The following is a 70,000-nucleotide window of genomic DNA, read 5'->3' on the forward strand; positions in this document are numbered from 1 at the left end:
GTTTGTCCACAGATCTCTGAAGGCAGGAAGGCAGGTTGATCGGGTGGTGAGAAAGGCCCAGGGCACACGCTGCTTTCTCAATCGGGGGATCGATTACAGAAACAGGGAAGTCCTGTTGGAGTTGTACCGAACTTTGGCGAGGCCACAGCTGGAGCACTGGGTGCAGTTCCTGCCCCACATTATAGGGAGGGTGTGATTGGAGTGGAGGGGGTGCAGAGGAGACTCACCAGGATGCTGCCTGGGATGGAGGGTTAGAGTCATGTAGAGAGGTTGGATAGGTTTGGGTTGGAGCTGGGAAGACTGAGGGGGTGACCCGATCGAGGTGGACAAGGTCATGAGGGACACGGACAGAGGGGATAGGGGGCAGCTGTCCCCCTGAGTTGAGGGTCAGTTACGGGGGGGGCAGAGGGTCAAGGTGAGGGGTGGAAGATTCTGGGGGGGATTTGAGGGAAAGCTTTTTTACCCAGAGGGTGGTGAGGGTCTGGAATGCGCTGCCTGGGAGGGTGGTGGAGGTGGGGATATCCCACATCCTTTATGAAGTATCGGGATGAGCACTTGGCAGACGGCAGCGTTCCGGGCTATGGGCCGAGTGCTGGTAACTGGTTGGGCGGTCAGCGTCTTCCACATGTTGGTGCAGACTTCATGGGCTAAAGGACCTTTTCTGCACGGAGGGAATCTGTGATACACTGAGGGAGAATTTAGCATCTAACCAGCAGCTCTTTCAGACTGAGGGGGGAACCTGGAGCACAGCCCATCACTTTGCTAACTCTGTGTCTCTCTCTTCCCCCTCAGGGCTCCGAGAAAGCAGGCAGCACGCCAGCCACTTCCGAGGAATCCGGCTCCGATTAGGCCACAGACTGGGTGAAGCTTCCTTTGTCAAATTGCCAGCAGGCCGCATCTCTCTCGCTCTCTCACTCACACCCATCACCCTTCCCAGTTACTGCTGTCTCTGTCGGGCTGTAAGCGTTTCAATAAAATGTTTTTCTTACGTTATCTTTCCCCAGTGTTGGACAGATTCTCTTCACAAACAGACAGCAATTGGAGCGAGAGACTGCGCTGGGAAACTGTCCTGCCATTGCCTGAGAACACAGCTGAGGTCAGGTTCCATATTTCCCCCATAATATTTGGTTCCCTAAGAGATAGAAGCAGAATTGGACCATTCAGCCCGTCGATTGTGCTCCATCGTGGCTGATAAGTTTCTCAACCCCATTCTCCTGATTTCTTCCCATAACTTTGACCCCTGACCAATCAGGAACCTATCTATCTCTGTCTTAAAGACACTCAGTGACCCGGCCTCCTCTGTGGCAATGAGTTCCACACATTCCCCACCCTCTGGCTGAAGAAATTCCTCCTCGTCTCTGTTTTAAAGGATCGTCCCTTTAGCCTGAGGCCGCTCCTTCGAATCCTGGCCCTAATACCATGTACGGTTCTGGTCACTATTATTAAACTAGAAAGAGTGCAGAAAAGATTTACTAGGATGCTACCAGGACTTGATGGATTGAGTTATAAGGAGAGGCTGGATAGACTGGGACTTTTTCCCTCTGGAGTGTAGGGGGCTGAGGGGTGATCTTGTTGGAAAAATGTTGTTGGAAAAATGCTTGAATTCGTCATCAAAGAAGAAATAGCGAGGCACCTAGAGAAGAATGGTTTGATCGAGCAGACACAGCACGGATTCGTTAAGGGGAAGTCGTGTTTGATGAATTTATTGGATTTCTATGAGGATGTGACTAGTGCGGTAGACAGAGGGGAACCGGTGGATGTGGTGTTTCTCGATTTTCAGAAGGCGTTTGATAAGGTGCCGCACAAAAGGTTGTTACAGAAGGTTAGGGGGCATGGAGTTGGGGGTAAGGTGTTAGTGTGGATAGAGGATTGGCTGTCAAATAGGAGGCAGAGAGTGGGTATCAATGGGTGCTATTCTGATTGGTGGTTGGTGTCTAGTGGAGTGCCCCAGGGATCGGTGCTGGGGCCTCAGCTATTTACCATTTATATAGATGATCTGGAGGAGGGGGCTGAGTGTAGGGTGACGAAATTTGCTGATGATACGAAGATGAGTGGAAAAGCAAATTGTGCGGAGGGTGTGGAAAGTCTGCAGAGGGATCTGGATAGGCTGAGTGAGTGGGCGAGGACCTGGCAGATGGAGTACAATGTTAGCAAGTGTGAGGTTATCCACTTTGGCAGGAATAATAGTAGGAGGGATTACTATTTAAAGGGTGAAAAGCTGCAGCATGCTACGGTGCAGAGGGACCTGGGGGTCCTTGTGCATGAGTCGCAAAAACCCAGCCGACAGGTGCAGCAGGTGGTCAGGAAGGCAAATGGGATGTTGGCCTTTATAGCGAGGGGGATAGAATATAAAAGTAGGGAGGTCTTGCTGCAACTGTACAGGGCACTGGTGAGGCCGCAGCTGGAGTACTGTGTGCAGTTTTGGGCGCCGCACTTGCGGAAGGATATTTTGGCCTTGGAGGGAGTGCAGAGGAGGTTCACTAGGCTGATACCGGAGATGAGGGGGTTGGACTATGAAGAGAGATTAAATAGACTGGGTCTGTACTCATTGGAGTTTAGAAGGATGAGGGGGGGATCTTATAGAGACGTATAAGATAATGAAAGGGATGGATAGGGTAGAGGTAGATTCTTCCCGCTCAGAAAGGACAGTAGGACTAGAGGGCACAGCCTCAAGATAAAGGGGGTGCAGTTTAGAACGGAGTTGAGGAGGAACTTCTTCACTCAAAGGGTGGTGAATCTCTGGAATTCTCTGCCCGTTGAAGTGGTGGAGGCTGCCTCGCTAAATATTTTTAAGACGCGGGTTGATAGGTTTCTGATAGACAGGGAATTAAGGGTTATGGGGAGAAAGTGGGAAAGTGGAACTGATCCACTTCAGATCAGCCATGATCTTATTGAATGGCGGGGCAGGCTCGAGGGGCTAGATGGCTGTTCTTATAGAGGTCTATAAAATAATGAGGGGCACAGATCAGCGAGATAGTCAATATCTTTTCCCCAAAGGTAGAGGAGTCTAAAACTAGAGGGCAGAGGTTTAAGGTGAGAGGGGAGAGATACAAAAGGGTCCAGAGGGGCGATTTTTTCACAGAGGGTAGTGAGTGTCTGGAACGAGCTGCCAGAGGCAGTAGTAGAGGTTGGGACAATTTTATCTTTTAAAAAGCATTTAGACAGTTACATGGGTACGATGGGTATAGAGGGATATGGGCCAAATGTGGGCAATTGGGATTAGCTTAGGGGTTTTAAAAAAAAGGGCAGCATAGACAAGTGGGCCAAAGGGTCTGTTTCCCTGCTGTAAACCTCTCTGACTCTGTGATTGATGGAAACATGTTTCCCACATTCACTCTACCCAGGTCTTCATGCATCCCTTTCCAGAACAAGAATCGATCTGTCGCAGCCTGAGTAACATTCAGTGACATCCCCCAGCTCCTGGGCCAATTGTTTCAACCCTCAAGAACCTGTTCCTCATCACTGTCCAGCCCCGAATTTTAAAATGTCTCTCAGTCACCCTCCCCCTGTTTGGACTGTCCCAGGAGAGGTAATATCCTCCCCACATCCACCCCCTCCAGATCGTTCAGGATCTGATCAGCTTCAATCAAATCACCCACTCAGGTTACAGAGATAGGGAGGGAGTGTAGGGGGCTGGAGGGGGTTACAGAGATAGGGAGGGAGTGTAGGGGCCTGGAGGAGGTTACAGAGATAGGGAGGGGGTGTAGTGGCTGGAGGGGGTTACAGAGATTGGGAGGGAGTGTAGGGGGCTGGAGGAGGTTACAGAGATAGGGGGCTGGAGGGGGTTACAGGGATAGGGTGGGGTGTAGGGGCTGGAGGAGGTTACAGAGATAGGGAGGGGGCGTAGGGGGGCTGGAGGGGGTTACAGAGATAGGGAGTGTAGGGGCTGGAGGAGGTTACAGAAATAGGGAGGGGTGTGGGGGCTGGAGGAGGTTACAGAGATAGGGAGGGGGTGTAGGGGCTGGAGGAGGTTACAGAGATAGGGAGGGGTGTAGGGGCTGGAGGGGGTTACAGAGATAGGGAGGGGGTGTAGGGGCTGGAGGAGGTTACAGAGATAGGGAGGGGTGTAGGGGCTGGAGGAGGTTACAGAGATAGGGAGGGGGTGTAGTGGCTGGAGGGGGTTACAGAGATTGGGAGGGAGTGTAGGGGGCTGGAGGAGGTTACAGAGATAGGGGGCTGGAGGGGGTTACAGGGATAGGGAGGGGTGTAGGGGCTGGAGGAGGTTACAGAGATAGGGAGGGGGCGTAGGGGGGCTGGAGGGGGTTACAGAGATAGGGAGTGTAGGGGCTGGAGGAGGTTACAGAAATAGGAGGGGTGTGGGGGCTGGAGGAGGTTACAGAGATAGGGAGGGGGTGTAGGGGCTGGAGGAGGTTACAGAGATAGGGAGGGGTGTAGGGGCTGGAGGGGGTTACAGAGATAGGGAGGGGGTGTAGGGGCTGGAGGAGGTTACAGAGATAGGGAGGGGTGTAGGGGCTGGAGGGGGTTACAGAGATAGGGAGGGGGTGTAGGGGCTGGAGGAGGTTACAGAGATAGGGAGGGGGGTGTAGGGGCTGGAGGAGGTTACAGAGATAGGGAGGGGGTGTAGGGGCTGGAGGAGGTTACAGAGATAGGGAGGGGGTGTAGGGGGGCTGGAGGAGGTTACAGAGATAGGGAGGGGGTGTAGGGGCTGGAGGAGGTTACAGAGATAGGGAGGGGGTGTAGGGGGCTGGAGGGGGTTACAGAGATAGGGAGGGGGTGTAGGGGCTGGAGGAGGTTACAGAGATAGGGAGGGGTGTAGGGGGTGGAGGAGGTACAGAGATAGGGAGGGGGTGTAGGGGCTGGAGGAGGTTACAGAGATAGGGAGGGGTGTAGGGGCTGGAGGAGGTTACAGAGATAGGGAGGGGGTGTAGGGGCTGGAGGGGGTTACAGAGATAGGGAGGGGGTGTAGGGGCTGGAGGAGGTTACAGAGATAGGGAGGGGTGTAGGGGGTGGAGGAGGTACAGAGATAGGGAGGGGGTGTAGGGGCTGGAGGGGGTTACAGAGATAGGGAGGGGGTGTAGGGGGCTGGAGGGGGTTACAGGGATAGGGAGGGGTGTAGGGGGCTGGAGGAGGTTACAGAGATAGGGAGGGGGTGTAGGGGCTGGAGGGGGTTACAGGGATAGGGAGCGGTGTAGGGGCTGGAGGAGGTTACAGAGATAGGGAGGGAGTGTGGGGGCTGGAGGAGGTTACAGAGATAGGGAGGGGGTGTAGGGGCTGGAGGAGGTTACAGGGATAGGGAGGGGTGTAGGAGGTTACAGAGATAGGGAGGGGGTGTAGGGGCTGGAGTGGGTTACAGAGATAGGGAGGGGTGTAGGGGCTGGAGGGGGTTACAGAGATAGGGAGGGGGTGTAGGGGCTGGAGTGGGTTACAGAGATAGGGAGGGGGTGTAGGGGGCTGGAGGAGGTTACAGGGATAGGGAGGGGTGTAGGGGCTGGAGTCACATGTAGGCCAGACCGGGTAAGGACAGCAGATCCCCTCCCCTGAAGGGGTACCAGTGAAGTCGGTGGGATGTTGGAAGATTGACAGTCACAGAATCAGACAGCCCCGGATCCTCCCTTTTGGAGCCGGCTCTTCAGCACAAAGAACTCAGGAACAGGCCATTCGGCCCCTCCAAGCCTGCACTGACCATGCTGCCCCCGACTGAACTAAAACCCCCTACCCTTCCGGGGACCATATCCCTCTATTCCCATCCTATTCATGGATTTGTCCAGACTCCCCTTAAAACTCACTATCGTATCCGCTTCCACTCCCTCCCCCGGCAACAAGTTCCAGGCACCCACCACCTGTGTAAAAATCTGCCTCGTACATCTCCTTTAAACCCCTCACACCTTAAACCTGTGCCCCCGAGTAATTGACTCTTCCACCCTGGGAAAAAGCTTCTGACTATCCACTCTGTCCATGCCCCTCATAATCTTGTAGACTCCTATCAGGTCTCCCCTCAACCTCCATTGCTCCAGTGGGTTAACACTGCTGTCTCACAGTGACACAGTGGGTTAACGCTGCTGTCTCACAGCGACACGGTGACACAGTGGGTTAACACTGCTGTCTCACAGCGACACGGTGACACAGTGGGTTAACACTGCTGTCCCACAGAGACACGGTGACACAGTGGGTTAACACTGCTGTCTCACAGCGACACGGTGACACAGTGGGTTAACACTGCTGTCCCACAGAGACACGGTGACACAGTGGGTTAACGCTGCTGTCTCACAGAGACACGGTGACACAGTGGGTTAACGCTGCTGTCTCACAGAGACACGGTGACACAGTGGGTTAACACTGCTGTCTCACAGCGACATGGTGACACAGTGGGTTAACGCTGCTGTCTCACAGAGACACGGTGACACAGTGGGTTAACACTGCTGTCTCACAGCGACACGGTGACACAGTGGGTTAACGCTGCTGTCCCACAGAGACACGGTGACACAGTGGGCGTTTACGCTGCTGTCTCACAGCGACACGGTGACACAGTGGGTTAACGCTGCTGTCCCACAGAGACACGGTGACACACTGGGTTAACGCTGCTGCCTCACAGAGACACGGTGACACAGTGGGTTAACGCTGCTGCCTCACAGTGACACGGTGACACAGTGGGTTAACACTGCTGTCTCACAGAGACACGGTGACACAGTGGGTTAACGCTGCTGTCTCACAGTGACACGGTGACACAGTGGGTTAACGCTGCTGTCTCACAGAGACACGGTGACACAGTGGGTTAACACTGCTGTCTCACAGAGACACGGTGACACAGTGGGTTAACACTGCTGTCTCACAGAGACACGGTGACACAGTGGGTTAACACTGCTGTCTCACAGAGACACGGTGACACAGTGGGTTAACGCTGCTGTCCCACAGCGACACGGTGACACAGTGGGTTAACACTGCTGCCTCACAGCGACACGGTGACACAGTGGGTTAACGCTGCTGTCCCACAGCGACACGGTGACACAGTGGGTTAACGCTGCTGCCTCACAGCGACACAGTGGATTAACACTGCTGTCCCACAGCGACACAGTGACACAGTGGGTTAACACTGCTGCCTCACAGCGACACGGTGACACAGTGGGTTAACGCTGCTGTCTCACAGAGACACGGTCACACAGTGGGTTAACACTGCTGTCCCACAGCGACACGGTGACACAGTGGGTTAACGCTGCTGCCTCACAGCGACACAGTGGATTAACACTGCTGTCTCACAGAGACACGGTGACACAGTGGGTTAACACTGCTGTCCCACAGAGACACGGTGACACAGTGGGTTAACACTGCTGTCCCACAGAGACACGGTGACACAGTGGGTTAACACTGCTGTCTCACAGCGACACGGTGACACAGTGGGTTAACGCTGCTGTCCCACAGCGACACGGTGACACAGTGGGTTAATGCTGCTGTCTCACAGCGACACGGCGGTGCAGTGGGTTAACACTGCTGTCTCTCAGTGACATGGTGGGTTAACACTGCTGCCTCATGGCGACATGGCGGGTTAACACTGCTGTCTCACAGCGACAGGTACCTGGGTTCTATTCCCAGCTTGGGTCATAGTGTGGAGGTTGCACATTCTCCCCATGTCTGCATGGGTTTCCTCCAGGTGCTCCAGTTTCCTCCTACAGTCTGAAAAATGTGCTGGTTCTGGTCCATTAGTTAGAATTAGGGAGAATTACACTTGTGTCTACCTTGCAGTGCACCAAGTAAATCTAATACTGAGACTGAAATAGTGATATGATTTTGTCATTTGTGAACATACTTTTTATAAACTTCCACCATTTCTCCACAAAATTATAAACTGTACTCAGTCAGGTATATTAAATCATTATTTTACATATACCATATGTAAATTCTCCCTCAGTGTAACCCAAACAAGTGCCAGAGTGTGGTGACGAGGGGATTTTCACAGTAACTTCATTGCAGTGTTAATGTCAGTCGACTTGTGACACTAATAAACAAACTTCTAAAAATTTTTGGAGGTTACCCTCAACACTGGGTAGGCCATTTGATTTTGGCTGTGGAATGAATACAAAGTGTTTCACTCTAGATATTAATCAAGTGACCAACGAGACAGCTTCAATCAAACAGTTTATTAAAGAACACAAATAAAATAAGAAAAAAAAGCATAACTTTTACCAAATACAAGAATCAAACATGACAGTGTACATCTTAACAATTTAGCACAGCCAATCCACCTAACCTGCACATCTTTGGAATGAGGGATCTCAGAGATATCTCACTGACAGAGAGAGGACTGAGAGACACCAGTCAGTGTACAGATATCTCCCTGAGAGAGAGGGGACTGAGAGACACCTTCAGTGTACAGATATCTCCCTGAGAGAGAGGGGACTGAGAGACACCAGTCAGTGTAAAGATATCTCCCTGAGAGAGAGAGAGAGGGGACTGAGAGACACCAGTCAGTGTAAAGATATCTCCCTGAGAGAGAGAGGGGACTGAGAGACACCTGTCAGTGTATAGATATCTCCCTGAGAGAGAGAGAGAGAGAGGGGACTGAGAGACACTAGTCAGTGTACAGATATCTCCCTGAGAGAGAGAGGGGACTGAGAGACACCTGTCAGTGTATAGATATCTCCCTGAGAGAGAGGAGTGAGACACACCAGTCAGTGTACAGATATCTCCCTGAGAGACACCAGTCAGTGTACAAGATATCTCCCTGAAAGAGAGGGAACTGAGAGACACCCGTCAGTGTACAGATATCTCCGAGAGAGGGGGGACTGAGAGACACCAGTCAGTGTACAGATATCTCCCTGAGAGAGGGGATTGTGAGACACCAGTCAGTGTACAGATATCTCCCTGAGAGAGAGAGAGAGGGGACTGAGAGACACCTGTCAGTGTACAGATATCTCCCTGAGAGACACCAGTCAGTGTACAAGATATCTCCCTGAAAGAGAGGGAACTGAGAGACACCTGTCAGTGTACAGATATCTCCCTGAGAGAGAGGGGACTGAGAGACACCAGTCAGTGTACAGATATCTCCCTGAGAGAGAGAGAGGGGACTGAGAGACACAGGACATGTTCTGTGTGGGCTGGTGCTGTGATCCAGACCCACAAGCTGTTTCTCCTCTGGCCTCAGGCTGTGCGTCCCCAGTTGAAGCCACTGAGGCCAGTCGGCCCCTCAGCCTGTCTGCTAGCCCTCTTGTCCGTGTGTGCCTGTGGTGCATCTAGGCTGTCGAAGTGAGTCATGTGGAATCGCAGTTCCAGCTGGTTGACCATGTGCCTCAGTGCACTGAAGGCGAGCAGGATCTCTGACCCCAGCAGGAGCACGTAGATGATGTTCACACCGTATTCCAGTGGGAGAACCAGCAGCCGGGGATGACACGTGTCAAACAGAGTCATGGGGATCTGCAGTAACAGGGTGAGTAACCAGAAACCAGCCAGCTCTGGCACCTACACAGAGAACAACAGCAAGACTGTCAGACTGACAACTCCATCCCAACACCAGACAGACCCTGGATCGCACATTTATCCTGAACATTCCAGACAAGACAGCGACTCGAAACAGTTTCATCATTCAGAGAGAGTGAGAGACGGAGACGGAGAGACAGACAGAGAGATGGAGCTGAAGGCTGCCCTCTCCCTCAGTTACCTTCTCCTGCAGGTTCCCGATGTATCCCAGGTAAAGGCGAATAAATTCGACCAGGCTGATCAGGACGAGGATCACACACAGGATGATGCGGTAATATGCACTCAGCACATAGGACTGGGAGGAGGGGAGGGGGTGGGAGGAGAGGGGGTGAGGGAGGAGAGGGGGAGGGGGTGAGGGAGGAGAGGGGGTGAGGGAGGAGAGGGGGAGGGGGTGAGGGAGGAGAGGGGGAGGGGGAGGGGGTGAGGGAGGGGAGGGGGAGGGGGTGAGGGAGGAGAGGGGGAGGGGGTGAGGGAGGAGAGGGGAGGGGGTGAGGGAGGAGAGGGGGAGGGGGTGAGGGAGGAGAGGGGGAGGGGGTGGGGGAGGAGGGGGTGAGGGAGGAGGGGGAGGAGGGGTGAGGGAGGAGGGGGTGAGGGAGGAGGGGGGAGGGAGGAGAGGGGGAGGGGGTGAGGGAGTGGAGGGAGGGAGGGAGGGGTCGTGGGGGAGGGGATGGGGATGGGGGCAGGGGGGGAACCAGGAGGTGTAGGGGGTGAGGGGAGGGAGAGAAATATAAATCACTCATATCTCGGTGCCAGAACCATTCAGTAACCCCCCCCACACACACAGTCCCTGTAAATACCCATCAGTAACCCCCCCCCCCCACACAGTCCCTGTAAATACCCCATCAGTAAACCCCCCCCCCACACAGTCCCTGTAAATACCCCATCAGTAACCCCCCCCCACACACAGTCCCTGTAAATACCCCATCAGTAACCCCCCCCACACACACAGTCCCTGTAAATACCCCATCAGTAACCCCCCCACACACACAGTCCCTGTAAATACCCCATCAGTAACCCCCCCACACACACAGTCCCTGTAAATACCCCATCAGTAACCCCCCCACACACACACAGTCCCTGTAAATACCCCATCAGTAACCCCCCCCCCACACACAGTCCCTGTAAATACCCCATCAGTAACCCCCCCCCCACACACAGTCCCTGTAAATACCCCATCAGTAACCCCCCCACACACAGTCCCTGTAAATACCCCATCAGTAACCCCCCCACACACAGTCCCTGTAAATACCCCATCAGTAACCCCCCCACTCCTTGCCCAGGGAGTTGGTGAGATGCAGGTGGAACGTTTCCTGCCGTTTTGGTCACCCTGTTGTCGGATTGAGAAAGTGGAAGGGGGCAGAGGGAATTCACCAGGGTGGGGCCAGGATTAGTGGGGTCTGAGTTACAGGGGGAGGGTGGTCAGGTTAGGGTTTTATTCCTTGGAGAGCGGAGGAGAATGACCTTATTGAGGATGGATGCTTTTCCCAGGGACGGGGAATCCAGAGGGTGGAGGTTAAAGGTGAGAGGGGAAAGGGAGCTGAGGGGCAGCTTCACACACACAGAGGGTGGTGTGGATGCGAAAAACTGCAGCAGGCGACGGTGCAGAGGGACCTGGGGGTCCTTGTGCATGAGTCGCAAAACCCAGCCTGCAGGTGCAGCAGGTGGTCAGGAAGGCGAATGGGATGCTGGCCTTCATAGCGAGGGGGATTGAATATAAAAGTGGGGAGGTCTTGCTGCAGCTGTATAGGGCATTGGTGAGGCTGCAGCTGGAGTACTGTGTGCAGTTTTGGTCGCCGCACCTGCGCAAAGATATTTTTGGCCTTGGAGGGAGTGCAGAGGAGGTTTACTAGGCTGATACCGGAGTTGAGGGGGTTGAGCTATGAGGAGAGGCTGAATAAACTAGGCTTGTACTCATTAGAGTTTAGAAGAATGAGGGAGATCTCATTGAGACGTATAAGATGATGAATGGGATGGATAGGATAGAGGTGGAGAGACTCTTCCCGCTCAAAAAGATAGTAGGACTAGGGGGCACAGCCTCAAGATAAAGGGGGGGCGGTTTAGAACGGAGTTGAGGAGGAACTTCTTCACTCAAAGGGTGGTGAATCTCTGGAATTCTCTGCCCGTTGAAGTGGTGGAGGCTGCCTCGCTAAATATTTTTAAGACGCAGGTTGATGGGTTTTTGATAAGAGAGGGGATTAAGGGTTATGGGGAGAGGGCGGGAATGTGGAACTGAGCCACAACAGATCAACCATGATCTTATTGAATGGCGGGGCAGGCTCGAAGGGCCAGATGGCCTACTCCTGCTCCTATTTCTTATGTTCTTATGTTCTTAAATGTGGGTAACTGGGACCAGCCAGTAAGGCAGCATGGGTCAGATGTGCTGTGCTGTATCACTTTAATACTCCATCCGTTCTCTCTCTGGCTCCCTCTTACCTTGATTTCCAGCATGATCACCTTGCTAACCCACCAGAACGGGAAGAAGTACAGATTAAAATAGAGACACATCTGTAAAGGCAGACTGGTGGCACATTCCTGTCCTGGAGAGAAACAGAGAGTGAGTGAGAGACCGAGGCAGACAAATATGGGGATGTGAGATAGAGAGGGAGAGAGACAGAGCGAGAGGGAGAGAGATTCAGAGAGACAGAGCATGAGAGAGAGAGAGAGAGATACACAGCGTGAGAGAGAGAGACACACACACACAGCATGAGAGAGAGACACAGAGTGTGAGAGATAGAGAGATACACAGAGCGTGTGAGAGAGAGAGAGACACACAGCAAAAGAGACACAGAGTGTGAGAGAGGGGGGGAGAGTGAGAGAGAGGCAGAGTGTGTGAGAGAGAGAGGCAGAGTGTGAGAGAGAGAGAGGCAGAGTGTGAGAGAGAGAGAGGCAGAGTGTGAGAGAGAGAGGCAGAGTGTGAGAGAGAGAGAGGCAGAGTGTGAGAGAGAGAGAGGCAGAGTGTGAGTGAGAGAGAGGCAGAGTGTGAGTGAGAGAGAGGCAGAGTGTGAGTGAGAGAGAGGCAGAGTGTGAGTGAGAGAGAGGCAGAGTGTGAGTGAGAGAGAGGCAGAGTGTGAGTGAGAGAGAGGCAGAGTGTGAGTGAGAGAGAGGCAGAGTGTGAGTGAGAGAGAGGCAGAGTGTGAGTGAGAGAGAGGCAGAGTGTGAGTGAGAGAGAGGCAGAGTGTGAGTGAGAGAGAGGCAGAGTGTGAGTGAGAGAGAGGCAGAGTGTGAGTGAGAGAGAGGCAGAGTGTGAGTGAGAGAGAGGCAGAGTGTGAGAGAGAGAGGCAGAGTGTGAGAGAGAGAGGCAGAGTGTGAGAGAGAGAGGCAGAGTGTGAGTGAGAGAGAGGCAGAGTGTGAGTGAGAGAGAGGCAGAGTGTGAGTGAGAGAGAGGCAGAGTGAGAGTGAGAGAGAGGCAGAGTGTGAGTGAGAGAGAGGCAGAGTGTGAGTGAGAGAGAGGCAGAGTGTGAGTGAGAGAGAGGCAGAGTGTGAGTGAGAGAGAGGCAGAGTGTGAGTGAGAGAGAGGCAGAGTGTGAGTGAGAGAGAGGCAGAGTGTGAGTGAGAGAGAGGCAGAGTGTGAGTGAGAGAGAGGCAGAGTGTGAGTGAGAGAGAGGCAGAGTGTGAGTGAGAGAGAGGCAGAGTGTGAGTGAGAGAGAGGCAGAGTGTGAGTGAGAGAGAGGCAGAGTGTGAGTGAGAGAGAGGCAGAGTGTGAGTGAGAGAGAGGCAGAGTGTGAGTGAGAGAGAGGCAGAGTGTGAGTGAGAGAGAGGCAGAGTGTGAGTGAGAGAGAGGCAGAGTGTGAGTGAGAGAGAGGCAGAGTGTGAGTGAGAGAGAGGCAGAGTGTGAGTGAGAGAGAGGCAGAGTGTGAGTGAGAGAGAGGCAGAGTGTGAGTGAGAGAGAGGCAGAGTGTGAGTGAGAGAGAGGCAGAGTGTGAGTGAGAGAGAGGCAGAGTGTGAGAGAGAGAGGCAGAGTGTGAGAGAGAGAGGCAGAGTGTGAGAGAGAGAGGCAGAGTGTGAGAGAGAGAGGCAGAGTGTGAGAGAGAGAGGCAGAGTGTGAGAGAGAGGGAGGCAGAGTGTGAGAGAGAGGGAGGCAGAGTGTGAGAGAGAGGGAGGCAGAGTGTGAGAGAGGGAGGCAGAGTGTGACAGAGAGAGGCAGAGCGGGAGGGGGGCAGAGCGGGAGAGAGAGGCAGAGCGGGAGGGGGGCAGAATGGAAGAGAGAGGCAGAGCGGGAGGGGGGCAGAGAGAGAGAGAGAAGGGCAGAGTGGGAGGGGGGTAGAGTGGGAGAGGGGGGGTAGAGTGGGAGAGGGGGGGCAGAGTGGGAGAGGGGGGGCAGAGTGGGAGAGGGGGGGCAGAGTGGGAGAGGGGGGGCAGAGTGGGAGAGGGGGGGCAGAGTGGGAGAGGGGGGGCAGAGTGGGAGAGGGGGGGCAGAGTGGGAGAGGGGGGGCAGAGTGGGAGAGGGGGGCAGAGTGGGAGGGGGGCAGAGTGGGAGGGGGGGCAGAGTTGGAGAGGGGGCAGAGTGGGAGAGCGGGAGAGGGGGCAGAGCGGGAGAGCGGGAGAGGGGGCAGAGCGGGAGGGGGGCAGAGCGGGAGGGGGGGCAGAGCGGGAGGGGGGCAGAGAGAGAGAGAAGGGCAGAGCGGGAGGGGGGCAGAGAGAGAGAGAAAAAAAACTTGAAAAAGCTTCAAAGGCAGGAGAGTTAAAGGTGATGGTGGGAATGAAGAGGTAAGAAGTGAGGAGATGTGGAGAGTGAGAGAGTGTGAAAGGTGTGAAATGGAGGATGGGAATATGTTACTCTGCAGCTGTCAGCATTTTCTCTGTGTGTCTGATTTGATTTATTATTGTCACGTGTATCGGGATCCAGTGAAAAGTATTGTTTTTTGTGCGCTACACAGACAAAGCATACCGTTGATAGAGAAGGAAAGGAGAGGGTGCAGAATGTCGTGTTACAGTCACAGCGAGGGTGTAGAGAGAGATCAGCTTAATGCGAGGTAGGTCCATTCAAAAGTCTGACAGCAGCAGGGAAGAAGCTGTTCTTGAGTCGGTCGGTACGGGACCTCAGACTTTTGTATCTTTTTCCCGATGGAAGAAGGTGGAAGAGAGAATGTCCGGGGTGTGTGGGGGGGGTCCTTGATTATACCGGCTGCTTTTCCCCGAGGCAGCGGGAAGTGTAGACAGAGTCAATGGATGGGAGGCTGGTTTGTGTGATGGATTGGGGGCTACATTCACCACCCTTTTGTAGTTCCTTGTGGTCTTGGGCAGAGCAGGAGCCCAGACCGAGCTGTGATCCAACCAGAAAGAATGCTTTCTATGGGGCATCTGTAAAAGTTGGTGAGAGTCCGTAGCGGACATGCCAAATTTCCTTAGTCTCCTGAGAAAGCTGTGGGGTTTGGGTGGGGATTTCTCAGCCACAGCTTCCTCCCTGCTCTCGGCAGAGTTTTGAACGGACACGGCAGAAGAATGAGATCATTCGGCCCATCGAGTCTGCTCGGCCATTCAACTCTGCCGGATATTTCTCCCATTCTCCTGCCTTTTCCCCATATCCCTGATCCCGGAGCTGCCTTTTCCCCAATCCCTGATCCCGGAGCTGCCTTTTCCCCATATCCCTGATCCCGGAGCTGCCTTTTCCCCATGTCCCCCTGATCCCGGAGCTGCCTTTTCCCCATATCCCTGATCCTGGAGCTGCCTTTTCCCCATATCCCCCTGATCCCGGAGCTGCCTTTTCCCCAATCCCCCTGATCCCGGAGCTGCCTTTTCCCCATATCCCTGATCCCGGAGCTGCCTTTTCCCCATATCCCCCTGATCCCGGAGCTGCCTTTTCCCCAATCCCTGATCCCGGAGCTGCCTTTTCCCCATATCCCCCTGATCCCGGAGCTGCCTTTTCCCCATATCCCTGATCCCGGAGCTGCCTTTTCCCCATATCCCCCGATCCCGGAGCTGCCTTTTCCCCAATCCCTGATCCCGGAGCTGCCTTTTCCCCAATCCCTGATCCCGGAGCTGCCTTTTCCCCAATCCCTGATCCCGGAGCTGCCTTTTCCCCATATCCCCCTGATCCCGGAGCTGCCTTTTCCCCAATCCCTGATCCCGGAGCTACCTTTTCCCCAATCCCTGATCCCAGAGCTGCCTTTTCCCCATATCTGTGATCCCGGAGCTGCCTTTTCCCCAATCCCTGATCCTGGAGCTGCCTTTTCCCCAATCCCTGATCCCGGAGCTACCTTTTCCCCAATCCCTGATCCCAGAGCTGCCTTTTCCCCATATCTGTGATCCCGGAGCTGCCTTTTCCCCATATCCCTGATCCCAGAGCTACCTTTTCCCCATATCCCCCGATCCCAGAGCTGCCTTTTCCCCAATCCCTGATCCCGGAGCTGCCTTTTCCCCATATCCCTGATCCCGGAGCTGCCTTTTCCCCAATCCCTGATCCCGGAGCTGCCTTTTCCCCAATCCCTGATCCCGGAGCTGCCTTTTCCCCATATCCCCCTGATCCCGGAGCTGCCTTTTCCCCAATCCCTGATCCCGGAGCTGCCTTTTCCCCAATCCCTGATCCCGGAGCTGCCTTTTCCCCATATCCCTGATCCCGGAGCTGCCTTTTCCCCAATCCCTGATCCCGGAGCTACCTTTTCCCCAATCCCTGATCCCAGAGCTGCCTTTTCCCCAATCCCTGATCCCAGAGCTGCCTTTTCCCCATATCCCTGATCCCAGAGCTGCCTTTTCCCCATATCTGTGATCCCGGAGCTGCCTTTTCCCCATATCCCTGATCCCGGAGCTGCCTTTTCCCCATATCCCTGATCCCGGAGCTGCCTTTTCCCCAATCCCTGATCCCGGAGCTGCCTTTTCCCCATATCCCCCTGATCCCGGAGCTGCCTTTTCCCCAATCCCTGATCCCGGAGCTGCCTTTTCCCCAATCCCTGATCCCGGAGCTGCCTTTTCCCCATATCCCCCTGATCCCGGAGCTACCTTTTCCCCAATCCCTGATCCCAGAGCTGCCTTTTCCCCAATCCCTGATCCCAGAGCTGCCTTTTCCCCATATCCCTGATCCCGGAGCTGCCTTTTCCCCATATCCCCCGATCCCGGAGCTGCCTTTTCCCCAATCCCTGATCCCGGAGCTGCCTTTTCCCCATATCCCCCTGATCCCGGAGCTGCCTTTTCCCCATATCCCCCTGATCCCGGAGCTGCCTTTTCCCCAATCCCTGATCCCGGAGCTGCCTTTTCCCCAATCCCTGATCCCGGAGCTGCCTTTTCCCCATATCCCCCTGATCCCGGAGCTGCCTTTTCCCCAATCCCTGATCCCGGAGCTGCCTTTTCCCCATATCCCCCTGATCCCGGAGCTGCCTTTTCCCCAATCCCTGATCCCGGAGCTGCCTTTTCCCCAATCCCTGATCCCGGAGCTGCCTTTTCCCCAATCCCTGATCCCGGAGCTGCCTTTTCCCCAATCCCTGATCCCGGAGCTGCCTTTTCCCCATATCCCTGATCCCAGAGCTGCCTTTTCCCCATATCCCTGATCCCGGAGCTGCCTTTTCCCCAATCCCTGATCCCGGAGCTGCCTTTTCCCCATATCCCCCTGATCCCGGAGCTGCCTTTTCCCCAATCCCTGATCCCGGAGCTGCCTTTTCCCCATATCCCTGATCCCGGAGCTGCCTTTTCCCCATATCCCCCTGATCCTGGAGCTGCCTTTTCCCCATATCCCCCTGATCCCGGAGCTGCCTTTTCCCCATATCCCCCTGATCCCGGAGCTGCCTTTTCCCCATATCCCCCTGATCCCGGAGCTGCCTTTTCCCCATATCCCTGATCCCGGAGCTGCCTTTTCCCCAATCCCTGATCCCGGAGCTGCCTTTTCCCCATATCCCCCTGATCCCGGAGCTGCCTTTTCCCCATATCCCTGATCCCGGAGCTGCCTTTTCCCCATATCCCCCTGATCCCGGAGCTGCCTTTTCCCCATATCCCCCTGATCCCGGAGCTGCCTTTTCCCCAATCCCTGATCCCGGAGCTGCCTTTTCCCCAATCCCTGATCCCAGAGCTGCCTTTTCCCCAATCCCTGATCCCGGAGCTGCCTTTTCCCCAATCCCTGATCCTGGAGCTGCCTTTTCCCCATATCCCTGATCCCGGAGCTGCCTTTTCCCCATATCCCTGATCCTGGAGCTGCCTTTTCCCCAATCCCTGATCCCGGAGCTGCCTTTTCCCCATGTCCCCCTGATCCCGGAGCTGCCTTTTCCCCATATCCCTGATCCCGGAGCTGCCTTTTCCCCATATCCCTGATCCCGGAGCTGCCTTTTCCCCATATCCCTGATCCTGGAGCTGCCTTTTCCCCATATCCCCCTGATCCCCGAGCTGCCTTTTCCCCAATCCCTGATCCCGGAGCTGCCTTTTCCCCATGTCCCCCTGATCCCGGAGCTGCCTTTTCCCCATATCCCTGATCCCGGAGCTGCCTTTTCCCCATATCCCCCTGATCCATGAGCCACCCCGCTGCTGAGATCGCCATGTGCCAGCATCAAAGATGGTCGCCTGCCCCACCACACTATTCCCCGCCATCTTTGATGCTGGCCAGCCCCGCCAGCTATTTCCGGTGGTTCCAATCTCTCTCACCGATCCAGCAGCGTTCTCTCTCCACGGCGGGCTGGAAGTGGCTGCCCGCGCCCGCCGCCGCCGCCGCTGCTGCTGCCAAGCCCCCGGAGCCGGAGCCGCTCAGCAGGCTGTGGCTGAAGTGATTGAGTCTCCGGCGGAGCGGCTCGGGCAGTGGACTGCGCTCCATCTCCCCGCGGCCACTCCGTCACCATGACCACCGGGCCCCGCAGCATCATCACGTCAGCGCACAGCCGCACGTGACCATCCGCACACGTCACCGCGTCAGGGGCCATGCAGGGTGCAGCTTCGTAACCACAGCAACAAGACCCTCCCACTCCTCTAGCCTCCGCCCATCTCTACAGACCCGCCCTTTTCTCTCTAGCGCCGCCCTTTTCTCTCTAGCCCCGTCCTTCTCTCATTCCCCGCCCTTCTCTCATTCCCCGCCCTTTTCTCTCTAGCCCCGCCCTTTTCTCTCTAGCCCCGCCCTTCTGCCTCTAGCCCCGCCCTTCTGTCTCTAGCCCCGCCCTTCTATCATTCCCCGCCCTTCTGTCTCTCGCCCCGCACTTTTCTCTCTAGCCCCGCCCTTCTCTCTCTAGCCCCGCCCTTCTCTCGCCAATACCTCCTCTCCCCTCAGCCCTGCCCCCTTGCCTGAGCCTCTTTGTGAGGCGGCGGGCGGTTGCCGGGGTAACAGGCTGCCTCCCCGCCCCCGGCTCCCGGCGGTTTGCATGGTGACAGGCCCCGCCCCCCAGCCCAGGCGGCGGCGCGCGCGCGATGGATGAGCAGGTGATCGCGGAGAGGCTGCGCAAGCGCATCCGCGCCTTCGAGGACGTCATCGACGCCGACCAGCTGCCATTCCAGCCAGGTGAGCCCTGGCTGTAGCAAAGATGGCGGCGCCGGATGCGGGCCACGGCGGCCATCTTTAATCCTGGCAAACTCCCCTCGCCCTCATAGAAAGGAGGCCATTCAACCCCTCCTGATCTGTGCTGTCCCACCATTTACACCGTCTTATCAGGCTGCTTTATGCCTCACCTCTACCCCTCTCTCCATTAGCCTGATCACTTTACAGAACCACACAACAGCTGTAATGGACAGAAAGGCCATTCAGCCCATCTTAGCTGCACTAACTCAATGGTGAGAGGACTGGTTCCATTCTCCCCCTGCCCGGTGTGATAACTCCAGGAGCCAGCGGGAAGGGAATGAGGCTCCAGTGCACAAAATAAAGCAAAGCACAAGCAGGCCCCCACCAGCCTGTGGGGAACACAAATGGGTCCGGTCTGGGGCTTCACAAGACTGGACCCACTCATGGGCCTGCTTTATACTGGGCTCAGTACACCAGCTCCACCACTGAGTGAATTACAATCCCCAGGGAGCTGATACTCTCTGCTTCCCCACTGGGAGATCAATCAGTCATTGCCCCATGCAGAGTCCTGGGGGCTTTATCACACCCACTCTCCCTTCCCAGATAACTACCCCCTCCCCTTTGCAGAGCAAATACTGACCCTGCCTCCTCCACAAACATTCCCACATCCGCGAACAGAGGAAAAACTCAGCAAAACTCTGTTTCTTTCAGCAACAAAAGGCGCCCTTTGGCCCATCCTGTCTGTGCTAGCCACCAACCTATTCTAATCCCATTTCCCAGCACTCAGACTGTAGCCTTGTATGCTGTTGTGTTTGACGTGCTCATCTAAACAATTCTTAACAGTTGTGAGAGTTCCTTTCACCTCTCCCCCCTTTCAGGCAGTGAGTTCCACATTCCCACCACCCTCTGGGTGAAAATGTTCCTCCTTAAACCCCCTTGAAATCTCCAGTTCCTTACTGGAAATCTCTGCCCCCTGGTTATTGACCTCTCTACCAAGGGGGAAAGTTCCTTCCTGTCATCCCTGTCTCTGTGCCTCAGAATGTTACACACCTCAATCAGAGTCCCCCCCTCCTTGGCCTTCTCCGCTCTGGGGGAAACAATCCCAGTCTAACCAGCCTCTCTCCATCGCTGGGACACTCCGGCCCAGGCGACGTTCCGGAGAATCTCCTCTGCACCCTCTCCAGCGCAATCCCCTCCTTCCTATAGTGAGGTGACCAGACCTGTACGCAGTGCTCCAGCTGTGTCCTAACCAGTGTTTTATACAGTACCATCAGAGCCTCCTGCTCTGATATTCAATGTCTCGGCTCATAAGGACATGTTTCCTATATGTCTCATAACCACGTTATCCAGCTGTCCTGCTGCTTCAGAGTTGAATGGACGCGTACCCCCAGTTCCTCCGGTCCTCTGTGTTGATATCCAACCGTTCATTGCGTGTTCTCCTACCTTGTTGGCCCTCCCGAAATGTATCACCTCACACTCTTCAGGGTTAAATTCCATTTGCTGTTGTTCTGACCATCCCGTCGATATCACCCTGTAATCCAAGCTTTTCCTCCTCTCTGTTTACCACACCACCAATGTTCCTGTCACCTACAAATTTACTGATTATACCCTCCACATTCACATCTAGATCATTAATATACACTCCCTCCCTATCTCTGTAACCTCCTCCAGCCCCTACACCCCTCCCTATCTCTGTAACCTCCTCCAGCCCCTACACCCCCTCCCTATCCCTGTAACCTCCTCCAGCCCCTACACCCCCTCCCTATCTCTGTAACCTCCTCCAGCCCCCTACACCCCCTCCCTATCCCTGTAACCTCCTCCAGCCCCCTACACCCCCTCCCTATCTCTGTACCTCCTCCAGCCCCTACACCCCTCCCTATCTCTGTAACCCCCTCCAGCCCCCTACACCCCCTCCCTATCTCTGTAACCTCCTCCAGCCCCTACACCCCCTCCCTATCCCTGTAACCTCCTCCAGCCCCGACACCCCTCCCTATCTCTGTAACCCCCTCCAGCCCCCTACACCCCTCCCTATCTCTGTAACCTCCTCCAGCCCCTACACCCCTCCCTATCTCTGTTAGCTCCTCCAGCCCCTACACCCCCTCCCTATCTCTGTAACCTCCTCCAGCCCCTACATCCCTTCCTATGGGTGGCACAATTGTTAGCACGGCCAATCCACCCTAACCTGCACATCTTTGGACACTAAGGGACAATTTAGCATGGCCAATCCACCCTAACCTACACATCTTTGGACACTAAGGGACAATTTAGCATGGCCAATCCACCCTAACCTGCACATCTTTGGACACTAAGGGACAATTTAGCACGGCCAATCCACCCTAACCTGCACATCTTTGGACACTAAGGGACAATTTAGCACGGCCAATCCACCCTAACCTGCACATCTTTGGACACTAAGGGACAATTTAGCACGGCCAATCCACCCTAACCTGCACATCTTTGGACACTAAGGGACAAGTTAGCACGGCCAATCCACCCTAACCTACACATCTTTGGACACTAAGGGACAATTTAGCACGGCCAATCCACCCTAACCTGCACATCTTTGGACACTAAGGGACAATTTAGCACGGCCAATCCACCCTAACCTGCACATCTTTGGACACTAAGGGACAATTTAGCACGGCCAATCCACCCTAACCTGCATATCTTTGGACACTAAGGGACAATTTAGCACGGCCAATCCACCCTAACCTGCACATCTTTGGACACTAAGGGACAATTTAGCACGGCCAATCCACCCTAACCTGCACATCTTTGGACACTAAGGGACAATTTAGCACGGCCAATCCACCCTAACCTGCACATCTTTGGACACTAAGGGACAAGTTAGCATGGCCAATCCACCGAACCTGAACATTTGGGACTGTGGGAGGAAACCGGAGCACCCGGAGGAAACCCACGCAGACACGGGGAGAATGTGCAGACTGCACACACACACTGACCCGAGCCGGGAATCGAACCCGGGTCCCTGGTGCTGAGAGGCAGCAGCGCTAACCCCTGTGTCACCCCCATAGGTATTTGGATCAAAGCTGAGAACTTGCTGAAGTGTAACCTCCCTCTCTCCCTCTCTCTGGTGGCCAGGGGATGACTTCCTGGCCAATCCGGCCTTACACTTCTGCCTCTACCTCAATGTCCTGTTCTCCATCCTGGCCTGGGTGACATCCATCCTCCTACTCCAACCACGGGTAAGAGTGTGTGCCGAGGGAGGGAGGGAGGGAGGGACGGGGGGGGGGGGCGAGGGAGGGAGGGACGGGGGGGGGGGCGAGGGAGGGAGGGACGGGGGGGGGCGAGGGAGGGAGGGACGGGGGGGGCGAGGGAGGGAGGGACGGGGGGCAGGGGAGGGAGGAGAGGGGATTGGGGAGTGAGGGAGGGAGGGTATGGAATGAGGGAAGGAGGGGATAAATTGAGGAAGGGAGGGGAGAGAGTGAGGGGGAGGGAGTGAGGGGGGAGGGAAGGGAGTGAGGGAGGGAATGAGGCAGGGAGTGAGGGGAGGGAATGAGGGGAGGGAGTGAAGGAGTGAGGGGACGGGAGGGAATGAGGAGCCAGTGAGAGGGGGCGAATGATGTTGGGCAGTGTTAATGGGCTAGCATTGTGCGAATGGCCTCCTGAACCTTGAAAACTGTGGAAAAGAATAAAACAGAATGAAGGACAGCACAGGAAACAGGCCCTTCGGCCCTCCAAGAACAGCACAGGAAACAGGCCCTTCGGTCCTCCAAGAACAGCACAGGAAACAGGCCCTTCGGCCCTCCAAGAACAGCACAGGAAACAGGCCCTTCGGCCCTCCAAGAACAGCACAGGAAACAGGCCCTTCGGCCCTCCAAGCCTGTACTGCTCATTGGTCCAACTAGACCATCCGTTTGTATCCCTCCATTCCCAGTCTGTCCATGTGACCATCCGGATAAGTCTTAAACGATCCCAGCGTGTCCGCCTCCACCACCCTGCTTGGCAGCGCATTCCAGGGCCCCACCCCACTCTGTGTAAAATACATCCCTCTGATACCTGAGTTAAACCTCACCCCCCCTCACCCTGAACCCGTGACCCCCTCGTGATCGTCACCTCCGACCTGGGAAAAAGCTTCCCACTGATCACCCTATCCATACCCCTCATAATTTTATACACCTCTATTAGGTTTCCCCTCATTCTCCGTCTTTCCAGGGAGAACAACCCCAGTTTACCCAATCTCTCCTCATAGCTAAGACCCTCCATACCAGGCAACATCCTGGTAAACCTTCTCTGCACTCTCTCTAAAGCCTCCACGTCCTTCTGGTAGTGCGGCGACCAGAACTGGACGCAGTTCTCCAAATGTGGCCTAACCAACGTTCTATACAGCTGTAACATCAGACTCCAGCTTTTATACTCTATACCCCGTCCTATAAAGGCAGGCATGCCATATGCCTTCTTCACCACCCTCTCCACCTGTGATGCCACCTTTAAGGATCTGTGGCCTTGTACACCCAGGTCCCTCTGTGTCTCTATACTCCTGATGGTTCTGCCATTTATTGTATAGCTCCCCTCTACATTAGATCGACCGAAATGCATCACTTTGCATTTCTCTGGATTAAATTCCATCTGCCATTTCTCCTCCCAGTTTTCCAGCCTATCTCTATCCTGCTGTATTCCCTGACAACGTTCATCGCTATCCACAACTCCAGCCATAGAGGTCACCAATATCTGACCAATCAGCTCCACTCACACCCATGTGATCTCTGAGGGTGAAGGGCACAGGTGAAAGGTCAGGGGGGTTTGGGGGAGGGGGCCGTCTTCCTGTGGCCAGAGTCCGGCGTGAACGGTCAAGGGAATGGTGGATGTAGGGAGCTTGTGGTCTTGGCGTCAGTGTGAAGGTCAGGGGTCAGGGGGATGTAAGGAGTTTGTGGTCTCAGGTTCGGGGTGAAAGGTCAGGGGTCGGGGGATGTAAGGGGTTTGTGGTCTCAGGGTCAGTGTGAAGGTCAGGGGTCAGGGGGGTGTAAGGGGTTTGTGGTCTCAGGGTCAGTGTGAAGGTCAGGGGTCAGGGGGGTGTAAGGGGTTTGTGGTCTCAGGGTCGGGGTGAAAGGTCAGGGGTCGGGGGATGTAAGGGGTTTGTGGTCTCAGGGTCAGTGTGAAGGTCAGGGGTCAGGGGGATGTAAGGGGTTTGTGGTCTCAGGGTCGGGGTGAAAGGTCAGGGGTCAGGGGATGTAAGGGGTTTGTGGTCTCAGGGTCGGGGTGAAAGGTCAGGGGTCGGGGGATGTAAGGGGTGTGTGGTCTCAGGGTCGGGGTGAAAGGTCAGGGGTCAGGGGATGTAAGGAGTTTGTGGTCTCAGGGTCGGGGTGAAAGGTCAGGGGTCAGGGGGATGTAAGGGGTTTGTGGTCTCAGGATAAAAGGTTGACGGTGTGCGGAGAAGCTCTCTCCATCAGAATTCATGAAGTTCTCCTCCTCCTCCTCCAGTTTGATGAGTTTGAACAAAAAAACAAACTGTTTGTTCTGGGAATGGTGACGTTCTTCTCTGTAACCGAGATCATCCGTCTGTACTGTGGCCTCAGAGGCAACAAAGGCAAGGTAGGCAAGACAGCCTCGAACCAGCTTAAACTAAATACCCCCAATCCCAGTCTGTCCCCTCTCTATATCCCCCTGTTCCCCAGTCTGTCCCCTCTCTATATCCCCCTGTTCCCCAGTCTGTCCCCTCTCTATATCCCCCTGTTCCCCAGTCTGTCCCCTCTCTATATCCCAGTTCCCCAGTCTGTCCCCTCTCTATATCCCCCTGTTCCCCAGTCTGTCCCCTCTCTATATCCCCCTGTTCCCCAGTCTGTCCCCTCTCTATATCCCCCTGTTCCCCAGTGTGTCCCCTCTCTATATCCCCCTGTTCCCCAGTCTGTCCCCTCTCTATATCCCCCTGTTCCCCAGTCTGTCCCCTCTCTATATCCCCCTGTTCCCCAGTGTGTCCCCTCTCTATATCCCCCTGTTCCCCAGTCTGTCCCCTCTCTATATCCCCCTGTTCCCCAGTCTGTCCCCTCTCTGTATCCCCCTGTTCCCCAGTCTGTCCCCTCTCTATATCCCCGTTCCCCAGTCTGTCCCCTCTCTATATCCCCCTGTTCCCCAGTCTGTCCCCTCTCTATATCCCCGTTCCCCAGTCTGTCCCCTCTCTATATCCCCCTGTTCCCCAGTCTGTCCCCTCTCTATATCCCCCTGTTCCCCAGTCTGTCCCCTCTCTATATCCCCCTGTTCCCCAGTCTGTCCCCTCTCTATATCCCCCTGTTCCCCAGTCTGACCCCTCTCTATATCCCCGTTCCCCAGTCTGTCCCCTCTCTATATCCCCCTGTTCCCCAGTCTGTCCCCTCTCTATATCCCCCTGTTCCCCAGTCTGTCCCCTCTCTATATCCCCCTGTTCCCCAGTCTGTCCCCTCTCTATATCCCCCTGTTCCCCAGTCTGTCCCCTCTCTATATCCCCCTGTTCCCTAGTCTGTCCCCTCTCTGTATCCCCCTGTTCCCCAGTCTGTCCCCTCTCTATATCCCCCTGTTCCCCAGTCTGTCCCCTCTCTATATCCCCGTTCCCCAGTCTGTCCCCTCTCTATATCCCCCTGTTCCCCAGTCTGTCCCCTCTCTATATCCCCCTGTTCCCCAGTCTGTCCCCTCTCTGTATCCCCCTGTTCCCCAGTTGTCCCCTCTCTGTATCCCCCTGTTCCCCAGTGTGTCCCCTCTCTATATCCCCCTGTTCCTCAGTCTGTCCCCTCTCTATATCCCCCTGTTCCCCAGTCTGTCCCCTCTCTATATCCCCCTGTTCCCCAGTCTGTCCCCTCTCTATATCCCCCTGTTCCTCAGTCTGTCCCCTCTCTATATCCCCCTGTTCCTCAGTCTGTCCCCTCTCTATATCCCCCTGTTCCCCAGTCTGTCCCCTCTCTATATCCCCCTGTTCCCCAGTCTGTCCCCTCTCTATATCCCCCTGTTCCCCAGTCTGTCCCCTCTCTATATCCCCCTGTTCCCCAGTCTGTCCCCTCTCTATATCCCCGTTCCCCAGTCTGTCCCCTCTCTATATCCCCCTGTTCCCCAGTCTGTCCCCTCTCTGTATCCCCCTGTTCCCCAGTCTGTCCCCTCTCTGTATCCCCCTGTTCCCCAGTTGTCCCCTCTCTGTATCCCCCTGTTCCCCAGTGTGTCCCCTCTCTATATCCCCCTGTTCCTCAGTCTGTCCCCTCTCTATATCCCCCTGTTCCTCAGTCTGTCCCCTCTCTATATCCCCCTGTTCCCCAGTCTGTCCCCTCTCTATATCCCCCTGTTCCCCAGTCTGTCCCCTCTCTATATCCCCCTGTTCCCCAGTCTGTCCCCTCTCTATATCCCCCTGTTCCCCTGTCTGTCCCCTCTCTATATCCCCCTGTTCCCCTGTCTGTCCCCTCTCTGTATCCCCCTGTTCCCCAGTCTGTTCCCTCTCTATATCCCCCTGTTCCCCAGTCTGTCCCCTCTCTGTATCCCCCTGTTCCCCAGTCTGTCCCCTCTCTATATCCCCCTGTTCCCCAGTCTGTCCCCTCTCTGTATCCCCCTGTTCCCCAGTCTGTCCCCTCTCTGTATCCCCCTGTTCCCCAGTCTGTCCCCTCTCTATATCCCCCTGTTCCCCAGTCTGTCCCCTCTCTATATCCCCCTGTTCCCCAGTCTGTCCCCTCTCTATATCCCCCTGTTCCCCAGTCTGTCCCCTCTCTGTATCCCCCTGTTCCCCAGTCTGTCCCCTCTCTATATCCCCCTGTTCCCCAGTCTGTCCCCTCTCTATATCCCCCTGTTCCCCAGTCTGTCCCCTCTCTATATCCCCCTGTCCCCCAGTCTGTCCCCTCTCTATATCCCCCTGTTCCCCAGTCTGACCCCTCTCTATATCCCCCTGTTCCCCAGTCTGTCCCCTCTCTATATCCCCCTGTTTCCCCCCCCGTGTCCTTCCAGCCCTGTTTCCACCCCCCCCTCAAGTGTCCTCTGGTTTCCCTGTTGTGTTTTGCTCTCTGATCTCTCTGTTTTGCCCTCCAGATCAACCTGATGATCCTGTTCCTGATTCTGTGTTTGGTCTTGCTGTTGTCCACCATTATTGTTGTCTTCACCCCTCTCTCTGCTGAATTCACCCGTGTTGAGTGTAACATCCTGATGGGCTACATGTTGCTGCAGGTTCTGGAGGGGGTGTTTGGCTTCATTGGATTCAGGTCCATGAAGCAAATGGCAGCAGAGTAGATTCAGCGAGGGCTGTACCCTCCACTCCAGGGGGCATCCAGAGGATTGAGGAGATGATTAAAGTTTTGGGATCCTTGAACAGCACTGACCCAGCCCAGGCACAGGAGTGTTATTGTTCATAAGTAACACAGAGTTACTCTGCACATGTACAAGCACAGAGATACGGAGACTGGAACTGTGCACGGTGCTCCCAGTGTGGGTCTAACTGAGGGATACGGAGACTGGAACTGTGCACGGTGCTCCCAGTGTGGGTCTGACCGAGGGATACGGAGACTGGAACTGTGCACGGTGCTCCCAGTGTGGGTCTGACCGAGGGATACGGAGACTGGAACTGTGCACGGTGCTCCCAGTGTGGGTCTGACCGAGGGATACGGAGACTGGAACTGTGCACGGTGCTCTGAGTGTGGGTCTAACCGAGGGATACGGAGACCGGAACTGTGCACGGTGCTCCCAGTGTGGGTCTAACCGAGGGATACGGAGACTGGAACTGTGCACGGTGCTCTGAGTGTGGGTCTAACCGAGGGATACGGAGACTGGAACTGTGCACGGTGCTCCCAGTGTGGGTCTAACCGAGGGATACGGAGACTGGAACTGTGCACGGTGCTCTGAGTGTGGGTCTAACCGAGGGATACGGAGACCGGAACTGTGCACGGTGCTCTGAGTGTGGGTCTAACCGAGGGATACGGAGACTGGAACTGTGCACGGTGCTCCCAGTGTGGGTCTAACCGAGGGATACGGAGACTGGAACTGTGCACGGTGCTCTGAGTGTGTGTCTAACCGAGGGATACGGAGACTGGAACTGTGCACGGTGCTCCCAGTGTGGGTCTAACCGAGGGATACGGAGACCGGAACTGTGCACGGTGCTCCCAGTGTGGGTCTAACCGAGGGATACGGAGACTGGAACTGTGCACGGTGCTCCCAGTGTGGGTCTAACCGAGGGATACGGAGACCGGAACTGTGCACGGTGCTCCCAGTGTGGGTCTAACCGAAGGATACGGAGACTGGAACTGTGCACGGTGCTCCCAGTGTGGGTCTAACCGAGGGATACGGAGACCGGAACTGTGCACGGTGCTCCCAGTGTGGGTCTAACCGAAGGATACGGAGACTGGAACTGTGCACGGTGCTCCCAGTGTGGGTCTAACCGAGGGATACGGAGACTGGAACTGTGCACAGTGCTCCCAGTGTGGGTCTAACCGAGGGGATACGGAGACTGGAACTGTGCACGGTGCTCCCAGTGTGGGTCTAACCGAGGGATACGGAGACTGGAACTGTGCACGGTGCTCCCAGTGTGGGTCTAACCGAGGGATACGGAGACTGGAACTGTGCACGGTGCTTCCAGTGTGGGTCTAACCGAGAGATTATGGAGACCAGAACTGTGCACGGTGCTCTGAGTGTGGTCTAACCGAGGGATATGGAGACCAGAACTGTGCACGGTGCTCCCAGTGTGGGTCTATCCGAGGGATACGGAGACTGGAGCTGTGCACGGTGCTCCCAGTGTGGGTCTAACTGAGGGACAGGGAGACTGGAACTGTGCAGGGTGCTCCCAGTGTGGGTCTAACTGAGGGATACGGAGACTGGAACTGTGCACGGTGCTCCCAGTGTGGGTCTAACCGAGGGAGATGGAGACCGGAACTGTGCACAGTGCTCCCAGTGTGGGTCTAACCGAGGGATGCGGAGACCGGAACTGTGCACGGTGCTCCCAGTGTGGGTCTAACCGAGGGATACGGAGACTGGAACTGTGCACGGTGCTCCCAGTGTGGGTCTAACCGAGGGATACGGAGACTGGAACTGCGCACGGTGCTCCCAGTGTGGGTCTAACCGAGGGACATGGAGACTGGAACTGTGCACGGTGTTCCCAGTGTGGGTCTAACCGAGGGAGATGGAGACCGGAACTGTGCACGGTGCTCCCAGTGTGGGTCTAACCGAGGGAGATGGAGACTGGAACTGTGCACGGTGTTCCCAGTGTGGGTCTAACCCAGGGATACGGAGACTGGAACTGTGCACGGTGCTCCCAGTGTGGGTCTAACCGAGGGAGAGGGAGACCAGAGGGAGGTGATGACCTAGTGATATTATCATGAGAGTATTAATCCAGAAAACCAACTAATGTCCTGGGGACCCGGGTTCGAATCCCGCCACGGCAGATGGTGGAATTTGAATTCAATAAAAAATATCTGGAATTTTGAATCTACTGATGGCCCATTGTTGAAAAAACCCATCTGGGTCACTAATGTCCTTTAGGGAAGGAAATCTGCCGTCCTTACCCCGGTCTGGCCTACATGTGACTCCAGAGACACAGCAATGTGGGTGACTCTCAACTGCCCCCCAAGGGCAACTCGGGATGGGTAATAAATACTGACCCAGCCAATGATGTCCATGTCCCAGGGATGAATAAACAAAAATATTAATTGATAGACTCGGTGACAATGTGGGAAAGCAGCATATCACATTTATTAGCTTACAGTGCTCTGTCTGATCTCCCTTCCCCATCACTGGGGGGGTAATTAGTGGCTGTGAGCTTGGACAGTGGGATCCTCTGCAGAGCATTCCTCTTCAATCCACTCGGATCTTCCACATCTGCAGAGCCAAGTTGAAGGGTTTCCTGAGCACCATGAAGAGCGAGTAGGCAGCCACGGACTCCGTGCCCAGCAGCATGGCATAGGGCACAGGCGAGGTGGGCATCTCACTCACCAGCCTCAGATTGTGTTTCCAGAGGACCAGGATAGTGACTGGCACCAGCAGCAGTACGGTGAGCCGGAGGAAGGCACAGAGCTCTGGAAACTGCAGAGAGAGACAGAGAGAGGGAACACAGAACTCTGGTGTGGCCGCACTTGGAGTATTGCGTACAGTTCTGGGTCACCGCATTGTAAGGAGGATGTGGAGGCATTGGAAAGGGTGCAGAGGAGGTTTACCAGGATGCTGCCTGGTATGGTGGGAAGGTCTTACGAGGAAAGGCTGAGGGACTTGAGGCTGTTTTTGTTAGAGAGAAAAAGGTTAAGAGCTGACTTAATAGAGGCATATAAGATGATCTGGGATGGAGATGGCTAGCACGAGGGGACATAGCTTTAAATTGAGGGGTGATAGATATAAGACAGATGTCAGAGGTAGGTTCTTTACTCAGAGGGTAGTAAGGGCGTGGAATGTCCTGCCTGCAGCAGTTGTGGACTCGCCAACTTTATGGACATTTAAATGGTCATTGGAGAAACAAATGGATGATATTGGAATAGTGTAGGTTAGATGGGCTTTAGATTACTTTCACAGATCGGCAGGAGGGCTGAAGGGCCTGTACTGCGCTGGAATGTTCTCTGTTCTAGTTTATTTCTATCCCTCACAAACTGCAGGACCCCATTCCTCCCACATTCAACCTGAACCTACCTGAGTTTGCCCTTGAACCTCATGGTACTGCCATGCTGCCAGCATCCCAAGCATTCTTTCTGGTTGGATCACAGCTCGGTCTGGGCTCCTGCTCTGCCCAAGACCGCAAGGAACTACAAAAGGGTGGTGAATGTAGCCCCAATCCCATCACACAAACCAGCCTCCCATCCATTGACTCTGTCTACACTTCCCGCTGCCTCGGGGAAAAGCAGCCGGGATAATTAAGGACCCCCCCCACACATCCCAGACATTCTCTCTTCCACCTTCTTCCATCGGGAAAAAGATACAAAAGTCTGAGGTCCCGTACCAACCGACTCAAGAACAGCTTCTTCCCTGCTGCTGTCAGACTTTTGAATGGACCGACCTCACATTAAGCTGATCTTTCTCTACACCCTCGCTGTGACTGTAACACTACATTCTGCACCCTCTCCTTTCCTTCTCTATGAAGGGTATGCTTTGTCTGTATAGCGTGTGAGAAACAATATTCACTGTGTTAATACATCTGACAATAATAAATCCAGTCAATTCCCAAAGACACCAATAAAGTGTCAAAGACAAATCCCGGTACAGCCCTCCAATCCTGCACCGGTACACGGTTACTGAGCCTCTGTTCACCTCCCGTTCGTGAGTCTATCAAGATACGCTTAGAACGTTGCTGATGTTCCTGCTTCACCCCCCCGACAGTGCGTTGCAGGCACCCACCACCCCCTGTGTGAAACCTCCCCCCTCACATCTCCCTTAAACTCTCCCCCCCTCACCTTGAACCTGTGTCCCCCCCCCCCGGTAACTGACCCCCCCACCCTGGGGAAAAGCCCCTGACCCTCCACCCTGTCTCTGCCTCTCACCAGGTCTCCCCCTCAGCCTCCGTTTTTCCAGCGAAGACAATCCCAGTTTATCCGACCCTCTCCCCACAGCCGAGAGACCAGGGGGACATCCTGGTGGACCTTCCCCGCGCTCTCTCCAAAGCTTCCACATCCCCCTGGTGAACCAGAACTGTGCGTAATGCTCCAAACACAGCCGAACCGAGGTTTTATATCGCTGCTACGTGATTTCCCAAGTCCCGTACTCACTGCCCAGTTGATGAAGGTAACTGTGCCGTACACCTCCTTAATCCCTTGGAAATCTGTGTCACCACTATTAGAGAACCGTAGAGCAGCAGGCCCAGATCTCTCTGTATGTTAATGTTCCTCAGGGTTTTATTTACAGTACAATTCACATCTAAATTTGACCCTCCAAATTGCACCACCCCAGATCTGCCCGGATTACACTCCATCTGCCATTCCTGTTCCCAAGTCTCCAATCTATCAATATCCTGTTGTATCCTCTGGCAATCCCCGTTGATACCGCCCTGAGTAAACAGGGACTGTTCCACACCTCTCCAAAGCTATACAGCTGACTTCAGAGAATGGAATCCCAACAGTGCCAAAGGAGGCCATTCAGCCCATCGTGTCTGCAACCGAGACAGCATTTCACTCAGGGCCTACCCTACCTGTCCAATCTCTGCAAGATTGCACATTGAGCATGGCCAATCCACCTAATTACACATCTTTGGACACAAAGGGGCAATTTGCCATGGCCAATCCACCCTAACCGACAGAATGTGCAATCTCCACACACACGGCACCCAGGGTCAGAATTAAACCCAAATCTCTGGTGTTGTGTGGCAGCAGTGCAATCACTGTGTTACCGTGCTGATATATGGGATATAGAGAGGGGACAGACTGGGGAACAGGGGGATATAGAGAGGGGACAGACTGGGGAACAGGGGGATATAGAGAGGGGACACACTGGGGAACAGGGGGATATAGAGAGGGGACACACTGGGGAACAGGGGTCCTTGTGCATGAGTCGCAAAAACCCAGCCTGCAGGTGCAGCAGGTGGTCAGGAAGGCGAATGGGATGCTGGCCTTCATAGCGAGGGGGATTGAATATAAAAGTAGGGAGGTCTTGCTGCAGCTGTATAGGGCATTGGTGAGGCCGCAGCTGGAGTACTGTGTGCAGTTTTGGGCGCCGCACCTGCGCAAGGATATTTTGGCCTTGGAGGGAGTGCAGAGGAGGTTTACTAGGCTGATACCGGAGTTGAGGGGGTTGAGCTATGAGGAGAGGCTGAATAAACTAGGCTTGTACTCGTTAGAGTTTAGAAGAATGAGGGGAGATCTCATTGAGACGTATAAGATGATGAATGGGATGGATAGGATAGAGGTGGAAAGACTCTTCCCGCTCAAAAAAGACAGTAGGACTAGGGGGCACAGCCTCAAGATAAAGGGGGGGCGGTTCAGAACGGAGTTGAGGAGGAACTTCTTCACTCAAAGGGTGGTGAATCTCTGGAATTCTCTGCCCGTTGAAGTGGTGGAGGCTGCCTCGCTAAATATTTTTAAGAAGCGGGTTGATGGGTTTTTGATAAGAGAGGGGATTAAGGGTTATGGGGAGAGGGCGGGAAAGTGGAACTGAGCCACGACAGATCAGCCATGATCTTATTGAATGGCGGGGCAGGCTCGAGGGGCCAGATGGCCTACTCCTGCTCCTATTTCTTATGTTCTTATGTTCTTATAGAGAGGGGACAGACTGGGGAACAGGGAGATATAGAGAGGGGACAGACTGGGGAACAGGGAGATATAGAGAGGGGACAGACTGGGGAACGGGGATATAGAAAGGGGTCAGACTGGGGAACAGGGGGATATAGAGAGGGGACAGACTGGGGAACAGCGGGATATAGAGAGGGGACAGAGGGATATAGAGAGGGGACAGACTGGGGGACATAGAGAGGGGACAGACTGGGGAACGGTGGGATATAGAGAGGGGACACACTGGGGAAACAGGGGATACAGAGAGAGGACACACTGGGGAACAGATGGAGAGAGAGAGAGAGACACTGCATTATATCGATGGGACTTACCTGGTTTTGGTTTGCAATGTAGCCCAGACGCACACGCAATATTTCAAAGACAGACATCAGAACCAATCCTCCAACCAAATATTTCAACTGTTCAGTCTCAAATTCATTGTACTGTCAGGAAAAGCATCCTGTTATCAAAACTGATATTTCCCTGTCCACAATCATAAAGTATTCCACAATAAACAACCCCCACACTGTCCCCCATCAAACACTCCCAGGACAGGTACAGCACGGGGTTAGATACAGAGTAAAGCTCCCTCTACACTGTCCCCATCAAACACTCCCAGGACAGGGACAGCACGGGGTTAGATACAGGGTAAAGCTCCCTCTACACTGTCCCCATCAAACACTCCCAGGACAGGTACAGCACGGGGTTAGATACAGAGTAAAGCTCCCTCTACACTGTCCCCCATCAAACACTCTCAGGACAGGTACAGCACGGGGTTAGATACAGAGTAAAGCTCCCTCTACACTGTCCCCATCAAACACTCCCAGGACAGGTACAGCACGGGGTTAGATACAGAGTAAAGCTCCCTCTACACTGTCCCCCATCAAACACTCTCAGGACAGGTACAGCACGGGGTTAGATACAGAGTAAAGCTCCCTCTACACTGTCCCCCATCAAACACTCCCAGGACAGGTACAGCACAGGGTTAGATACAGAGTAAAGCTCCCTCTACACTGTCCCCCCATCAAACAGTCCCAGGACAGGTACAGCACGGGGTTAGATACAGAGTAAAGCTCCCTCTACACTGTCCCCCCCATCAAACACTCCCAGGACAGGTACAGCATGGGGTTAGATACAGAGTAAAGCTCCCTCTACACTGTCCCCATCAAACACTCCCAGGACAGGTACAGCACGGGGTTAGATACAGAGTAAAGCTCCCTCTACACTGTCCCCCCATCAAACACTCCCAGGACAGGTACAGCACGGGGTTAGATACAGAGTAAAGCTCCCTCTACACTGTCCCCATCAAACACTCCCAGGACAGGTACAGCACGGGGTTAGATACAGAGTAAAGCTCCCTCTACGCTGTCCCCATCAAACACTCGCAGGACAGGTACAGCACGGGGTTAGATACAGAGTAAAGCTCCCTCTACACTGTCCCCATCAAACACTCCCAGGACAGGTACAGCACGGGGTTAGATACAGAGTAAAGCTCCCTCTACACTGTCCCCCCATCAAACACTCCCAGGACAGGTACAGCACGGGGTTAGATACAGAGTAAAGCTCCCTCTACACTGTCCCCCATCAAACACTCCCAGGACAGGTACAGCACGGGGTTAGATACAGAGTAAAGCTCCCTCTACAGTGTCCCCCCCATCAAACACTCCCAGGACAGGTACAGCACAGGGTTAGATACAGAGTGAAGCTCCCTCTACACTGTCCCCCCATCAAACACTCCCAGGACAGGTACAGCACGGAGTTAGATACAGAGTAAAGCTCCCTCTACACTGTCCCCCCATCAAACACTCCCAGGACAGGTACAGCACGGGGTTAGATACAGAGTAAAGCTCCCTCTACACTGTCCCCCATCAAACACTCCCAGGACAGGTACAGCACGGGGTTAGATACAGAGTAAAGCTCCCTCTACAGTGTCCCCCCCATCAAACACTCCCAGGACAGGTACAGCACGGGGTTAGATACAGAGTAAAGCTCCCTCTACACTGTCCCCATCAAACACTCCCAGGACAGGTACAGCACGGGGTTAGATACAGAGTAAAGCTCCCTCTACACTGTCCCCCCATCAAACACTCCCAGGACAGGTACAGCACGGGGTTAGATACAGAGTAAAGCTCCCTCTACAGTGTCTCTGGGTGGGGGGTGGGGGGTTGGGTCAGTCTACTAATTCCCTGTTTAACACGGAACACCACAGCACAAACAGGCCCTTCGGCCCACGAGTTGCGCCGATCACATCAACACCTACCAATCTATAGACCTATCTATAACCCCCAATCCCATTAAATCCCGTGTACTCATCCAGAAGTCTTTTAAAAGACCCCAGCGAGTTCGCCTCCACCACCACTGACGGCAGCCGATTCCATTCACTCACCACCCTCTGAGTGAAAAACTTACCCCTAACATCACTTCTGTACTTTCCTCCCCGCACCTTAAATCTGTGTCCTCTCGTAGCGACCATTTCAACCCTGGGAAATAGCCTCTGAGAATCCACCCTATCTATTCCTCTCAACATTTGTGGGAAGCTGTACTGAACAGCGCTGGAAAGGAGCACCTCCCCACGGGTGCAGGCAGAGGGAAGTGGGTCTGGGAATCCCAGGTCCCAGGCAGCCGACGGAGATTAGGATTTAAATCTGTCAGGCGGATCTGCTCCGTATTCCAGAGTTCAGCACCGGCTGTTGGAGACGAGGGGAGGACACGGTGCATGGGACATCTTGTTGAAGTTGTTCAAGACATTGGTAAGGCCACACTTGGAATACTGTGTCCAGTTCTGGTCACCCTATTATAGAAAGGATATTATTAAACTAGAAAGAGCGCAGAAAAGATTTACTAGGATGCTACCGGGACTTGATGGATTGAGTTATAAGGAGAGGCTGGATAGACTGGGGCTTTTTTCTCTGGAGCGTAGGAGGCTGAGGGGTGATCTTATAGAGGTCTATAAAATAATGAGGGGCACAGATCAGCGAGATAGTCAATATCTTTTCCCCAAAGGTAGGGGAGTCTAAAACTAGAGGGCAGAGGTTTAAGGTGAGAGGGGAGAGATACAAAAGGGTCCAGAGGGGCAATTTTTTCACCCAGAGGGTGGTGAGTGTCTGGAACGAGCTGCCAGAGGCAGTAGTAGAGGCGGGGACAATTTTATCTTTTAAAAAGCATTTAGACAGTTACATGGGTACGATGGGTATAGAGGGATATGGGCCAAATGTGGGCAATTGGGATTAGCTTAGGGGTTTTTAAAAAGGGGCAGCACGGAGAAGTTGGGCTGAATGGCCTGTTTCCCTGCTGTAAACCTCTCTGACTGTATGAGTTTTCCGATGTGCCACACTGCGAGGCAGGCTGGGATCGTCACCCCTCCATCCCCCCAACTCACCATCAGCGGAATGAATAACCTCACTTTAATCACCTACCCTGTCGTAGAGAATCTCAAATTCTGCTTTCATTAAATACAATGCGTAGACCAGGTTAATGTGGAGACACATGAGGAGGACAATATTACTCAGGGTCATATCTACAGAAACAGAGAAGCATGTGACTCCCACTGTCAGTATAACTTCATAAACACATCTCACACACTCCTGTATCTGGGGAGGTCTCTCTAACCCTCTCTCTCTCTCACACACTCCTGTATCTGGGGAGGTCTCTCTAACCCTCTCTCTCTCTCACACACTCCTGTATCTGGGGAGGTCTCTCTAACCCTCTCTCTCTCACACACACTCCTGTATCTGGGGAGGTCTCTCTAACCCTCTCTCCCTCTCACACACAGTCCTGTATCTGGGGAGGTCTCTCTAACCCTCTCTCTCACACACACACACTCCTGTATCTGGGGAGGTCTCTCTAACCCTCTATCTCTCACACACACTCCTGTATCTGGGAAGGTCTCTCTAACCCTCTCACACACTCCTGTATCTGGGGAGGTCTCTCTAACCCTCTCTCTCTCACACACTCCTGTATCTGGGGAGGTCTCTCTAACCCTCTATCTCTCACACACACTCCTGTATCTGGGAAGGTCTCTCTAACCCTCTCTCTCTCACACACACTCCTGTATCTGGGGAGGTCTCTCTAACCCTCTCTCTCTCACACACACTCCTGTATCTGGGAAGGTCTCTCTAACCCTCTCTCTCTCACACACACTCCTGTATCTGGGAAGGTCTCTCTAACCCTCTCTCTCTCACACACACTCCTGTATCTGGGGAGGTCTCTCTAACCCTCTCTCTCTCACACACACTCCTGTATCTGGGGAGGTCTCTCTAACCCTCTCTCTCTCACACACACTCCTGTATCTGGGGAGGTCTCTCTAACCCTCTCTCTCTCACACACACTCCTGTATCTGGGGAGGTCTCTCTAACCCTCTCTCTCTCACACACACTCCTGTATCTGGAGAGGTCTCTCTAACCCTCTCTCTCTCACTCCTGTATCTGGGGAGGTCTCTCTAACCCTCTCTCTCACACACACACTCCTGTATCTGGGGAGGTCTCTCTAACCTTCTCTCTCACACACACACTCCTGTATCTGGGGAGGTCTCTCTAACCCTCTCTCTCTCACACACACACTCCTGTATCTGGGGAGGTCTCTCTAACCCTCTCTCTCACACACACACACTCCTGTATCTGGGGAGGTCTCTCTAACCCTCTCTCTCTCACACACACACTCCTGTATCTGGGGAGGTCTCTCTAACCCTCTCTCTCTCTCACACACTCCTGTATCTGGGGAGGTCTCTCTAACCCCCTCTCTCTCTCACTCCTGTGTCTGGGGAGGTCTCTCTAACCCTCTCTCTCTCTCTCACTCCTGTATCTGGGGAGGTCTCTCTAACCCCCTCTCTCTCTCACTCCTGTGTCTGGGGAGGTCTCTCTAACCCTCTCTCTCTCTCTCACTCCTGTATCTGGGGAGGTCTCTCTAACCCTCTCTCTCTCTCTCACTCCTGTATCTGGGGAGGTCTCTCTAACCCCCTCTCTCTCTCACTCCTGTATTTGGGGAGGTCTCTCTAACCCTCTCTCTCACACACACACACTCCTGTATCTGGGGAGGTCTCTCTAACCCTCTCTCTCTCACACACACTCCTGTATCTGGGGAGGTCTCTCTAACCCTCTCTCTCTCACACACACTCCTGTATCTGGGGAGGTCTCTCTAACCCTCTCTCTCTCACACACACTCCTGTATCTGGGGAGGTCTCTCTAACCCTCTCTCTCTCACACACTCCTGTATCTGGGGGGGTCTCTCTAACCCTCTCTCTCTCTCACACACTCCTGTATCTGGGGAGGTCTCTCTAACCCTCTCTCTCACACACACTCCTGTATCTGGGGAGGTCTCTCTAACCCTCTCTCTCTCACACACACACTCCTGTATGTGGGGGGGTCTCTCTAACCCTCTCTCTCTCACACACTCCTGTATCTGGGGAGGTCTCTCTAACCCTCTCTCTCTCTCACACACTCCTGTATCTGGGGAGGTCTCTCTAACCCTCTCTCTCACACACACACACTCCTGTATCTGGGGAGGTCTCTCTAACCCTCTATCTCTCACACACACTCCTGTATCTGGGAAGGTCTCTCTAACCCTCTCACACACTCCTGTATCTGGGGAGGTCTCTCTAACCCTCTCTCTCTCACACACTCCTGTATCTGGGGAGGTCTCTCTAACCCTCTATCTCTCACACACACTCCTGTATCTGGGAAGGTCTCTCTAACCCTCTCTCTCTCACACACACTCCTGTATCTGGGGAGGTCTCTCTAACCCTCTCTCTCTCACACACACTCCTGTATCTGGGAAGGTCTCTCTAACCCTCTCTCTCTCACACACACTCCTGTATCTGGGAAGGTCTCTCTAACCCTCTCTCTCTCACACACACTCCTGTATCTGGGGAGGTCTCTCTAACCCTCTCTCTCACACACACTCCTGTATCTGGGGAGGTCTCTCTAACCCTCTCTCTCTCACACACACTCCTGTATCTGGGGAGGTCTCTCTAACCCTCTCTCTCTCACACACACTCCTGTATCTGGGGAGGTCTCTCTAACCCTCTCTCTCTCACACACACTCCTGTATCTGGAGAGGTCTCTCTAACCCTCTCTCTCTCACTCCTGTATCTGGGGAGGTCTCTCTAACCCTCTCTCTCACACACACACTCTTGTATCTGGGGAGGTCTCTCTAACCTTCTCTCTCACACACACACTCCTGTATCTGGGGAGGTCTCTCTAACCCTCTCTCTCTCACACACACACTCCTGTATCTGGGGAGGTCTCTCTAACCCTCTCTCTCACACACACACACTCCTGTATCTGGGGAGGTCTCTCTAACCCTCTCTCTCTCACACACACACTCCTGTATCTGGGGAGGTCTCTCTAACCCTCTCTCTCTCTCACACACTCCTGTATCTGGGGAGGTCTCTCTAACCCCCTCTCTCTCTCACTCCTGTGTCTGGGGAGGTCTCTCTAACCCTCTCTCTCTCACTCCTGTATCTGGGGAGGTCTCTCTAACCCTCTCTCTCTCTCTCACTCCTGTATCTGGGGAGGTCTCTCTAACCCCCTCTCTCTCTCACTCCTGTATTTGGGGAGGTCTCTCTAACCCTCTCTCTCACACACACACACTCCTGTATCTGGGGAGGTCTCTCTAACCCTCTCTCTCTCACACACACTCCTGTATCTGGGGAGGTCTCTCTAACCCTCTCTCTCTCACACACACTCCTGTATCTGGGGAGGTCTCTCTAACCCTCTCTCTCTCACACACACTCCTGTATCTGGGGAGGTCTCTCTAACCCTCTCTCTCTCACACACTCCTGTATCTGGGGGGGTCTCTCTAACCCTCTCTCTCTCTCACACACTCCTGTATCTGGGGAGGTCTCTCTAACCCTCTCTCTCACACACACTCCTGTATCTGGGGAGGTCTCTCTAACCCTCTCTCTCTCACACACACACTCCTGTATGTGGGGGGGTCTCTCTAACCCTCTCTCTCTCACACACTCCTGTATCTGGGGAGGTCTCTCTAACCCTCTCTCTCTCTCACACACTCCTGTATCTGGGGAGGTCTCTCTAACCCTCTCTCTCTCACACACACTCCTGTATCTGGGGAGGTCTCTCTAACCCTCTCTCTCTCACACACACTCCTGTATCTGGGGAGGTCTCTCTAACCCTCTCTCTCTCACACACACTCCTGTATCTGGGGAGGTCTCTCTAACCCTCTCTCTCTCACACACACTCCTGTATCTGGGGAGGTCTCTCTAACCCTCTCTCTCTCACACACTCCTGTATCTGGGGGGGTCTCTCTAACCCTCTCTCTCTCTCACACACTCCTGTATCTGGGGAGGTCTCTCTAACCCTCTCTCTCTCACACTCCTATACCGTTGTCTCTCTCTCTCTGTCTATCTGTCTCTCTGTCTCTCCCCATCTCTCTCTCTCTCTCTGGCCTCTCTCTCTCTCTCCCTCCCTCTCTCTCTGTCTTTCTGTCTCTCTCTCTCTCTCTGTGTCTCTGTCTCTCCCTCTCTCTCTTTCTGTGTGTCTCTGTGTGTGTGTGTGTGTGTCTCTCTCTCTGTCTCTCTCTCTCTGTGTTTCTCTCTCTCTCTCTGTCTCTGTCTCTCTCTGTCTCTCTCTCTCTCTCTCTCTCTCTCCACTACCTGACCATCTTGGTCCACCTCTGCTAAAGATTCCAGCCACCAGGTCACTGAAACTCCTCCTCATGGTGAGTGTCCTGCACTAGTGTCTCTCAGAGACTCTCTCCCCGACCATTCGGCCCATCGAGTGATGAGACCACACCCCTCAACAGGGGCTCAGCCAATCAACACACCCAGGACTCACATCCAAAGGATCTCAGCCAATCCTGTGGATTCTGGTCGGGGCCTCCACCTGTCATCAGCCAATGGTGTTGCATTCCGCCAAGTCCCCATGGAGACGGTTGTCACATGGGGGATGGGGGGATGGGGGGACGCGGGTGGGGTGGGGGGAGAGGGACAAGTGGGGGAGGGGCTGTCCTGATCCCCCCCCCCCCCATATCCCTCGATCCCTTTAGCCCCAAGAGCGAAATCTAATTTCTTCCTGAAATCTCACAACGTTTTGGCCTCAACTACTTTCTGTGGGAGTGAATTCCACACATTCCCCACCCTCTGGGGAAGAAATTTCCCCCCCACCTCAGTCCTAAAAGGTTTACCCCTTATCCTCAAACTCTGACCCCCTAGTTCTGGACTCCCCCACCACCATGGGGAACATTCTTTCTGAATCTACCCTGTCTAACCCTGTGTGAATTTTATAAGTTTCTATCAGATCCCCTCTCACTCTTCTAAACTCCAGTGAATAGAATCCTAACCCACTCAGTCTCTCCTCATATGACAGACCTGCCATCCCAGGAATCAGCCTGGGAAACCTTCGCTGTGCTCCCTCTATAGCAAGGAACATCCTTCCACAGATAAGGAGACCAGAACTGTACACAATACTCCAGGTGTGGCCTCACCAACACCCTGTACAATTGCAGTAAAACATCCCTATCCCTCTACTCAAATCCTCTCACTATGAACATACCATTTACCTTCTCCATCATTTTGTCTCCCTGCCCTCAATACTGAATAACCCGGATGTTCAGTTCTCATCCCAGGTCACCCGTCAACTCTGTAATCCTGACTATATTGTTACATGTGCAGTGGAGAATGGGGAACCTGTGGATGTGGTGTATCTGGATTTCCAGAAGGTATTTGACAAGGTGCCGCACCAAAGCCTGCAACATAAGATAAATGTGCACGGTGTTACGGGTAATGTATTAACATGGATAGAGGATTGGTTAACAGATAGTAAAGAGTGGGGGTAAATGGGTGTTTTTCTGGTTGGCGATCAGTGACTAGTGGTGTGTCTCAGGGATCAGTGTTGGGACCACAATTGTTTCTGATTTACAGAGATGATTTGGAGTTGGGGACCAAGTGCAGTGTGTCAAAATTCACAGATGACACTAAAATGGGTGTTGTCAGACTTTTTACTGCGTTTACGCCAGTCCAACGCCGGCATACCCACATCATGACTAAAATGGGTGTCAGAGCAAAGTGTGCAGAGGATGCTGAAAGTCTGCAGACAACATAGAACATTACAGCGCAGAACAGGCCCTTCGGCCCACGATGTTGCGCCGACCAGTTAAAAAGCAATGACCCTCTAACCTAAACCAATCCCTTTCCATCCATAAACCTATCCACGGATCTCTTAAACGCCCCCAAACTAGGCGCATTTACAACTGCAGCAGGCAGGGCATTCCAATCCCTCACCACCCTCTGGGTAAAGAACCTACCCCTGACATCCGTCCTATAACTACCCCCCCTTAATTTAAAGCCATGCCCCCTCGTGCTAGCTTTCTCCATCCGAGGAAAAAGGCTATCACTATCTACCCTATCTAAACCTCTAATCATCTTATATGTTTCAATAAGATCCCCTCTTAGTCGCCTTCTTTCTAACAAAAACAACCCCAAATCCCTCAGTCTCTCCTCATAGGACCTCCCCTCCATACCAGGCAACATCCTGGTAAACCTCCTCTGCACCCTCTCCAAAGCCTCCACATCCTTCCTGTAATGTGGGGACCAGAACTGCACACAATACTCCAAGTGCGGCCGCACCAGAGTTGTGTACAGTTGCAACATGACGCTGCGACTCCTAAATTCAATCCCCCTACCAATAAACGCCAAGACACCGTATGCCTTCTTAACAACCTTATCTACTTGATTCCCAACTTTCAGGGATCTATGTACACATACACCTAGATCCCTCTGTACATCCGCACTATTCAGAGTCCTTCCGTTAGCCCTATACTCGACACATCTGTTATTCCTACCAAAGTGAATTACCTCACACTTCTCCGCATTAAACTCCATCCGCCACCTCTCGGCCCAGCTCTGCAACCTGTCTAAGTCTCTCTGTAAACTATTTACTAATCCACCCAACTATACCCTCATCCAGATCATTAATAAAAATTACAAACAGCAGTGGCCCCAAAACAGATCCCTGAGGCGCATCACTCGTAACTGAACTCCATGACGAATATTTACCATCAACCACCACCCTCTGTCTCCTATCCGCCAGCCAATTCCTGATCCAATTAACTAAATCACCCTCAATCCCATACATCTGCATTTTCTGCAGAAGCCTTCCATGGTGATAGATAGGGATATAGGGATATAGATAGTCTCAGTGAGCGGGCGAGGGTCTGGCAGATGGAGTACAATGTTGGTAAATGTGAGGTCATCCATTTTGGTAGGAATAACAGCAAAATGGACTATTATTTACATGGTAAAAAATTGCAGCATGCTGCTGTGCAGAGGGATCTGGGTGTCCTTGTGTAGGAATCTTAAGGAGTTGGTTTGCAGGAGCAGCAGGTAATTAAGAAGGCAAATGGAATTTTGTCCTTCATTGCCAGAGGGATGGAGTTTAAAAACAGTGAGGTTATGTTGCAGCTGTATAAGGTGCTGGTGAGGCCACACCTGGAGTTACTGTGTACAGTTTTGGTCTCCTTACTTGAGAAAGGATATACTGGCACTGGAGCGGGTACAGAGGAGATTCACTAGGGTGATTCCGGAGTTGAGAAGGTTGGCTTATGAGGAGAGACTGAGTAGACTGGGGATATACTCATTGGAATTCAGAAGAATGAGGGGAGATCTTATAGAAACATATAAGATTACGAAGCGAATAGATAAGATAGAAGCAGGGAGGTTGTGTCCACTGGCGGGTGAAACTAGAACTAGGGGGCATGGTCTCAGAATAAGGGGGAGCAGATTTAGGACTGAGTTGAGGAGGAATTTATTTGTAATATACATAAATGATTTGGAAGAGGGAATAAGTGGTGTGATCAGCAAGTTTGCAGATGACACTAAGATGGCTGGATTGGTGGGCAGTGAGGAGCAGTGTCTGGCAATACAACGGGATATTGATAGGCTGGTATATTGGGCAGAGAAATGGCAAATGGAGTTTAATCCGGATAAATGTGAGGTGATGCATTTTGGCCGGAATAATGTAGGGGGGAGTTATATGATAAAGGGTAAGCCCGTAAGGAGTATAGAATCGCAGCGAGACCTGGGGGTGCAAGTGCACAAGTCTTTGAAGGTGGCAGTGCAAGTGGAGAGTGTGGTGAAGAAAGCCTATGGTATGTTAGCCTTTATAGGAAGGGGTATAGAATATAAGAGCTGGAGTCTAATGTCGCAGTTGTACAGAACGTTGGTTAGGCCGCATTTGGAGTACTGCGTCCAGTTCTGGTCACCTTACTACCGGAAGGACGTGGAGACTCTGGAGAGAGTGCAGAGGAGGTTTACCAGGATGTTGCCTGGTATGGAAGGACTGGGGTATGAGGAAAGATTGGGCAAATTGGGGCTGTTTTCCTTAGAAAGACGGAGACTGAGGGGGGATCTAATAGAGGTATATAAGATTATGAAGGGTATAGATAGAGTAAACAGAGGTAAGCTTTTTCCTAGATTGGAAACGTACATTACGAGGGGCCATGGACTTAGGGTGGGGGGGGTGAGGGTGGGGGGGGGGGGAGGTGAGGTATAATTCAGATGTTAGAGGGATGTTTTTCACACAGAGGGTAGTGGGGGTATGGAATGCTCTGCCAAGTAGGGTGGTGGAGACAGGCACGCTGGACTTGTTTAAGAGTTACTAAGACAGGCACATGAGCGGGATGGAGATGGAGGGATATAGGAGACTGTTTTAAATAAGGTTCAGGAGCCTTGAGACGTCCCTGGGAATCAACGGATTCCTCTGGACCTTCCAACATATTTTCTGGCTCACTTGTTTTACCTTTGAGCTTCTGGGGGTTCCTGTAAATGTTTGTATAAGATTGTGCGTGTTATTGATGTTTTTCTCTTTTAATCCACAGGGGATTCGGTCCACCTTGATGTCCAACGAGGGGCAGACACGCGGTGGGTCGTGCGTGGGCTGCTCTTGGATGTTTCGAGAGTGGCCTAGTACTTCACGTGGTTAGTGTACGCTTAAACTGGACCAGCAGATGGGCACCACGACAGCTCAGTGACTATCACTGATTGCTGTGCAGATACATGGATTTGGGCCGGTGTCTGTGGGAGTTTGCACATTCTCCCCGTGCTTGCGTGGGTTTTCTCCGGGTGCTCCAGTTTCCTCCCACACCCCAAAGATGTGCTCTTAGGCTGATTGGAGGTAATAAATTGTCCCTAAATTAGTCTCCCCTCAATCTGGTTATAATTCCTTTATTGTGGAGTCCAATCGGTGTAGACAAAGCTCACAGGTCGAGGAGGGCACTCAATGTTATGATGGCGGTGTGGGCTTGTTGGGTCAAAGGGCCTGTTTCCCGGGCTGTGTCGTTCTTTGTTCTTTGTTGATCTTTGAACTTCTTCACACAAAGGGTTGGGAATGTGTGGAATTCCCTGCCCAGTTGAGGCTCCCTCACTGAATGTTTTTAAGACAAGGATAGATAGATTTTTGAACAGTGAAGGAATTAAGGGTTATGGTGAGCGGGCGGGTAAGTGGAGCTGAGTCCATGAAAGGATCAGCTATGATCTTACTGGATGGTGGGGCAGGATCGAGGGGCTGAATGGCCCACTCCTACTCCCAGTTCTGATGTTCTTTGTACCCATTGGCATCTGTGGAAACGGGAGAGAGAGAGAGAGAGAGGCAGAGAAGACAGAAAGTGAAAGTGAGGGACAGAGAGATACCGAGGGACAGAGAGATACCGAGGGACAGAGAGAGATACCGAGGGACAGAGAGAGACTGAGGGACAGAGAGATACCAAGAGAGAAAAGGGAGTGAGACAGAGCGAGGGACTGAAACCAGGATAGAGAGAAAGGGAGAGCTGGATTAAATTGTGAGAGGCAGAGGGGGTGGTGAGTACCGGGGGGGGGGGGGGGGGGGAGATAACCTCTTCAGCCTGTCCCAGTGCTGATGGGTTTTAAGAGTTCTTTGACTGCACAGGAAGAATAATTTCCTCATTGCTGGAGAGGGTGGCCACAACTCCCAGCCAGCGTCAATAATCCACCACTAACAACGATCGCTCGCCGTCTCTGTCTGATTCCTGAGCCCAAACAACACGATCGCCCTGCAATCATCACACACACACACACAGATACATAGATACAGACACACACACACACACACACACACACACACACAGAGACACACACACACAGATACACACACACACACACACAGATACACACACACACACACACACATACACACACACACACACAGATACACACACACACACACATACACACACACACACACACACAGATACACACACACACACACACAGATACACACACACACACACACACATACACACACACACACACAGATACAGACACACACACACACACAGATACACACACACACACAGATACAGACACACAGACACACACTCACAGATACATAGATACAGACACACACACACACATAGATACAGACAGACAGACACACACACATAGATACAGACACACACACAGACACACACACACACACACATAGATACAGACAGACAGACACACACACATAGATACAGACAGACACACACATAGATACACACACACATAGATACAAACAGACAGACACAGACACACACACATAGATACAGACACACACACACACATAGATACACACACACACATAGATACAGACAGACACAGACACACACACATAGATATACACACACACACACACATAGATACACACACACACACATAGATACAGACACACACACACACACAGATACAGACACACACACACACAGATACAGACACTCACACACACATAGATACAGACACACACACATAGATACAGACACACACACACACACAGATAGATACAGACACACACACACATAGATACAGACACACACACATAGATACAGACACACACACACACACACACAGATAGATACAGACACACACACACATAGATACAGACACACACACACATAGATACAGACACACACACACACACACACATAGATACAGACACACACACACATAGATACAGACACACACACACACATAGATACAGACACACACACACACATAGATACAGACACACACACACGCACATAGATACAGACACACACACACTCAGATACAGACACACACACACTCAGATACAGACACACACACACGCAGACACAGACAGACACACACACACACAGATACAGACAGACACACACACACATAGATACAGACACACACGCACACATAAATACAGACACACACATATACACACACACATAGATACAGAGACACACACAGATACAGAGACACACACACACAGATACAGACAGACACACACACACATAGATACAGACACACACGCACACATAAATACAGACACACACATATACACACACACATAGATACAGACACACACACAGATACAGACACACATAGCTACAGACAGACAGACACAGATACAGACACTCACACACACACACACACACATAGATACAGACACACACACACATAGATACAGACGCACACAGATACACACACATAGCTACAGTCAGAAACACACACACATAGATACAGACAGACACACACACACACAGATACAGACAGACACACACACACATAGATACAGACAGACAGACAGACACACACATAGATACATACGTGCACGCGCACACACACACAAACACAGATACAGGCACACACGTGCGTGTACACACACAAACATAGATACAGACAGACACACACACGTAGATACACACGTGCGTGTGCACACATACACACAAACACACACAGATACAGACACACATGTGCGTGCACACACACACACACTCACAGAAACAGATATGTGGTAGAAGTGCAATAGTATTATCACGAGACTATTAATCCAGAAACTCAGCGAATATTCTGGGGACCCGGGTTCGAATCCCGCCACAGCAGATGGTGGAATTTGAATTCAATAAAAAAAATCTGGAATTTTGAATCTACTGATGACCCATTGTGGGAAAAACCCACCTGGTTCCCTTTAGGGAAGGAAATCTGCCGTCCTTACCCCGGTCTGGCCTACATGTGACTCCAGAGACACAGCAATGTGGGTGACTCTCAACTGCCCCCCAAGGGTAACTAGGGATGGGCAATCAATACTGACCCAGCCAGGGACCCCCGTGTCCCAGGGACAAATATAAAAATAAAACGGTGACAGAAAGGGTGAATTTAACAGGATAATTTTGAGTGTCTCAGGGGAATTGGGTGAGAAGTGGGAGATGAACGCTCAGGAATTAACCAGAAGGAAAAGAAGTGGGTGGGTATGTGCCCGAACCAAGGCAGGAACCTGTGTGTAAGGTGGCTGGTAAATCTTCACTGGTCCACGTCTCTGTAAAGATTGACAGCCGGGACACACGCTTGATTATTGATTTATTGTGAATGTTATTGATTGGCGAGTGTTAATAATATCGTTAACCGCGGGTTCAGCATGCACACGTTACAAAGACACCAAGCAGCAAGGAACGGATAGATCAGGTACAAGACTCCACATGAGACAGTGCAGCGATGAAGAATCACAGGTGGATGGGGAGTAGCAGCAGGATTAGGCAGGGAAACCGGAGAGGGTTTAGTGGTGAACCCACCCCCACTTTTCCAGCTGGAATATTCCTTCCACCCCGTGATGGACAAATACCTCCAAAGCTTCACCACAAAGCAGGGTTCACTGACTGAGGTCACACACGGCAGAAACAACAAGAATAACTTACAAGACGTTTCCCCCTTGTTTTAATCCCGCACTCTATTTTATTCCATTCTATTATATCTCTTAGTAGTGTCACAAGTCAGCTTACGTTAACACTGCAATGAAGTTACTGTGAAAATCCCCCAGTCGCCCACACTCTGGCGCCTGTTCCGGTAGACACAGGGAGAACTTAGCACTGAACCAGCGCGTCTTTCAGACTGTGGGAGGAAACCGGAGCACCCGTTTAGGGAAGGAAATCTGCAGTCCCCACCCGGTCTGGCCTACATGTGACACCAGAGACACAGGGATCTCAACTGCCCCCCGAAAAGGCCAGAACACAGACTCAAGGGGCAATTAGATAGGCGCAAGAATGGTTGAGATTGCAGGAAAAGCCCAGGTCCCAGAAAAGAATACAAATATGTTCCAGTGGGTGGTCCTCCCCCCCTGCTGCCGGGGAAGGGGATGGGTGCAAGACGAAGGTTCCTATTTAGACGGACTGTCAGACGGGGCAGAGGAACATTCCGGACTGAGGGCTAACGTCTGTTTGCTTTTGCACAGCTCAATGTTGGAGAGGGTAAACTTTGACTGTTTCTCGTAATCTTTTCCCACCTGGAGACAGAGAGAGAGAAACAAAAACTTATTATTGTCCCTCAGCACTGACCCTCTGACAGTGCGGCGCTCCCTCAGCACTGACCCTCTGACAGTGCGGCACTCCCTCAGCACTGACCCTCTGACAGTGCGGCACTCCCTCAGCACTGACCCTCTGACAGTGCGGCACTCCCTCAGCACTGACCCTCTGACAGTGCGGCGCTCCCTCAGCACTGACCCTCTGACAGTGCGGCACTCCCTCAGTACTGACCCTCTGACAGTGCGGCGCTCCCTCAGCACTGACCCTCTGACAGTGCGGCACTCCCTCAGCACTGACCCTCTGACAGTGCGGCACTCCCTCAGCACTGACCCTCTGACAGTGCGGCACTCCCTCAGCACTGACCCTCTGACAGTGCGGCGCTCCCTCAGCACTGACCCTCTGACAGTGCGGCACTCCCTCAGCACTGACCCTCTGACAGTGCGGCACTCCCTCAGCACTGACCCTCTGACAGTGCGGCACTCCCTCAGCACTGACCCTCTGACAGTGCGGCACTCCCTCAGCACTGACCCTCTGACAGTGCGGCACTCCCTCAGCACTGACCCTCTGACAGTGCGGCACTCCCTCGGCACTGACCCTCTGACAGTGCGGCACTCCCTCAGCACTGACCCTCTGACAGTGCGGCACTCCCTCAGCACTGACCCTCTGACAGTGCGGCACTCCCTCGGCACTGACCCTCTGACAGTGCGGCACTCCCTCAGCACTGACCCTCTGACAGTGCGGCACTCCCTCGGCACTGACCCTCTGACAGTGCGGCACTCCCTCGGCACTGACCCTCTGACAGTGCGGCACTCCCTCGGCACTGACCCTCTGACAGTGCGGCACTCCCTCAGCACTGACCCTCTGACAGTGCGGCACTCCCTCAGCACTGACCCTCTGACAGTGCGGCGCTCCCTCGGCACTGACCCTCTGACAGTGCGGCACTCCCTCACCACTGACCCTCTGACAGCGCAGCACTCCCTCGGCACTGACCCTCTGACAGTGCGGCACTCCCTCACCACTGACCCTCTGACAGTGCAGCACTCCCTCGGCACTGACCCTCTGACAGTGCGGTGCTCCCTCAGCACTGACCCTCTGACAGTGCGGCGCTCCCTCAGCACTGACCCTCTGACAGTGCGGCGCTCCCTCAGCACTGACCCTCTGACAGTGCGGCGCTCCCTCAGCACTGACCCTCTGACAGTGCGGCGCTCCCTCAGCACTGACCCTCTGACAGTGCGGCACTCCCTCAGCACTGACCCTCTGACAGTGTGGCACTCCCTCAGCACTGACCCTCTGACAGTGCGGCGCTCCCTCGGCACTGACCCTCTGACAGTGCGGCGCTCCCTCAGCACTGACCCTCTGACAGTGCGGCACTCCCTCAGTACTGACCCTCTGACAGTGCGGCTCTCCCTCACCTCTTCGAACTTCTTGGCCTTGTATTTTTCTGCACCTTTCATGAAATTCAGTAATATCAAGTCACAGATGACAGCTCCCTGCAAAAAACAGAGTGAATATAAAATATTCCCAGGACAGATACAGCACGGGGTTAGATACAGAGTAAAGCTCCCTCTACACTGTCCCCCCATCAAACACTCCCAGGACAGGTACAGCACAGGGTTAGGTACAGAGTAAAGCTCCCTCTACACTGTCCCCCCATCAAACACTCCCAGGACAGGTACAGCACGGGGTTAGATACAGAGTAAAGCTCCCTCTACACTGTCCCCCCATCAAACACTCCCAGGACAGGTACAGCACAGGGTTAGGTACAGAGTAAAGCTCCCTCTACACTGTCCCCCCATCAAACACTCCCAGGACAGGGACAGCATGGGGTTAGATACAGAGTAAAGCTCCCTCTACACTGTCCCCCATCAAACACTCCCAGGACAGGTACAGCACGGGGTTAGATACAGAGTAAAGCTCCCTCTACACTGTCCCCCCATCAAACACTCCCAGGACAGGTACAGCACGGGATTAGATACTGAGTAAAGCTCCCTCTACACTGTCCCCATCAAACACTCCCAGGACAGGTACAGCACGGGGTTAGATACAGAGTAAAGCTCCCTCTACACTGTTCCCCCATCAAACACTCCCAGGACAGGTACAGCACAGGGTTAGATACAGAGTGATGGTCTCTTTGGAGCAGAGGGATATGGATTGAAGAGAATCGGGAGTCGGGGAGATGAGGAGAATTGTTTGTTTACACAGCAGTGAGTTGTGATCTGGAACAGAGAGACACAGATTAAAGAGAATCGAGTGTTCGGGGGGCTGGAGATGAGGAGGGAACTTGGCTACTGTGGTGAGTGAGCAGAGTGTGTGAATGGATAGTTACCTCGCAGAGCCAATACACATTTGATGGGTTGAATGGCCTCCTTGTTGATGAGGTTCAGCGTGCAGTAACTTACCAGCCCAATCGAAGTGAACGCAGCCACCATGTTAATCACCGTGGGAATGATGTCAAACTTAGAAGCCTGAAAAACAGAAAATATTTTCATTTCAGGCAAGAAAATACTGAGATATCCCCTCGGTTAGACCCACACTGGGAGCACCGTGCACAGTTCCAGTCTCCGTATCCCTCGGTCAGACCCACACTGGGAGCACCGTGCACAGTTCCGGTCTCCGTATCCCTCGGTCAGACCCACACTGGGAGCACCGTGCACAGTTCCGGTCTCCGTATCCCCTCGGTTAGACCCACACTGGGAGCACCGTGCACAGTTCCAGTCTCCGTATCCCTCGGTCAGACCCACACTGGGAGCACCGTGCACAGTTCTGGTCTCCGTATCCCCTCGGTTAGACCCACACTGGGAGCACCGTGCACAGTTCCAGTCTCCATATCCCTCGGTTAGACCCACACTGGGAGCACCGTGCACAGTTCCAGTCTCCGTATCCCCTGGGTTAGACCCACACTGGGAGCACCGTGCACAGTTCCAGTCTCTGTATCCCTCGGTTAGACCCACACTGGGAGCACCGTGCACAGTTCCAGTCTCCGTATCCCTCGGTTAGACCCACACTGGGATCACCGTGCGCAGTTCCAGTCTCTGTATCCCTCGGTTAGACCCACACTGGGAGCACCGTGCACAGTTCCAGTCTCTGTATCCCTCGGTTAGACCCACACTGGGAGCACCGTGCACAGTTCCAGTCTCTGTATCCCTCGGTCAGACCCACACTGGGAGCACCGTGCACAGTTCCAGTCTCTGTATCCCTCGGTTAGACCCACACTGGGAGCACCGTGCACAGTTCCGGTCTCCGTATCCCTCGGTTAGACCCACACTGGGAGCACCGTGCACAGTTCCAGTCTCCGTATCCCTGGGTTAGACCCACACTGGGAGCACCGTGCACAGTTCCGGTCTCCGTATCCCTCGGTTAGACCCACACTGGGAGCACCGTGCACAGTTCCAGTCTCCGTATCCCTCGGTTAGACCCACACTGGGAGCACCGTGCACAGTTCCAGTCTCCGTATCCCTCGGTTAGACCCACACTGGGAGCACCGTGCACAGTTCCAGTCTCCCTATCCCCTCGGTTAGTCCACACTGGGAGCACCGTGCACAGTTCCAGTCTCCCTATCCCTCGGTTAGACCCACACTGGGAACACCGTGCACAGTTCCAGTCTCCGTATCCCTCGGTTAGACCCACACTGGGAGCACCGTGCACAGTTCCAGTCTCCCTATCCCCTCGGTCAGACCCACACTGGGAGCACCGTGCACAGTTCCAGTCTCCGTATCCCTGGGTTAGACCCACACTGGGAGCACCGTGCACAGTTCCGGTCTCCGTATCCCTCGGTTAGACCCACACTGGGAGCACCGTGCACAGTTCCAGTCTCCGTATCCCTCGGTTAGACCCACACTGGGAGCACCGTGCACAGTTCCAGTCTCCCTATCCCCTCGGTCAGACCCACACTGGGAGCACCGTGCACAGTTCCAGTCTCCGTATCCCTCGGTTAGACCCACACTGGGAGCACCGTGCACAGTTCCAGTCTCCGTATCCCTCGGTTAGACCCACACTGGGAGCACCGTGCACAGTTCCAGTCTCCGTATCCCTCGGTCAGACCCACACTGGGATCACCATGCACAGTTCCAGTCTCCACATCCCTCGGTTAGACCCACACTGGGAGCACCGTGCGCAGTTCCAGTCTCCGTATCCCTCGGTTAGACCCACACTGGGAGCACCGTGCACAGTTCCGGTCTCCGTATCCCCTGGGTTAGACCCACACTGGGAGCACCGTGCACAGTTCCAGTCTCCGTATCCCTCGATTAGACCCACACTGGGAGCACCGTGCACAGTTCCGGTCTCCATATCCCTCGGTTAGACCCACACTGGGAGCACCGTGCACAGTTCCAGTCTCCGTATCCCTCGGTCAGACCCACACTGGGAGCACCGTGCACAGTTCCGGTCTCCGTATCCCCTCGGTTAGACCCACACTGGGAGCACCGTGCGCAGTTCCAGTCTCCGTATCCCTGGGTTAGACCCACACTGGGAGCACCGTGCACAGTTCCAGTCTCCGTATCCCTCGGTCAGACCCACACTGGGAGCACCGTGCACAGTTCCAGTCTCCGTATCCCTCGGTCAGACCCACACTGGGAGCACCGTGCACAGTTCCAGTCTCCGTATCCCTCGGTTAGACCCACACTGGGAGCACTGTGCACAGTTCCAGTCTCCGTATCCCTCGGTTAGACCCACACTGGGAGCACCGTGCACAGTTCCAGTCTCCGTATCCCTCGGTTAGACCCACACTGGGAGCACCGTGCACAGTTCCAGTCTCCGTATCCCTGGGTTAGACCCACACTGGGAGCACCATGCACAGTTCCAGTCTCCGTATCCCTGGGTTAGACCCACACTGGGAGCACCATGCACAGTTCCAGTCTCCGTATCCCTTGGTTAGACCCACACTGGGAGCACCGTGCACAGTTCCGGTCTCCGTATCCCCTCGGTCAGACCCACACTGGGAGCACCCTGCACAGTTCCGGTCTCCGTATCCCCTCGGTTAGACCCACACTGGGAGCACCGTGCACAGTTCCAGTCTCCCTATCCCTCGGTTAGACCCACACTGGGAGCACCGTGCACAGTTCCAGTCTCCGTATCCCTCGGTTAGTCCACACTGGGAACACCGTGCACAGTTCCAGTCTCCATATCCCTCGGTTAGACCCACACTGGGAGCACCGTGCACAGTTCCAGTCTCCGTATCCCTCGGTTAGACCCACACTGGGAGCACCGTGCACAGTTCCAGTCTCCGTATCCCCGGTTAGACCCACACTGGGAGCACCGTGCACAGTTCCAGTCTCCGTATCCCTCGGTTAGACCCACACTGGGAGCACCGTGCACAGTTCCAGTCTCCGTATCCCTCGGTTAGACCCACACTGGGAGCACCGTGCACAGTTCCAGTCTCCGTATCCCTCGGTTAGACCCACACTGGGAGCACCGTGCACAGTTCCAGTCTCCGCATCCCTCAGTTAGACCCACACTGGGAGCACCGTGCACAGTTCCAGTCTCCGTATCCCTCGGTTAGACCCACACTCGGAGCACCGTGCACAGTTCCGGTCTCCGTATCCCTCGGTTAGACCCACACTGGGAGCACCGTGCACAGTTCCAGTCTCCGTATCCCTCGGTTAGACCCACACTGGGAGCACCGTGCACAGTTCCGGTCTCCGTATCCGTCGGTTAGACCCACACTGGGAGCACCGTGCACAGTTCCAGTCTCCGCATCCCTCGGTTAGACCCACACTGGGAGCACCGTGCACAGTTCCAGTCTCCCTATCCCTCGGATAGACCCACACTGGGAGCACCGTGCACAGTTCCAGTCTCCCTATCCCCTCGGTTAGACCCACACTGGGAGCACCGTGCACAGTTCCAGTCTCTGTATCCCTCGGTTAGACCCACACTGGGAGCACCGTGCACAGTTCCGGTCTCTGTATCCCTCGGTTAGACCCACACTGGGAGCACCGTGCACAGTTCCAGTCTCCGTATCCCTCGGTCAGACCCACACTGGGAGCACCGTGCACAGTTCCAGTCTCCCTATCCCCTCGGTTAGACCCACACTGGGAGCACCGTGCACAGTTCCAGTCTCCGTATCCCTTGGTTAGACCCACACTGGGAGCACCGTGCACAGTTCCGGTCTCTGTATCCCTCGGTTAGACCCACACTGGGAGCACCGTGCACAGTTCCAGACTCCGTATCCCTCAGTTAGACCCACACTGGGAGCACCGTGCACAGTTCCAGTCTCCGTATCCCTCGGTTAGACCCACACTGGGAGCACCGTGCACAGTTCCAGTCTCCGTATCCCTTGGTTAGACCCACACTGGGAGCACCGTGCACAGTTCCAGTCTCCGTATCCCTCGGTTAGACCCACACTGGGAGCACCGTGCACAGTTCCAGTCTCCCTGTCCCTCGGTTAGACCCACACTGGGAGCACCGTGCACAGTTCCGGTCTCCGTATCCCCTCGGTTAGACCCACACTGCGAGCACCGTGCACAGTTCCGGTCTCCGTATCCCTCGGTTAGACCCACACTGGGAGCACCGTGCACAGTTCCAGTCTCCGTATCCCTCGGTTAGACCCACACTGGGAGCACCGTGCACAGTTCCAGTCTCCGTATCCCTCAGTTGGACCCACACTCGGACACCGTGCACAGTTCCGATCTCTGTGGAATCACTGCGTAGATGAAATGTAAGGATGCAGGATTGTGGAGACTGAGGGGGTTTAACAATCCTGGGAAGAGTGGAGCTGACAAATGGTTTTCGATGAAGTTTTAATTATTTGCTGCAGTTTTTAAATTTGAGCCTGACGTTTGATGGATGGAAATATCCGGATTTTGGAACATGTTCTGTCCTCATTATTCCGAGGATAGGAGGAATGCTGGAGCGGGGATAAGGGCTTATTTCCTCGATTCCTGTTCTGGGTTCTTCAATTCCGAGAACTCATGGCTGCTAATGGCGGCATTTCCCATCGGAGAGGAAGGGGATAGCGAAAGCACTCAGAAAGCCACAGACCACGGAGCAGACAGAAATCCTTTGCTCCAGAATCCTGAGTGTTTCACACAACCCTGCTCACTCCTCCAGGATCTATCTCCATGGTCACCTTCCCCAGAGAGAGTCAGGATTAAATCTCACCCAGAGAATACAATTCAATGGATAGAAACCCCGGATTTAGTCAGTATGGGGTGTGTGCTGTTTGTGCACAGTATCCTACCAGCTCAGAGTGTGGGACAAACTTTATTCTTCCCCAGGAAATCTCTCTCCGAGGGACCCCTGTTCACACGGAGCGGCTGTGAAGAGATGCAGTGCTTTCCGTCAAGCAGAGAACTTTGATTACATGGAATTGGTCAGTTGGTCATTGGCTGGCCTTTCTGTTCCATATCAGCCTTCCCTCACTCCCTCCCCATCCCACATCCTTCTCTTCCTGTCTCCCTGTGTTTATCCAACTGCCCACATCCTCCCCAGTCCGCCCCGTGGGAGCGAGTCCCACATTCTCCCCACTCCCCGTGGGAGCGAGTCCCACATTCTCCCCCACTCCCCGTGGGAGCGAGTCCCACATCCTCCCCAGTCCGCCCCATGGGAGCGAGTCCCACATTCTCCCCACTCCCCATGGGAGCGAGTCCCACATTCTCCCCCACTCCCTGTGGGAGCGAGTCCCACATTCTCCCCACTCCCCGTGGGAGCGAGTCCCACATTCTCCCCCACTCCCCGTGGGAGCGAGTCCCACATTCTCCCCAGTCCGCCCCATGGGAGCGAGTCCCACATTCTCCCCACTCCCCATGGGAGCGAGTCCCACATTCTCCCCCACTCCCTGTGGGAGCGAGTCCCACATTCTCCCCACTCCCCATGGGAGCGAGTCCCACATTCTCCCCACTCCCCGTGGGAGCGAGTCCCACATTCTCCCCACTCCCCGTGGGAGCGAGTCCCACATCCTCCCCAGTCCGCCCCATGGGAGCGAGTCCCACATTCTCCCCACTCCCCGTGGGAGTGAGTCCCACATTCTCCCCACTCCCCGTGGGAGCGAGTCCCACATTCTCCCCACTCCCCGTGGGAGCGAGTCCCACATTCTCCCCACTCCCGTGGGACCGAGTCCCACATTCTCCCCACTCCCCGTGGGAGCGAGTCCCACATTCTCCCCACTCCCCGTGGGACCGAGTTCCCACATTCTCCCCCACTCCCCGTGGGAGCGAGTCCCACATTCTCCCCACTCCCCCGTGGGACCGAGTCCCACATTCTCCCCCACTCCCCGTGGGAGCGAGTCCCACATTCTCCCCCACTCTCCGTGGGAGCGAGTCCACATTTCTCCCCCACTCCCCGTGGGAGCGAGTCCCACATTCTCCCCACTCCCCGTGGGAGCGAGTCCCACATTCTCCCCACTCCCCGTGGGAGCGAGTCCCACATTCTCCCCCACTCCCCGTGGGAGCGAGTCCCACATTCTCCCCACTCCCCGTGGGAGCGAGTCCCACATTCTCCCCACTCCCCGTGGGAGCGAGTCCCACATTCTCCCCACTCCCCGTGGGAGCGAGTCCCACATTCTCCCCCACTCCCCGTGGGAGCGAGTCCCACATTCTCCCCCACTCCCCCCGTGGGAGCGAGTCCCACATTCTCCCCCACTCCCCGTGGGAGCGAGTCCCACATTCTCCCCCACTCCCCGTGGGAGCGAGTCCCACATTCTCCCCCACTCCCCGTGGGAGCGAGTCCCACATTCTCCCCACTCCCCGTGGGAGCGAGTCCCACATTCTCCCCACTCCCTGTGGGAGCGAGTCCCACATTCTCCCCACTCCCCGTGGGAGCGAGCCCCACATTCTCCCCACTCCCCGTGGGAGCGAGTCCCACATTCTCCCCCACTCCCCGTGGGAGCGAGTCCCACATCCTCCCCAGTCCGCCCCGTGGGAGCGAGTCCCACATTCTCCCCACTCCCCGTGGGAGTGAGTCCCACATTCTCCCCCATTCCCCGTGGGAGCGAGTCCCACATTCTCCCCACTCCCCGTGGGAGTGAGTCCCACATTCTCTCCACTCTCCGTGGGAGTGAGTCCCACATTCTCCCCACTCCCCATGGGAGCGAGTCCCACATTCTCCCCCATTCCCCGTGGGAGCGAGTCCCACATTCTCCCCCACTCCCCATGGGAGCGAGTCCCACATTCTCCCCACTCCCTGTGGGAGCGAGTCCCACATTCTCCCCACTCCCTGTGGGAGCGAGTCCCACATTCTCCCCACTCCCCGTGGGAGCGAGTCCCACATTCTCCCCACTCCCCGTGGGAGCGAGTCCCACATTCTCCCCACTCCCCGTGGGAGCGAGTCCCACATTCTCCCCACTCCCCGTGGGAGCGAGTCCCACATTCTCCCCACTCCCCGTGGGAGCGAGTCCCACATTCTCCCCACTCCCCGTGGGAGCGAGTCCCACATTCTCCCCACTCCCCGTGGGAGTGAGTCCCACATTCTCCCCCACTCCCCGTGGGAGCGAGTCCCACATTCTCCCCACTCCCCCCGTGGGAGCGAGTCCCACATTCTCCCCCACTCCCTGTGGGAGCGAGTCCCACATTCTCCCCACTCCCCGTGGGAGCGAGTCCCACATTCTCCCCACTCCCCCCGTGGGAGCGAGTCCCACATTCTCCCCACTCCCCGTGGGAGCGAGTCCCACATTCTCCCCCCGACTTCCTGTCAGAGTGAATCCCACATTCTCCACGTTCTTTGATGGGTGAGTTAGGGGATTAGAGGGATGGTCTTCGATGGGAGTTAGGGGATTAGAGGATGGTCTTCGATGGGAGTTAGGGGATTAGAGGGATGGTCTTCGATGGGAGTTAGGGGATTAGAGGATGGTCTTCGATGGGAGTTAGGGGATTAGAGGATGGTCTTCGATGGGAGTTAGGGGATTAGAGGATGGTCTTCGATGGGAGTTAGGGGATTAGAGGATGGTCTTCGATGGGAGTTAGGGGATTAGAGGGATGGTCTTCGATGGGAGTTAGGGGATTAGAGGATGGTCTTCGATGGGAGTTAGGGGATTAGAGGGATGGTCTTCGATGGGAGTTAGGGGATTAGAGGGATGGTCTTCGATTGGAGAGTTAGGGGATTAGAGGGATGGTCTTCGATTGGAGAGTTAGGGAATTAGAAGGATGGTCTTCGATGGAGATTTAGGGGATTAGAGGATGGTCTTCGATGGGGAATAAGTACCTGTCCATGGACCATGATGTCAATCCGGATCCCATAAGCTTTGAATAAGGTGCGATATTCCGTCCCATTGCTATTCCATTCCGATAGAACCTTCCGAACCTGCGGACATTGACCAGTCACATGGTTAGCAGAGCTTGCATTCTGATTGGCTGAGGCTGCAGCATTACTCTCTGTATGTTGGTTATCAGAGTGAATCTTCACAATCTAACTGGAAGAATTACTCTGAACTCTGGGCTAAAGATCAGCATTTCACAATGTCCAGGGGCATATTTTAATTCTGGTGGGGAGACACTGGTGATGGACTGGGGTAAACACAGTGAGAAGTCTCACAACACCAGGTTAAAGTCATAAATTTGTAACTACAAATAAACCTGCTGGACTTGAACCTGGTGTTGTGAGACTCCTGACTACATTTCAATTCTATCAGAGGCTGGGGATCCTGCAGAGAGTAACTCACCTCCTGACTCCCTCCCAAAGCCTGTCCACCATCTACAAGGACACAAGTCAGGAGTGTGATGGAATACTCTCCACTTGCCTGGATGGGAGCGGCTCCCAACAACACTCGAGAAGCTCGACACCATCCAGGACAAAGCAGCCCTGCTCGATCGACACACTAACCACAAACACTCACTCCCTCCACCCCCGACACACAGTGACAGCCGTGTGTACCATCTACAAGATGCCCCACAGCGACTCACCAAGGCTCCTTAGGCAGCACCTTCCAAACCCACCACCTCTACCATCTAGAAGGACAAGGGCAGCAGATACCTGGGAACACCCCCACCTGGAGGTTCCCCTCCGAGTCACTCACCATCCCGACTGGGAAATATATCGGCCGTTCCTTCACTGTCACTGGGTCAAAATCCTGGAACTCCCTCCCTAACAGCACTGTGGGTGTACCTACACCACACGGGGACTGACTGACGTCCAATAACAATCCTGGAACTCCCTCCCTAACAGCACTGTGGGTGTACCTACACCACACGGGGACTGACTGATGTCCAATAACAATCCTGGAACTCCCTCCCTAACAGCACTGTGGGTGTACCTACACCACACGGGGACTGACTGATGTCCAATAACGATCCTGGAACTCCCTCCCTAACAGCACTGTGGGTGTACCTACACCACACGGGGACTGACTGATGTCCAATAACAATCCTGGAACTCCCTCCCTAACAGCACTGTGGGTGTACCTACACCACACGGGGACTGACTGATGTCCAATAAGAATCCCGGTACTCCCTCCCTAACAGCACTGTGGGTGTACCTACACCACACGGGGACTGACTGATGTCCAATAACAATCCTGGAACTCCCTCCCTAACAGCACTGTGGGTGTACCTACACCACACGGGGACTGACTGATATCCAATAACGATCCCGGAACTCCCACCCTAACAGCACTGTGGGTGTACCTACACTTCAGGGACTGCAGCGGGGTGAAGATTGAGGCTCACCCCCCTCCCCCCACCCTCTCAAGGGGCAGTGAGGGGTGGGGGATGTGTGCGGGTTCTGACTGGAGTCTGGGTGAAGGGATCCCAGTCCTGGGAGCTGGTTGTTGTGCTCAGTTCCCTGAGTTATTCTCCATCCAAACCTGAAGTTATATCCCTGGGAGACGGTGTTTGTCTGCGATACTTTGTCCAGACGCTGGAAGCTGTATCTTGGGATGCAGTTGTCTGTGGACCAGTCCAGGTTACATTTCCATTCGATCCTGATTCCCAGCACTCCTCCCTGTGTACAGGAGGGGACAGTCAGTCCACTTCAACGTTAGCCTGTCGCTGCAAACAGCAAGGAGTGGATTGTTACCCTGTCTCACTGAGAGAGGCTGTTAACACAGCCCTCCGAGGCTTTGCCCCAGGGTGGGAGGGTCAGATACCCGGCGGGGGGGGGGGACAGGTTCAAGGAGAGAGGGGGGAGAGTTTAAGGGAGATGTGTGGGGGGGTGGTTTCACACACAGAGTGGTGGGTGTCTGGAACGTGCTGTCGGGGGAGCGGGGGGAGGGTGGTGGGGGGGAGGGGGGAGAGGGTGGCGGGGGGGAGGTGAGGGGGGGTGGGGGGGGAGGTGAGGTGGGGTTGGGGGGGGAGGTGAGGGGGGAGGTGAGGGGGGGTTGGGGGGGAGGTGAGGGGGAGGGTGGCGGGGGGGAGGTGAGGGGGGTGGGGGGGAGGTGAGGGGGGGTTGGGGGGGAGGTGAGGGGGGGTTGGGGGGGAGGTGAGGGGGGGAGGTGAGGGGGGGTGGGGGGGTGGGGGGGAGGTGAGGGGGGGTTGGGGGGGAGGTGAGGGGGGGGAGGTGAGGGGGGTGGGGGGGGTTTCACACAGAGAGTGGTGGGTGTCTGGAACGCGCTGTCGGGGGAGCGGGGGGAGGGTGGTGGGGGGGAGGGGGGAGAGGGTGGCGGGGGGGGGGAGGTGAGGGGGGCGGTGGGGGTGCGGGTTTCACACACAGAGAGTGGTGGGTGTCTGGAACGCGCTGTCAGAGGTGGGGGTGGAAAGCAGGAACATTAACAACATTTAAGAGGCATTTGGATGGGTGCGGATAGGGAGGGAACAGAGGGATACGGACCGAGGAAGGGCAGGAGGGTTTTAGTTCAGTTCAGTCAGGCATCATGATGGGCAGGGTTTGGAGGGGCTGGAGGACCTGTCCCTGTACTTTGTTCTTTGATCTTTGATCTGATTTGATTTATTATTGTCCCGTGTGCTGGGATACAGTGTAGAGTATTGTTTCCTGCGTTATACAGACAAAGCATACCGTTCATAGAGAAGGAAAGGAGAGAACATAAGAACATAAGAAATAGGAGCAGGAGTCGGCCATCTAGCCCTTCGAGCCTGCCCCGCCATTCAATAAGATCATGGCTGATCTGTCGTGGCTCAGTTCCACTTTCCCGCCCTCTCCCCATAACCCTTAATCCCCTCTCTTATCAAAAACCCATCAACCCGCGTCTTAAAAATATTTAGCGAGGCAGCCTCCACCACTTCAACGGGCAGAGAATTCCAGAGATTCACCACCCTTTGAGTGAAGAAGTTCCTCCTCAACTCCGTTCTAAACTGCCTCCCCTTTATCTTGAGGCTGTGCCCCCTAGTCCTACTGTCTTTTCTGAGCGGGAAGAGTCTCTCCACCTCTATCCTATCCATCCCATTCATCATCTTATACGTCTCAATGAGATCTCCCCTCATTCTTCTAAACTCTAACGAGTACAAGCCCAGTTTATTCAGCCTCTCCTCATAGCTCAATCCCCTCAACTCTGGTATCAGCCTAGTAAACCTCCTCTGCACTCCCTCCAAGGCCAAAATATCCTTGCGCAGGTGCAGCGCCCAAAACTGCACACAGTACTCCAGCTGCGGCCTCACCAATGCCCTATACAGTTGCAGCAAGACCTCCCTACTTTTATATTCAATCCCCCTCGCTATGAAGGCCAGCATCCCATTCGCCTTCCTGACCACCTGCTGCACCTGCAGGCTGGGTTTTTGTGACTCATGCACAAGGACCCCGAGGTCCCTCTGCACCGTCGCCTGCTGCAGTTTTTCGCCCCGTAAGTAATAGTCCTTCCTACCATTCTTCCTACCAAAGTGGACCACCTCACACTTGCCAACATTAAATTCCATTTGCCGTTTCCTGGCCCATTCGCCCAGCCTATCTAGATCCTTCTGCAGACTCTCCACACCCTCCGCACAATTTGCCGTTCCCCCAATCTTGGTGTCATCAGCAAATTTCGACACCCTGCACTCGGTTCCCTCCTCCAGGTCATCTATATAAATGATGCAGTGTTACAGTCACAGCGAGGGTCTTTGGCCGATCATCCAATTCAATATCCTGATCCCCCCCCTTCCCCCCCCATATCCCTCGATCCCTTTCGCCCCAAGAGTGAAATCTAATTTCTTCCTGAAATCTCACAACGTTTTGGCCTCAACTACTTTCTGTGGGAGTGAATCCCACACATTCCCCACCCTCTGGGTGAAGAAATTTCCCCCTCACCTCAGTCCTAAAAGGTTTCCCCCTTATCCTCAAACTCTGACCCCCTAGTTCTGGACTCCCCCCCCACCATGGGGAACATTCTTTCTGAATCTACCCTGTCTAACCCTGTGTGAATTTTATAAGTTTCTATCAGATCCCCTCTCACTCTTCTAAACTCCAGTGAATAGAATCCTAACCCACTCAGTCTCTCCTCATATGACAGACCTGCCATCCCAGGAATCAGCCTGGGAATCCTTCGCTGTGCTCCCTCTATAGCAAGGAACATCCTTCCTCAGATAAGGAGACCAAAACTGTACACAATACTCCAGGTGTGGCCTCACCAACACCCTGTACAATTGCAGTAAAACATCCCTATCCCGATACTCAAATCCTCTCACTGTGAACATACCATTTCCCTTCTCTACTGCCTGCTGTACCTGCGCACTTACTCTCAGTGACTGATACACGAGGACTCCAAGGTCTCGCTGAGTATCCGCCTCTCTCAATTTACACCCATTCCAGTAATAATCTGTCTGTTTATTATTGCTATCAAAGTGGATATTGGAAAGGGAGAGGCGATCAGGGAACAGGGAAAATACTCCGAGGATTTGCCCGGGGGTCGCAGTCTCTGGGGTAAGGTCAGTCAGACGAGAATGTGGTGAGGAGATGTCTCTTCTCTCAGAAGGTTGAGAACTGTTGGATGCTTTGCCTCGGGGAGTTCCAGAGGTTTGGGCATGAGCTCCAGATGTTCAAATCACAGAATCATACAGAGGAGAAGAGCCCTCCAGTCTGCACCAACACACGAGGAATATCTAACCTACTACCCAATCCCTCGTGGTCCATGGCCCTGAATGTTATAGCCAACTGCTCATCCAGATAGACTAGAACATAGAACATAGAACATAGAACATTACAGCGCAGAACAGGCCCTTCGGCCCACGATGTTGCGCCGACCAGTTACAAAAACAATGACCCACTAGCCTATACCAATCCCTTTTCGTCCATAAACCTATCCAGAGATCTCTTAAACGCCCCCAAACTAGACGCATTTACAACTGCAGCAGGCAGGGCATTCCAATCCCTCACCACCCGCTGGGTAAAGAACCTACCCCTGACATCCGTCCTGTAGCTACCCCCCTTAATTTAAAGCCATGCCCCCTCGTGCTAGCTTTCTCCATCCGAGGAAAAAGGCTATCACTATCCACCCTATCTAAACCTCTAATCATCTTATATGTTTCAATAAGATCCCCTCTTAGCTGCCTTCTTTCCAACGAAAACAACCCTAAATCCCTCAGTCTCTCCTCATAGGACCTCCCCACCATACCAGGCAACATCCTAGTAAACCTCCTCTGCACCCTCTCCAACGCCTCCACATCCTTCTTGTAATGCGGGGACCAGAACTGCACACAGTACTCCAAGTGCGGCCGCACTAGAGTAGTGTACAGTTGCAACATTACACTGCGACTCCTAAATTCAATCCCCCTACCAATAAACGCCAAGACACCGTACGCCTTCTTAACAACCTTATCTACTTGATTCCCAACTTTCAGGGATCTATGTACACATACACCTAGATCCCTCTGTTCATCCACACTATTCAAAGTCCTCCCGTTAGCCCTATACTCAACACATCTGTTGCTCCTACCAAAGTGAATTACCTCACACTTCTCCGCATTAAATTCCATCCGCCACCTCTCGGCCCAGCTCTGCAACCTATCTAAGTCTCCCTGCAGACTATGACACCCTTCCTCACAATCTACCACACCTCCAACTTTGGTGTCATCAGCAAATTTACTAATCCACCCAACTATACCCTCATCCAGATCATTAATAAAAATTACAAACAACAGTGGCCCCAAAACAGATCCCTGAGGCACACCACTCGTAACTGTACTCCATGATGAATATTTACCATCCACCACCACCCTCTGTCTCCTATCTGATAGCCAATTCCTGATCCAACTTCCTAGATTACCCACAATCCCATACATCTGCATTTTCTGCAGAAGCCTACCATGGTGAACCTTATCGAACGCCTTACTAAAATCCATATATACCACGTCAACTGCCTTACCCCCATCCACCTCTTTGGTCACCTTCTCAAAAAACTCAATAAGGTTAGTAAGGCACGACCTACCCGCTACAAAACCATGCTGACTATTTCTAATCAATTCATTACACTCCAAATAACTATAAATCCTATCCCTAATAATTTTTTCTAAAACCTTGCCCACAACAGAAGTAAGACTCACCGGTCTATAATTCCCGGCAAAGTCTCTGTTCCCCTTCTTAAACAATGGGACAACATTCGCTATCCTCCAATCCTCCGGGACTACACCAGAGACCAATGACGACCTGAAGATCTGAGCCAGAGGCTCTGCAATCACCTCTCTAGCCTCCCAGAGAATCCTAGGGTAGATCCCATCCGGACCAGGGGACTTATCTATTTTCAGCCCCTCAAGAATTTCCAGCACATCCTCTTTATCAACCGTAATACTGTCTATTTTACACCCCTGCAACCCAATGTCCTCCTCAGCTATATTCATGTCCCCCTGCGTGAACACCGAAGAGAAATATTGGTTCAATACTTCTCCAATCTCCTCCGGTTCCACACACAACTTCCCCCTGCTGTCTGTAACTGGCCCTAATCTTGCCCTGACCAACCTTCTGTTCTTGACATACCTATAGAACGCCTTAGGATTCTCCTTAATCCTATCAGCCAAAGTCTTCTCATGTCCTCTTTTAGCCCTTCTTAACTCACTCTTCAACTCCCTCCTAGCCAATCTAAAGCTTTCTAGTGCACTATCTGAGCCCTCCAATCTCATCCGAACATAAGCCTCCTTTTTCTTTTTAACCATCGACTCAACTCTTTTAGTGCACCACGGTTCCCTAGATCTACCAAATCCACCATGCCTGACAGGGACATACCTATCAAGGACTCGCAGTAGCTGCTCCTTGAAAAAACTCCACATTTCAGACGTTCCCAGTCCCTGTAATCCCCTAATCCAATCCATGCTTCCTAATTCACTCCTGATAGCCTCATAATCGCCCTTACCCCAGCTAAAATTGCTGACCCGAGGTTCATGCCTATCTCTTCCCATCACTAAGGTGAACGTAACCGAATTGTGGTCACTATCACCAAAATGCACACCAACTTCCAAGTCTAGCACCTGGTCTGGCTCATTTCCCAGCACCAAATCCAATATAGCCTCACCTCTAGTTGGCCTGTCTACATACTGAGACAAAAAACCTTCCTGCACGCTCTGTACAAACACTGACCCCTCTAGCGAGCTAGAACTATAGCAACTCCAATCAATATTCGTAAAGTTAAAGTCCCCCATAACAATTACCCTATTACTTTCACTCCTAACCAGGATCGTCTCCGCAATCCTTTCCTCAACCTCTCTAGAACTTTTAGACTGGAAAGGATGTGATATGGGGAAAGGGAAGGAACGGGGAGGGAAGGTAGGAGGGCCACCGAAATGAGGCAGTGGGACAGAACGGGGCTGAGCGGCCTGTCAGAACTCCCACCGGGGGAGATACCACGGGGAAAGCTGAGAGAGACACAAGGTGAAAGGTTAAGGGGTGGGAGAGGGCAGAGATGATATCTGGGGAGTTGACAACAACAACTTACATTCCGCGTAAAGCTACCGAAATCTTCACCAGCCGCCGATACTATATCACTCAGACGGAAAATTGGACAAAACGGATGTTCCACCGGATCAAACAAACACGAGCGTATGTAAGACTTTGTAATGCTCGGGAGCAGGTTCCCTCTACACAGGAGGGAGAGAGAGATACAAGGAGAGTCAGAGAGAATCAACTGGGCATCTATTTACATCAGCACCTTCAGGAACTGTATCCCACTGAGAGTCAGCACCTTCAGGAACTGGATCCCAGTGAGAGTCAGCACCTTCAGGAACTGGATCCCAGTGAGAGTCAGCGCCTTCAGGAACTGGATCCCAGTGAGAGTCAGCACCTTCAGGAACTGGATCCCAGTGAGAGTCAGCACCTTCAGGAACTGGATCCCAGTGAGAGTCAGCACCTTCAGGAACTGTATCCCAGTGAGAGTCAGCACCTTCAGGAACTGGATCCCAGTGAGAGTCAGCACCTTCAGGAACTGGATCCCAGTGAGAGTCAGCACCTTCAGGAACTGTATCCCAGTGAGAATCAGCACCTTCAGGAACTGGATCCCAGTGAGAGTCAGCACCTTCAGGAACTGTATCCCAGTGAGAGTCAGCACCTTCAGGAACTGTATCCCAGTGAGAGTCAGCACCTTCAGGAACTGGATCCCAGTGAGAGTCAGCACCTTCAGGAACTGTATCCCAGTGAGAGTCAGCACCTTCAGGAACTGTATCCCAGTGAGAGTCAGCACCTTCAGGAACTGGATCCCAGTGAGAGTCAGCACCTTCAGGAACTGGATCCCAGTGAGAGTCAGCACCTTCAGGAACTGGATCCCAGTGAGAGTCAGCACCTTCAGGAACTGGATCCCAGTGAGAGTCAGCACCTTCAGGAACTGTATCCCAGTGAGAGTCAGCACCTTCAGGAACTGTATCCCAGTGAGAGTCAGCACCTTCAGGAACTGTATCCCAGTGAGAGTCAGCACCATCAGGAACTGTATCCCAGTGAGAGTCAGCACCTTCAGGAACTGTATCCCAGTGAGAGTCAGCACCTTCAGGAACTGTATCCCAGTGAGAGTCAGCACCTTCAGGAACTGGATCCCAGTGAGAGTCAGCACCTTCAGGAACTGTATCCCAGTGAGAGTCAGCACCTTCAGGAACTGTATCCCAGTGAGAGTCAGCACCTTCAGGAACTGTATCCCAGTGAGAGTCAGCACCTTCAGGAACTGGATCCCAGTGAGAGTCAGCACCTTCAGGAACTGTATCCCAGTGAGAGTCAGCACCTTCAGGAACTGTATCCCAGTGAGAGTCAGCACCTTCAGGAACTGGATCCCAGTGAGAGTCAGCACCTTCAGGAACTGTATCCCAGTGAGAGTCAGCACCTTCAGGAACTGTATCCCAGTGAGAGTCAGCACCTTCAGGAACTGTATCCCAGTGAGAGTCAGCACCTTCAGGAACTGGATCCCAGTGAGAGTCAGCACCTTCAGGAACTGTATCCCAGTGAGAGTCAGCACCTTCAGGAACCGTATCCCAGTGAGAGTCAGCACCTTCAGGAACTGGATCCCAGTGGGAGTCAGCACCTTCAGGAACTGTATCCCAGTGAGAGTCAGCACCTTCAGGAACTGTATCCCAGTGAGAGTCAGCACCTTCAGGAACTGTATCCCAGTGAGAGTCAGCGCCTTCGGGAACTGTATCCCAGTGAGAGTCAGCACCTTCAGGAACTGGATCCCAGTGAGTGTCAGCACCTTCAGGAACTGTATCCCAGTGAGAGTCAGCACCTTCAGGAACTGTATCCCAGTGAGAGTCAGCACCTTCAGGAACTGTATCCCAGTGAGAGTCAGCACCTTCAGGAACTGGATCCCAGTGAGAGTCAGCACCTTCAGGAACTGGATCCCAGTGAGTGTCAGCACCTTCAGGAACTGTATCCCAGTGAGAGTCAGCACCTTCAGGAACTGTATCCCAGTGAGTGTCAGCACCTTCAGGAACTGTATCCCAGTGAGAGTCAGCACCTTCAGGAACTGTATCCCAGTGAGAGTCAGCACCTTCAGGAACTGTATCCCAGTGAGAGTCAGCACCTTCAGGAACTGTATCCCAGTGAGAGTCAGCACCTTCAGGAACTGTATCCCAGTGAGAGTCAGCACCTTCAGGAAGTTTACACCATTTTATTTGAAATTGGGGTTTAGATGAAACTATGGGCTTAAATCGTGAACTCACTTTGAGAAATTGAACAGCGGGAATCGAATACTGTTCTTGATAAAGATGGTGAAATTTTCAGCTCCAATCATCAGGACTCTGTAAAACAATACAGGAACTCCAGATCAATCTCTAACACAATACGTAACGCAATGTTTAGCAGCACTCCCTCAGCACCGACCCTCTGACAGTGCGGCACTCCCTCAGCACTGACCCTCTGACAGTGCGGCACTCCCTCAGCACTGACCCTCTGACAGTGCGGCGCTCCCTCAGCACTGACCCTCTGACAGTGCGGCACTCCCTCAGCACTGACCCTCTGACAGTGCGGCGCTCCCTCAGCACTGACCCTCTGACAGTGCGGCACTCCCTCAGCACTGACCCTCTGACAGTGCGGCACTCCCTCAGCACTGACCCTCTGACAGTGCAGCACTCCCTCAGCACTGACCCTCTGACAGTGCGGCGCTCCCTCAGCACTGACCCTCTGACAGTGCGGCACTCCCTCAGCACTGACCCTCTGACAGTGCGGCGCTCCCTCAGCACTGACCCTCTGACAGTGCGGCGCTCCCTCAGCACTGACCCTCTGACAGTGCGGCACTCCCTCAGCACTGACCCTCTGACAGTGCGGCACTCCCTCAGCACTGACCCTCTGACAGTGCAGCACTCCCTCAGCACTGACCCTCTGACAGTGCGGCGCTCCCTCAGCACTGACCCTCTGACAGTGCGGCACTCCCTCAGCACTGACCCTCTGACAGTGCGGCACTCCCTCAGCACTGACCCTCTGACAGTGCGGCACTCCCTCAGCACTGACCCTCTGACAGTGCGGCACTCCCTCAGCACTGACCCTCTGACAATGCGGCGCTCCCTCAGCACCGACCCTCTGA

General features: G+C 53.9%; 3 protein-coding genes across 3 annotated transcripts in view; 1 reads left to right on the forward strand and 2 right to left on the reverse strand.

Moving 5' to 3' along the window:
* Nucleotides 1–8,801: 8,801 nt before the first annotated feature.
* On the reverse strand, nt 8,802–18,215 carry LOC145340085 (transmembrane protein 17B-like). The gene is made up of 4 exons (XM_080184512.1): nt 17,992–18,215; nt 11,863–11,966; nt 9,611–9,724; nt 8,802–9,411 (listed from the first exon to the last, which is right to left on the reverse strand). The coding sequence occupies exons 1-4, from the start codon at nt 18,155–18,157 to the stop codon at nt 9,094–9,096; spliced, it is 702 nt and encodes a 233-aa protein (XP_080040638.1). The 5' UTR covers nt 18,158–18,215; the 3' UTR covers nt 8,802–9,093.
* A 523-nt stretch (nt 18,216–18,738) lies between these two features.
* LOC145340083 (transmembrane protein 17-like) lies at nt 18,739–27,028 on the forward strand. Its single transcript, XM_080184510.1, has 4 exons — nt 18,739–18,832; nt 21,932–22,035; nt 24,272–24,382; nt 26,825–27,028. The coding sequence occupies exons 1-4, from the start codon at nt 18,742–18,744 to the stop codon at nt 27,020–27,022; spliced, it is 504 nt and encodes a 167-aa protein (XP_080040636.1). The 5' UTR covers nt 18,739–18,741; the 3' UTR covers nt 27,023–27,028.
* Nucleotides 27,029–49,082: 22,054 nt separating this feature from the next.
* LOC145340084 (P2X purinoceptor 3-like) overlaps nt 49,083–70,000 on the reverse strand; it is a gene marked incomplete at its 5' end in the record, with an annotated part of 23,698 nt that continues 2,780 nt past the window's right edge. Inside the window, 8 exon segments of the mRNA XM_080184511.1 lie at nt 49,083–49,208; nt 50,640–50,717; nt 51,627–51,692; nt 59,359–59,433; nt 59,436–59,457; nt 60,956–61,092; nt 66,941–67,082; nt 69,141–69,218. Coding sequence (XP_080040637.1) covers nt 49,083–49,208; nt 50,640–50,717; nt 51,627–51,692; nt 59,359–59,433; nt 59,436–59,457; nt 60,956–61,092; nt 66,941–67,082; nt 69,141–69,218 — 724 coding nt within the window.

The sequence above is a fragment of the Carcharhinus amblyrhynchos genome, unplaced genomic scaffold (genome assembly GCF_965287045.1).
Source record: "Carcharhinus amblyrhynchos unplaced genomic scaffold, sCarAmb.v2.hapA scaffold_765, whole genome shotgun sequence".
Lineage (NCBI taxonomy): Eukaryota > Metazoa > Chordata > Chondrichthyes > Carcharhiniformes > Carcharhinidae > Carcharhinus > Carcharhinus amblyrhynchos.

Excerpts from the sequence above, each read along its gene's own strand:
- LOC145340085 (XM_080184512.1), bottom strand. The coding sequence starts at position 18,157 with ATGGAGCGCAGTCCACTGCCCGAGCCGCTCCGCCGGAGACTCAATCAC. Across the intron at positions 11,967-17,991 it reads GAGAGAACGCTGCTGGATCG|GACAGGAATGTGCCACCAGT; the intron begins GTGAGAGAGATT and ends GTTTCTCTCCAG. Across the intron at positions 9,412-9,610 it reads TCGGGAACCTGCAGGAGAAG|GTGCCAGAGCTGGCTGGTTT; the intron begins GTAACTGAGGGA and ends TTCTCTGTGTAG.
- LOC145340083 (XM_080184510.1), top strand. The coding sequence starts at position 18,742 with ATGGATGAGCAGGTGATCGCGGAGAGGCTGCGCAAGCGCATCCGCGCC. Across the intron at positions 18,833-21,931 it reads CCAGCTGCCATTCCAGCCAG|GGGATGACTTCCTGGCCAAT; the intron begins GTGAGCCCTGGC and ends TCTGGTGGCCAG. Across the intron at positions 22,036-24,271 it reads TCCTCCTACTCCAACCACGG|TTTGATGAGTTTGAACAAAA; the intron begins GTAAGAGTGTGT and ends CTCCTCCTCCAG.